Genomic DNA, 71,933 nt, shown 5'->3' with positions numbered 1-71,933 from the left:
TTGTGCAATAGGCTACATTGCCAGAGGTCACCAAAAATTGCACAGACTGCCTCATCATCAAATTTGATCAAAAGAAATCCCCCCCGGCGCACCCATACTGAGTGGGCATGGCGTAACTGCAGCGGCAAGGCTCCTTTCTGACAATAGGGATCTTGCTGCTATTATAAAAATCTACAAAGAAAAGACAAACCCGTGGAAAAATAGCAGCAATTCATCTTGGATTGAATATGGAAAGTGTCCTCCTGTTTTGGTGCCATTTGTGTACATAAATTTAAGGGAAAGCGTGCCTGTCTCACCACAAAAAGGTCACGCTCTCTTAGAGTAGCTTTATAGTGATTTCAGTATAGTGTTTTGATGTTGGATGTGGAGGTCCCCAATAAGAATGAGATCAGAATGTTCAGAACCATTCAAAAATTAGTCTCCAGATTTGAAACAAAACCTAATATTTGCCCATGGACAAAGCTCTACTATTGATTTCATTAACAAAATATGATAGCATATAATTCTGCAACATCTTGGTCTTTTGTGGTTTGGTCAGTTTATCTGGACTCACTTCCAATACGTGTGTCATTTTATGTACCACCTGACCAAGTTTTCTTCTTTGATTTCAAAGGTGGTACTCTGGTCTTCTAGAACCTTATTTGGTGGGGTTCTATTATGCTATTGATTCAGGCATACGGTTTAACTCCTCCTAGCATTAAAAGAAGTTGTACACATTTGGTTCCATTCTAATAATCTGGAGGATTATTTACTCGTGGTAATTAGTTGTGGGTTTTTTTAACATTTACATGATATTCTTGTACTACTCTAGTGCAAATACGAGTTTTTTAAATTATTTTTTTCAGCATCAGTGGTTTTTTTTTGTTGTTAACAAAATCAATACAATTTTAATCACAAAGGATCAAATCCTGTGACATCCCCATTCAGGTTTTATTCAAACTTTATTTAGGCAAAACTCACAAATTTCAGTGTAATCTGTGCATGAGAATGGACTAATGACTTGGTTCTCTGATTGTGCAACATAAAGTCAAAAAGAAATGAAAGTAAGATTGTTCAACATCTTCCAGAATGTAACCATAAAGAAAGACTGGGGCCAAAGTATGTTGTAAACTAGGTAATGAAAAGAAATAAGACTAAACCCATGCAAACTGAATTATCATTGTATGCTATCTATTTTGTGTACACTTTGACTATGCCATGATATATCTGAGTAATTGATACTTACAGTACCCTCTCTTTCAAACACAGACTGCTCCTTTTAATATTGTTCATCATTTTCATGAAATAAAGCATTATATCAAATAGTTCATATTTGTCTGTCTGTTCCTGTTGATAGTTCATGCATAGCAGCCTCCTGGTTCTCTGTCATTGCTCTTAGGAGTATTAGGTGGAGAAATCCATAATGGATATTCTTTGTTTAGAAATGTATTCAATATTCTATTAGAAATAAGCACAACAAACATACAGAGATAATGAATGAAGCTTTTTAAGCACAGTATTATTTGCTGTAGTCACTAGACTATAACCAAGGCTAATTCTACAATAAACATTGCAAAGCAAAAGAACACACATTTCAATCAAAAACAAACAGCATGTTTGGGCATAAAACAGACTGGGCATAAATTAAGGCAGAGGTCCCATGCTTGTTCTTCTTGAACTCAGTGAGAAAACTCCTATTGACTTGAAGGGGAGCAGGACAGGAGCTGGCCTATAAATATTATTGAATTCAAGCAGTGGTGAACTAAGACTCAAGGCACCTGGTAGCTTGTATTACTAGCTGGATAACAGCCAAGTTGCTATTGCATATAGCAGAATTAACTAGAACTGAGTATACAGAACATGATATCAAACCTCAAGTACAAGGCCCATGTTCAATGTCAGATGAAACTGACTTCTTGCCTCACTAAGCATGATAAGGGTTGCAATTAAATGTCTCAGTGATAAACTTTAAAAAACAACAAATAGTCTGGTAAAGTGGGCTGTGCCCACAAAAGCTCATGATACCATCTACATGTTTTGTTAGTCTTTAAAGTACTACCAGACTGTTGTTTTTTAAAAGTTTATCCTGTACAGACTAACTCAGCTACTAAAGCTTCTTATAATGGTGTTATCTCATCATAAATATAACTTATATGTGCTGGATGAACAGCCAAGTATGAATTCTTCTGTAGTAGTCATGTCCCTGCATAGGTAATTTCCTTAATTTACAATAAAATCTAGGAGCCTTCGCTTTAATTAGTGTAGATGAGTGTAGTTTCATTAGCTCCACTGCAGCCATACTGACTTAAACTATCTGAGGACTCGACATTAGGAATTTATCTGATTCCAACATCATGAAATATTCATTACCCCCAATAAAAAGGAATATAAAGGCAAAAAAGTCTTTTATAACCACTAAAATATTATTCAATGACATGGATGTACAGACACTCCCCGAGTTGTGAACAGTCAAGTTACGACCTTTTGCACTTATGACCAAAGCTCCCATAGAGTGGTCGTAAAGCTACGAACTAGTCCCCGAGCTACGAACGCAACCCACGCTTACAAACAGCGCAGTCACGTGTAACTCAATGGGGTCCGAGTTACGAACAGTTTGAGTTACGGACCAAGTGTTGGTCCGTAACTTGTTCGTAACTCCGAGAGCGGCTGTACTCATTTAAGAGAGCTCTAACTTCTATGTTTCAATGACTTACACTGGCTGTACCCATTCCTCATGCTTTGTCTGCACTAGTACCTTTGTCAGCAAAACTTCTGTCAGCAGGGTGTAAAAGAGTCTCGCCTCGCTCACCACAAGAAGGGCTACGGTCGCCCGTATTTATTGGGACTCCGGGACAGTCCCGTAGCCCTAGGCACGGCCCGTGGCGAAAGCACGCCCGGTTCCCCAGTCCCTTGATTATATTAGAGGACGACTGAGGCTGTCTTTTCCGGCCGGCAGAGTAGGGAGGTTCGGGCCCGCCCCCTCTCCGAACCCCGGCCCAGGGCCCTGAAGGCAGGGACTCACAGTCCCTCCCTAGCGGATGGGGGCAGTACCCCAAAACACACCCGCTCACGGGCTACACGACCCCGCCCTGGGCCGCTTCCTGCTCCACCCTTCCTAAGGGCTGGTCCTGTCCGCCTCTCCCGGCCTCGCCTCTCCCGGCCTCACCTCTCCTTCCTCCAGCTCCTCGGCTCTCCGTTTCTCCCTCCTCCTTTCCACGGGGCCGGGCCCAGTTTTAAATCCCCCGCCGGCCCTCGTCTCCCACGTCGTTTCCTCCCTCTCACCCAGCAACCTCCGTTCACCCGTGACATCACCTGCCAGCGTCTCCGTAGCGCCTCCTACTTGGGCCTCACTCAGAGGTGTCCCTTGCTCCCCGTCGCTTGCCGCCCCGAGCTCCGGTCTGGCAGCACGGCCCACCATCCCGGCGGCGTGCCGGCTCTCCACCCCCCGGCGCATCCACCTGCAGTCGCCCCGGGCACCTCGAGCGCCCCGTCACAAAGGGATATGTGAAAAACTGCACCCTTGACTGACATAAGTTTCACCAACAAAAGCACCAATGTGAACAGCACTATTTCAGCTGGAGATGTTCTCCGGACAATGTCACTGCCACCGTTCATTCTGGGAGGGGGCGGTTGGTAATTATACCAACAGGAGACGTTACGGTGGTACAGCTCCACAGTATAGCTGTGCCACTGTAAGGTCTGTAGCACAGCCATAGTTTTAGACCATCAGCTACCACATGTAACGTATAAAAATGACACATTTGAAAGCTCTCAAAGAGCAGAGACTGCTGGTCAGAATACTGTAACATCGGTGAAACTGCATGTTATCGTGATGTGTGAAATTCACCCTTGTGCAAAGAGCCTGAACGAGGCTGTTGAGCCACTTGAGACATAGCATGCAGCTCACTAGTTGAGGAATAGCATTTTTTTTAAACACCTGGTCTGTGAAATTCAAAGAGGGATGTACTAATTTTGTATTGTTTTGAAAAGTGAGAACATAATTTCATCTTGATTTTTGCTGACAACCTCTCGGCCACTATCGAGTCCAGTGTTGGGCAATCTGGAGCCTGTGGACTTCTTCTCTTCCCCTTTCTGCCACACACCTTTTGCACATTGGAGCATGGAGCTGTGAACTTCCTAGCCTCTTCCCCTTGGCATTTTCACACTGGCTACGTCTACACTGGCCCCTTTTTCGGAAGGGGCATGCTTATTTTGAAAGTGGGAATAGGGAAATCTGCGGGGGATTTAAATATCCCCCGCGGATTTAAATAAACATGTCCACTGCTTTTTTTCCGGCTTGGGGAAAAGCCGGGAAAAAAAGCGTCTAGACTGGCCCGATCCTCCGGAATAAAGCCCTATTCCGGAGGATCTCTTATTCCCACTTTCAAAATTAGCATGCCCCTTCCAAAAAAGGGGCCAGTGTAGACGTAGCCACTTTGTTCCCATTCCTCCCCTACCTTCCCACAGCTTGAACAGCTAATTTGCAGCATTCCAGCTGTGGAAGGGAGCGAGAGGAGCGGGGACAGAGCATGAAGCAGATGATTTGTGGTGCTTCAAAAGTGCTGGGAGGGAAGGGAAGGAGTAGGAAGTGTGGGGCTCTGGTTCAATAGAAGTATTAAACACTTCTCAAGAATGGGATTAGGTCAACAGGAGAAGTTTAATGACATGAAATTGCAATCCTTACTAATAGTGACCCACTATAATGGTTAATTCCTGGGTGACTGTCTATGTCATTACCCTTTAATGTCAAAAGGAATTGAGGGGGCTCAGTGCATTACAGCGTTGTCCAGCAGTTAGAGTAGTAATCCTGAATGTGAGAGTGCTTGGTTCAAATCCCTGCACTACCACAGACTTTGTTACCTGGATCAAGTCACTCAGGTCCAGTTCCTCAAAGGCCAGTGGGAATGAGGTGTCCAAATACTTCTGAGGATCTGTGCTTTAGTTTCTTAGTGTCTCAATTTCCTATCTGTAAAATGGGGATACAAGCATTTCTTTTCCTCCCAGGGATTATACATTAAAGGTTGTAAGGCATTCAGATACTTTGGGGGACACTAAGATAGTGATAGACTGCCAATTCTAAATTTACCAGACTACAGGAACAACAACACAGTACTGTTCCATAGCATGCTTGAGAGACAACACTGGTAATACCTTTTGAAATATTTTTATAAATTAATCCATTTCTACAAATGATGCTATCAGATATAAAATAACCTACCCTCTAATTTTGAACTGTTTCACTTTTGGAGCCCACTGTAGACACGTGATTGTTTTAGCCAGAAATCCTACTCGTTTGTTCTGCTTTATTTAATTTGTGTTAGTGGTATCTGAATTTGGAGCTCATGCCAGAGAAGGATTAATACAATTTGCTTGAGACAGAGTGATAGCCTCAGGGTTTTCATGCAGCTGCTAGTGCTTCTTGTTCCTGATGGGTCAATCCCCGCTACTTTGGTCCTGGATTTATTTATTTATACGTGCATTTCAGCAAGTGTTTAGGATGAAAATCCCCAAACTCACTTTCAGTTCTGACCTGAGCCAAAGTGTCTAGAGAACAGATGGATGCTGGTGTTTATTTTTTTTAACCTATCCTTGTTTTAATGTTGCTATTAATCACTGTCTATCAGTTGTAGTTGCACATAATTTTTGGCAATATCCAGCTGTCTTATGAAAAGATGTATGTGAAATGGTGCACTGTACAAACACTCTCTGCTTGGCTTTTGTGGGGTTAAACTGGAAGAAAGTGCTAAGAACAAAGTCATGGAAAACTGTACTTTGCTCATATTCTTTTGCAGTGTGAGTAGGCTGAATTCAATTGATTAAAGTAGTAAGGCAGAAAACAAAATATCACTTCTGGGAAACCAGCAAAAGATTCAGTCTCATCTAGCATGTTTCTTTAATAGGATAGGCTTTTTTCTCCCAAGATCTTGCTGTCTCTTGCAATAGTCAAATGCTTCTGAAATAAGCATCTTCATTAGTTAATTTATATAATTCTCTCCACTTCTCCCAATGAGAAGCAGCGGTCGTAACCTGTACAATGAATCATAGAATCATAGAATACTAGGACTGGAAGGGACCTCGAGAGGTCATCGAATCCAGTCCCCTGTCTTCATGACAGGACCAAATACTGTCTAGACCATCCCTAATAGACATTTCTCTAACCTACTCTTAAATATCTCCAGAGATGGGGATTCCACAACCTCCCTGGGCAATTTATTCCAGTGTTTGACCACCCTGACAGTTAGGAACTTTTTCCTAATGTCCAACCTAAACCTCCCTTGCTGCAGTTTAAGCCCATTGCTTCTTGTTCTATCCTCAGAGGCCAAGATGAACAAGTTTTCTCCCTCCTCCTTAATGACACCCTTTTAGATACCTGAAAATGGCTATCATGTCCCCCCTCAATCTTCTCTTTTCTAAACTAAACAAACCCAATTATTTCAGCCTTTCTTCATAGGTCGTGTTCTCTAGACCTTTAATCATTCTTGTTGCTCTTCTCTGGACCCTCTCCAATTTCTCCACATCCTTCTTGAAATGTGCCCAGAACTGGACACAATACTTCATCTGAGGCCTAACTAACACAGAGTAGAGCGGAAGAATGACTTCTCGTGTCTTGCTCACAACACACCTCTTAATGCATCCCAGAATCATGTTTGCTTTTTTTTGCAACAGCATCACACTGCTGACTCATTCATCTTGTGGTCCATTATAACCCCTAGATCCCTTTCTGCCATACTCCTTCCTAGGCAGTCTAGACAAAAGAGAGCTAGAGTCCCATGCAATGAATGAAATACATCTTATCAAGGAAAGTCAAGTGCAAGCAGAAGCACTCTCTTAAATGGATATCTGCAGTGGTTGCTAACTAACCAGTAAAGGCACGAAATAGCCTTCCAGGACAGGACAGATATGGTTAGGCTGAAATAATTATAAATCTGAAGGTTCGTTGATCACAATGTTTTATCAACTTTGTGTAAAGATGGTGTAGATATTATTACATCAGTTGGTGACTCAGTGCAAATGCAGGAAAACCTGCATGCTTAGGCTTTTAGATAAGTCTAAGCATTGTTCCAAGATAATTTGATTACCACAGTTCATTTTAAAACTTCTGCATCACAGAAAAGAAAGAAACTTTCACTAGTGTGGATGGGGAGGGAAAAAAAAAAACAGAAAAAACAGCTCTGCAGAAGAGCATCGGTGTTTTTATACATTTCTAAAAAAATCCAAGTTGTTTTAAAAAGCATAGCATTTCTTCCAGTTAGTATTCCCTTATCATAGGTTATATGGTAAATAATTTATGGAATATAATTCAGATATTTGCTATGAAGAAACATTCTTTGTTATCCATTCACTGATTGATAATATGGCAGTTAAAGTGAAATTTTATTTCAGTAAATAAACTCCTTTTGCTTGATTTCCCTTAGCAGCAGCAAAAGAGAACAACATACGAGTGAAGATGCTAGTACATATTCCAGCTGTTCCTTTCTTGCTTGAGTCTAACTTTTTCTTTCCTCTATTAAATGCCATTCTCTCCTTTTAGCGGACATTCATTTTTTTAAAAACCCCACACTCGTACTATTAATGAATAAAGAACAGGTGGTAGAGCTTCTAAGAAGGGAAAGAAATACGGTTGTGTGACGGACCCAGCGGGGTCCGCACTGATCCGATAAGGGGGATTGCCTCCCACCCCGGGCCGGGGAGGGCAGACCGGCAGCGCGAGCAGCAGGGGTAGCTCCAGCTAGGTTGAGGTCTGGCGCGAGGGAACACGCACGGCCCCACGCCGAGGGAGGCGGGGCCAGCCACATCTGCAGCATGCGGGCTGGGCATCCGGGGAGCGTCCCGGGGCAGGGTGGAGCGGGGGCGGAGCTCCGGTCCCCGGCAGTTACACGACGCGGCGTGCGGACACCAGAGGGGTGGGGTGGGCCCACATGGCATCTTCCCCAGGCCGCTTGAAAAGTGGCCAGGTGAGGCGGCTCACGGTGGCTCAGGGAGAAGCCGCCGGTCTCCCCCTGGAAGGATGTGCATCCTGCCCCGCAGGAGGGAAAGAGCAGCAACGCCGGAGACCTTAGGACACCAGCTGGACGGGGCCAAAGGCTTGGGTATGATAAGTGCCCTGTGCGGATACACAGGCGGGTTGGCAAAAGGCAGGGAGTGGAAGAAGCCCGGGGCAGAGCACTTTTGGCGCCCGTGGGCAGGCGAGTTTTGGGGATCAACCCCGCCTGTCGTGGAGGGAGCGCGCTAGTTTCACCCACTTAGGGCCCCGGGCTGGGACCCGGTGGAGAGGGCGGGCCCGGGTCCCCCATGCCCCTCCCCCTTTACCAGCAGTCCCAGCCTACCCGACCTACCTGGTAGTCTGCAACCTCGGGAGTCGGGTGACCGCAAACGTTATCCGAACGCTTGCTATCCATCCAGGAAGGACCTTTACCAGGGATAGGCCCCCAGAATGCTTAACCCGGGGGGACACCAGAACCCTTAACGGGGACGGGGCTGTGAGTCCGCCAAACCAGCAATGGGTGATCGCACTCACGAATCCCGCTCCAGGGAACAGGACCCCAGGACAAAAATACCTCAGACATAGACGGCGGGTCCACTGAACCCCCCTGCTCTTCCGAGAGGGGGCGTTCGCACCTGGTAAATCCATCACAGGTTGTCCACCCAAAGAAATGTATAGTATAAAACGCCAAGGTCTCTAAATGGTTTTGTCCAAGGAGAGCATGGGGTTAGAGAAACTAAGTATTGGCAATTTCCATTTGTGCTATGGGGGGGGACTTAGTACACTGGCATGTCCTTGTGATAGACCTCCCCCCACCCCCCAGGCTTTAGAAAATGGGCTTGTGGACACAGATGCCTAACTCAAAGATGCTTTGGACAAACTGTCTCATGTCGATCTTCACGTCTTAATCCGCTGGATCTGTTTATCTTATTTTGGTGTATGTATCATTCTTGTGTGTAAAATCAGACATGGTGGAGGGAATGCTTTATTGTTTTACATGTGTAAAGGAAAGCCATCAAGAATGTTTCCAATGCTGGGATGCCTCACTGTCTGGGCAAACATATGTAAATAGCCTTTTGTCCTTAACTCTTAGCAGTGGTTGGTCTTAGGAAGTCACATGACTTCCCTAACTGGTAGGGACTGGCCAGGTAACTTCTCATGTGAAAGAGGGAATCTTTAAAACAATAGGAAACTAACAGGTCTTTGTCTTTGGCTGGCTGGAGTGGCACATCCAAGGGAAGGAACCAAAGAACCAGGGAGGGAGAGACCCTGGTTTGAAGCATTAGCTGGAAAAGGAACAGTTTTAGGGTGAGTTTGTAATAAGCTTGTATTGAGGTTTTAGTGGTAGAATTAGCTAAGCATCTTCTGTTGTTCGAAGTATAATCTACTTGGCTCTGCCTGTTCTCACTTATTACCACTTAAATCCTACTGCTTGTACTTCATAAAATCACTTTTATTTACTATCAAGCCCAGTGTAAATTATTGTTACTTAGGGGAGCAATTTGTATGCACATTCTCCTTTCATTGGTAAAGGGGGCTTACTCAACAATTCATTTGGGGTTCTGATCCCAATTTGGGAGTGGTATCCCAGAAAGCTGGGCCCCAAAATGCATTTTTCTTGCAACAGAAGGTTTTGGTGTCTTTATTGCTCCTTGGGGAGCAGTGACCTCAGGTTTGTATCTTGGCTGGGGGAGACCAGAGAGCTGGCCCAGCAGGACAGAATGATGAGAAGCCCCAAAGAGCAGGAAGGCGAGTGTCAGTGGACTTGTCAGCACTCCAGGCGGCATCCCTAAGAAGTCTTCTGTGACCGCACCCCATCACAGTCCCTTTCCCTGATGTAATAACAAAGATGAAATGATTTGGCCATATAAGATAATTTGCATAAGCATATAAAGATAAAGAGAAAAAAAAAAGATAAAAACCAGGAAAAGGAAGAAAAGTATCAGTCAGACCTATTTTTCAGTGACCTATGTCTCTTTCCTCTCCTATTATGCAGAACACAATCCTCCCTGACAGAATTAAATGAGTTTTCCCTCTTTGTTCTTTCTGTCTTTGAACATTAATGAGGGGTGAATTTAGTGGGAGTTAAAGGCTCTGTTACCATTAAATTTCATTACTGTCAGAGCACTTGGACCTGCATGTCTATTTGCACTGCATTATTGAATTTACCTTGAAAATTTTACCATATATTTCCTCTGCACTTTTTTAGTTCTTTCCGTCCAACTACTCTGATTCTCTTTATTTAAACCTAGCCTCACAATACCATGAGGAATGTTTGATTTTCCTCATTTCCCAGATGAGGAAGTCAAAGTTTTGAGAGTTTAAGCGACTTGCCCAAGATCTCACAGGACAGAACTGAACCCACCCTCTTGACTCAAAATCCTGTGACTCGGTCCTTCTTGGTTTATATATTTTTTTTCTTACATTGCTGGTCTCTTTCACAGCTAACATCTCTGTTATGAATGCCAAGATTACACAAGTATAGTTCCAGAGTAGAACATTCAAACATACAAACCCAGTATGTAGTAATTATCAGGTAACTTACATTTTTGTAGAGTTACCTACAAGCCCTTGGTTGTGCATCTGCAACAGCTTTCCCATGTCCCAAATGTGTAGAGTTAGGAGGGAGTGGAGTGGGAATGGGCTGCATGTGGGAAGGACTTTCTGCTCTCAAACCTAAAGAGGAAAAAAAGTGGAACTGAAGTGCATACTCACTTGTGCTGCTGTCCATCTGTGCTGCCTGTGAAAAATTATTTTGGAGACCAGCTTGGGAGTGAAGTAGAGTGCTCAGGAATCAAGGGGCACGGGAGCTAACAGTGCACAGCAGGAACAAAAGGCACCTACAAAATTGCTCTCTGACTAGGGTTGCCAGGTGTTTGGTTGAGAACCGGACAGTCCAGTAGTTGAGCTTTCTGTTTGGGAAACAAATTGAGAAAATATAAAATGTCCAGTATTTTCTAAATAAGATGTAATGTCGATTGTGATGTAATGTCAAGTGTGTCCGGTATTTTTGTTGAAGCCATCTGGCAACCCTATCTCTGCCTCCTGCAAACATCCTAAGATATGAGAGTTCCGAGGCCTAAATGCCTACATTCTTCCATGGAGCACAAAAACGTCATCTTCATATGAGACGATATATAGGAAAACCCACAAGCCAAAACAGAGTTTTCCCCCTATGCAGGTTCATCCCATAAAGAAGCAAACATGAGAGCCCTAAACCCATGAAAAAAAGCTTGTGGAAAGAGAAACTTCTTCTTCATAATGAGCTTACAATAATCTCAGTATTGTGAGGTGGTTTGGCAGCATAAGTAGTTTTAGTTTGTACATCAAATTTGGAAATGGATTTTATAGTAATCGGCAACAATTTTGAGTTGTGATGCACAGAATACACAGGACCCAGCTCAAAAATATTTATTTCTCCAGTAATTATTTAGTCTAGTTTTGTAGAATGTTGATTTTCTAACCGAGATTCTTTTAGTACAGGTTGGACCTCACTGGTCCGGCATCCTTGGGGATTTGAATCAGGGGATTTTCCAGAACAGAGAAAGTCCCTCCTCATGTGTCCATGCTGCCACCTGTAAGGGCTCCAGGCTGCCCCCATGGGTAACAGGGAGTTTGAATGAAGGAGAGGATTGTTAACTGGGGCACTGGACTGGATTGAAGGGTTTGGGTTGTGTGTGACCTAGAATAGGAGGGGGTTGTGACCTGGGGCAGAGGACTGGGGTGCAGAGACTGGGAGGGGGTATGGGTGCAAGAAGGGGCAGAGGGCTTGGTTTATGGGAGTAGTGGGGCAGGAGTCGGGGAGCAGAGGGTTGGGGGAGAGAGGCAGGTTTTGGCCAGGAGGCATGCTTGGGTGACTCCTGGCCAGTAGCCCAGCAGAGTTCTCAGGCAACTTTCCTGCCTGCTCTGCCTCTGCAGAGGCTGCAGGGACCATGTGCGTTGGTGAATAAGAGCCTCACAGGAGGGGGGGGAGTGGTGCTACATGTGCTGCCTGTTCTTCAATCAGGTAGCTCCCATTGGCCAGAAATTGTCCAATGGGATTGTGCTGGGGGTGGGAGCAGCACATGGAGCACTGTTCCCCCCTTCCCCAGATTCACAGCTGAGACACAGAAATGGCTACGGCAGCCACTTTTCTGAGCAGTGTTGTGGGGGGTGGGCAAGCAGGGAATCTGCCTGAGGCTCCCCACTGCTTCCATGGGCTGGATCGGTGGCTTGGTGGACCAGATCCAGCTCCTGGGCCGTATTTTGTCCAGTCCTGTTCTAGACTGAGCTCTGAGTCCCATTGAGTAGACGGAAAGAATAACTGAAATAATTTATACAGAAGCCTCTGGAACCCCATAAGATTGAATCCCTGATCCATGAACTATTGGAACTTACTTACAAAACTTATCTTAAACTTTACATGGCTATGTTGTCCCATATTATAGAATTAGAATTTATCATCCCTATTGCATTATGAGATCATTGAACAATAATGTATTTTAAAACTATATCTTTTTTCCTCAAAGCATTTTATCAAAAGTCCAATTTAAATAAAATTTGATTTTTTTTAAATCATTGATTTGTTTCCACATTGGCATGGAGGTATGTGTTGACAGCTGGTACCCTTGCCTTAATTTACACTGTTGCCTTTTGTTCTTTACTTGGATTAAGTGAGAAGAATTAGTTATAAAGAGCAAGCTTTCTCTAGCAGAATTCCTTTGTTTTTATCTCTGCAAAATAATCTGCTTCTCTTCTACTAGATTATGGTTCTTTGCCCACTAGATTTTTGAATGTGTGTTTAATTTCCCTTGCGACTCTAGCTTTAAACAAAATTTGTCTGAAACTATTCAGTGAATTTGTGTCAACCTAAAACTGCTTTTTTCCCCTTTTGCCAAATAAAGCATCTGAAAAATGTTGTCAGTCTCTACTCCCTGTGTCATTGATATCAATATATGCCAGGTTCCTATTCAGGATGAACATGGATATGTTCATATCAATATATACCAGCCTCCTCACTAACAATTTGTTTAGATGGCTCTTAGTATTTGCTTTCATAGTCAACTTTGTCATTCACAACAAAGCCAGCACCACCCATGATAGTTATGTTCCCACTGACACTCATAAGAAAAAGGAATCTGCCTGGATAACAACATAACAGACAAAACACACACTTGATCCTTACATGGGCCTCATCAGGAAAAAAAAAATGACTGAAATATTCAAAAACCATCACATCCACCACAACCTTTCCTGTCCCTTGAACTCATCCACCAGATAATGAACCTACTAGCAGACAAAAGGGGCACCATTGTCATCCTCAATTAACATACCTGCATCAACGAGGACAACACTTCCACTCCAATTCAGAGAAGACCCACTCATGAGCTTGCACAGGAATTTAAGGAGAGAGAGGCATCATATCTGTCCATGACACTTTTACAGAAGGAATACAGGCAGTCCCCGGGTTACGTACAAGATAGGGACTGTAGGTTTGTTCTTAAGTTGAATTTGTATGCAAGTCAGAACTGGTACATATTGTAGGGGAAACTCTAGCCAAACATTTCTCCAGAGCTCAGTTTTATTCTCCCACACCTCACTTCCCTTAGTCCTTTATTCTCAAGCTGAGGTGTCTGCTGAGAAGCCGCTCCGCATCTCCCTGGTCTGCTGGGGGGGGGGGGGGGCGCTAGCTTTGCGTCTCCCTGGTCTACTGGGGGGGAAGCAGCTAGTGCAGGGTTGCCTCACCCCATTTGTAATTAGGGATCCGATGTAAGTCGGATCCACGTAACCTGGGGACTGCCTGTATTGCAAAAACAAAAGGAAAAAGACTAACAAGATGGTTTAATAGTGCTACATAGTTTTTCCTTTTGTTTTTGCAAGATCAGACTAACACAGCTACCTCTCTATTAATATTCCTTGATGTTGAAGAGTATGATTCATAGAAAGCATCCTCAAACCATTCACTATCCAAAGAGATAGATTTCTCTAGGACACAACAGACTTCCTCTAGAAACTGCTTATTATTAGTTTTCCTCAGAACATCCTTGCCCTCCCTCAAAACCAGGAATTTTCCAAGCTAGGTCATGGGCACACCCGGGGAAGCCACTGGATGTCTGTGAAACACTTTGATTATCTAAGTGTTGATAGTCATGGAGCCTTGCAGCTCCTATTGGCTGCAATTCACTGTTTCCAACCAAGCGTAGTTGAGGAAAGTGGGAGAACATTCAACCAAAAATCATTCCATATCTGATCTCTGTTTTCATCCTCAAAGGAAACCTGCACAACAAAATAAAAGGTGAGCCAGGGAATTGGGGTGCCTACCTGGCACAGCTCTCAAGGGAGAGAGGTGCAGGTGTATCTTGCTAATGGGCCACCACAGCCCTCAAGTGTAACCAAAACATGCAATATGCAATTACAGATACACTGTTCAACATTCCTAACTTGCTCTACAAAAAAAAAAATAACCCACACTAGGGCTACGTCTACACTGGCCCCTTTTCCGGAAGGGGCATGTTAATTTCAAGTATCGTAGTAGGGAAATCCGCGGGGGATTTAAATATCCCCCGCGGCATTTAAATAAAAATGTCCGCCGCTTTTTTCCGGCTTTTAGAAAAGCCGGAAAAGAGCGTCTACACTGGCCCCGATCCTCCGGAAAAAGCACCCTTTTCCGGAGGCTCTTATTCCTACTTCAATAGGAATAGCTTAAGAGCCTCCGGAAAAGGGCGCTTTTTCCGGAGGATCGGGGCCAGTGTAGACGCTCTTTTCCGGCTTTTCTAAAAGCCGGAAAAAAGCGGCGGACATTTTTATTTAAATGCCGCGGGGGATATTTAAATCCCCCGCGGATTTCCCTACTACGATAGTTGAAATTAACATGCCCCTTCCGGAAAAGGGGCCAGTGTAGACGTAGCCTAGGTGTGCGGGGTTACACATACAAATGGGATAATCATATTTCTGTAAATGACAGCCTTTCCTAACATACCTTAACATGAGGCATTTTTCATGCAGGATATCCTAGTTATGATATGTTCATATCACAAGTATATTTTCAGAAAGCATGACCTGTCTCAATTCAGATTTTTTTTTTCAGTATTTGTTTTTCATAATTAGTTTCTCTGGAGATCAGTGTGATACAAACCTATAAATAAACATGGAAGAAGGGTGTTTTGACAAAGTCTTCTATGACACCCTTCTTCCATTTTGAGTCAGGTGATTCAGTCTGTTCTGCACTTCCAAATGCAAGAATCAATTATTTGAGGCAGCCTCTCTGCTGTGCACCTGGTTCTATAAGGAACTCTTTCTGTAAGGAGGAATCGACTGTTCTTTATCTGTTTATTTTCTTATTTTTTCTTCCTGTTTTTCCTCCTCTAGTTTTCTCCTTTTGTCTCTCTGCTCTCCTTCCTCATTTTATTTTTCCTTCTCTTGCTGTCCTTGCCCCATTATCCCATTCCTTATGTTCTCTCTAGAGCAATCTAGTGTATTTTCTGATCCATTGAGGGGGGTCAGATGTACTTTCTCACGTTCATGTACTTTCTCATGTTCACATGCTTCCAAGGGTACACCAAACTGAAGACCCTCACCACATATAACAGACATCTGGCACAGCCTATTTTGGGGGAAGAGGAGATGGTAAGTAGCTGAAAAAACTGAGGGCAGCCCTCACTCCCCATGTGGAAGAAGGGAATCTGGTCAGCCACTGGGATCTTTAAACAAGCAGGTTTGGGTCTACACTGGCACCCTTTTCCGGAAATGCTTAAAACGGAACAGTTTTCCGTTATAAGTATTTCTGGAAAAAGCGCGTCTACACTGGCAGGATGCTTTTCCAGAAAAGCACTTTTTCCGGAAAAGCGTCCGTGGCCAATGTAGACGCACTTTTCCGGAAAAAAGCCCCAATTGTCATTTTCGCGATCAGGGCTTTTTTTGCGGAAAAGACTACTGTGCTATCTACACTGGCCCTTTTCCAGAATAGTTTTTCCGGAAAAGGACTTTTGCCCAAACGGGAGCAGCATAGTTTTTCCGGAAAAACACTGACAATTTTACAGTAGATCATCATTGCTTTTCCGGAAGAGCAAGCGGCCAGTGTAGACAGCTGGCAAGTTATTCCGGAAAAGCGGCTGCTTTTCCAGAATAAGTGGCCCAGTGTAGACACAGCCGCAGTTTTTAGAAGTAGTCCTGGAGGTGTACTGTTATGTCTTTTAGCCCTTTGGCATAGGTGCTGGAACAATTCGGAGGAAGGTACTAGAAGCCATTGAAACTATAAAGCCTGTATATGAAGAAAACCACATCAAACCAGTGGGTTCTGCCATACCCTCAGGACCTCTAGCTCTAGCACCTGTATGGATGAAGTATATCACGCTATGCTGGCTAATAAGGGCCACTAATCACTGTGGGCCCAGGAGGCCACATTGTTGCTGCACATGATCCAGGTGGAGGAGAGAGATAAAAGGAGGCAGCCCAGCTCACTTGGGGCTGGCCGAGAAGGGGAAAGCGTGTGTGCAGCAGGCTTCTGCAGGATTGGATCCAGACTGTGCTGCAGACAACCAGAAGATCTCAGAGAATGAAGGAAATGGCAAGCTGCTGCCAATTGAGGATGTGTCTGGTATTGGTCTTATGGTAAGAAGTGACTAGGGAATGTGTAAGGAGCCAGTGCTTGAATCCTTAATAGAGAGTTTACCAGCTCCATAGGGTCCCTGATCAGAGCCCCAACACATGCACATGCCTCTAGGTGTGGCTACTGGGGGCCCTGATATAGACTGGTTTTTTCTGCCTCAGGGGCTACAGACTGTCTGTTCTGCCTTGCCCAACTGCTGTTCTCTGTCCTTGCCTGTGGCTATGGGGCCACAGATTGAATATTTGCCCCAGGGATCACACAGTACTTGGTGGTTCTGCCCTGGCAGGGATCCTGAGTCCCCTGATCGCGACTGTTTGACTCAACAGGGAATCAATAGGTGTGTGACAGGGGGCATCAACCCCACACTAGACAAATGGGGGTAGCCCTACTCAACATGCCGAGCCTCTATGACAGGCTCCTCTTGTACACCTGTAACCTAATTGTCATATGCAAATCACCAAAGGAATTGTTTTTCTTTAACACTGAACAAGGAACTTTCTTCTTCTATTAAACACAAAGCTGCAACTATGCTTCATGGGATTGCTTCTGCCTATAATATTCTTCTTTATCATTCCTGCTTGACTTTCTGATACAGATTTAAAGAGTAAGTACACATTATCACCAGTTTTCCTCCTCCAGGTCTCTGCAGACCTCTAAACAGTACAACTCCATCTATCTCCTCTCTACACTCCAACTTGACTATAAACATTTTAAAAATCAAATTCACTTTCACAATTTTTTTTTTTTTTTTGCCCAATGGTGGGATTGTTTGATTTGGTTGGGTGGGTGTTTTTGTTTTGTTTTGTTTTTGCTTTGATGCGGGACCCGGGTTGCATTGCATTAATGTATCTTTAGTAAACTTAAGAAAAAATGTTTTCACTGAAATGTAAAGCAAAATTCTTTAAAATAAATACATTAATACTGGAATTGGATGTGGACATATTTTTTCTTGTACAAAAAAATACTGGGCATATGCACGTTTGACAAACCTAAACATTACCCATAGACTGACACCGCTTCTTTAATAAAGTTTAGGTAATCTTTTAAAAGTTCACTGAATTACTAAGTGTTGCAGTAATCTTTCAATTTCCTGCTTTGTATAAATACCAGTAACTCAGTTGAAATCATTGCAGATAATATTACTGGCATCATTTCATATAAAGGGTGGAGCAGAAAGCATAAGGTTTGTAAATTGCATGATTCAACAAACACTTTCTAGTAGGAAAATATTAAGAAATCTCAAATTACTGTCTCCACATCAGAAAACGGTGATATGTTTTTCTAAGGGCTGCAGGCAGATATAATTCAATTTTACTTATTTTCACATTAATGTTTTCATTTCCATGATGCCTTGTATCTCAATCAACTTTCCACTATAAGGATCACTATTATGGTACATTCATTTTAAACTTAAACTTACTTCCATCCCACACAAAAACAAACTGCTGTGTCTTTTTTTGTCATAGGAAGCTGCTGTTTCCTTTTGTCCATACTAAAAACATGGACTCTCCTAATGGAGGTTTACTGTCAGTTCAAACTTAACATGGCTAAAACAGATCTCTGGGCAGGGAACTGAACCTGTGTTTTTACCATGTAGGCAGTGCAGATTACGAGGGTAGGGTGTGGGGTGAATTGCAGAGTGCACCAGAAAGTTACCTTTAAACTCCCCCCGCACAACTCTTCCCACTACCTCCTTTCTTAGTCAGTGTGGACAGTACCAATATCTTGACTGTTGGGATTTGACTAGACTTGACAGTTGTTTCAGATCCTAGAATACTCAAGGAGCTGATAGAGGAGGTATCTGAGCCATCATCTTTGAAAAATCATGGAAGATAGGAGAGATTCCAGAAGACTGGAAAAGGGCAAATATAGTGCCCATCTACAAAAAGGGAAATAAGAACAACCCAGGAAACTACAGGCTTGAGTTGTGCCTTTCTACCTGCTTTGTCTCCGATTTTGGCTTTTGTGTGTCATAGTTCTGTTTTGTTGCAACCTTCCAGAAAGATAAAGACATAAAATACTCTTGCCTTCTCCAGGCTAATCCCTGGCATTAGCTATCCCCTCTGTCAGGCTCAAGGGGCAGCTGCACTGGAGAATTTAAGTGCTCTATACAACTGAAATACCAAATTCTACAACCCTCAGGAGCAAATATTACTGGTCTCTGAGATCCTAGCAGTCTCTTTCTACCAACTGGTAAATGGCACACCCAACAAACTGTACTCAGAATATTTAGCCAAGCAACATAATATAGGGTATTATATAAACACTGGTGAGACATCTATCATTATGTGATGTATATGTAAGCCACACTCCTGCTGTTGTGATGAATTGTCCCACTTACTGAGACCACTTAAAGAGAAAGAATGAGTTTGCTCTATGAGAGGCAAATGGCTTCATAGCTCATTGTAGAGCAAGGGTGGGCAATATTTTTTTTTTGGCGGGGGGGGAAACACTTCAAGATTTTGAGAAGTGGTCAAGGGTCACATTTCTACTGAGGGGGTGCAGGGTCTGGGAAGGAGTTGTGACCTGGGAGAAAGGGTGAAAGATGGTTTGGGTGGTGGCCAGGGGCAGGTAGTTGAGGAAGGGAAGGCAAAGAGGGGATAGGTACCAAAGGCAGGCTTTGGCTAGCAGACACTTACCTTGGTGGCTCCCAGCCAGCAGCCCTGAAAGGAATTTGAGCAGCAGTTTCAGGTTGCTCCATATGGCTCTGCTCCCGGGAGGGAGAGAGGAAGCTTCATTGGCTGCTCCTGCCCCCTAGCAAAATTTTGTAGCTCCTATTGGCCAGAAACTGGCCTGTGGAAGTGGAGAGATTTTGCTGGAGGGCAGGTCAGAGCACAAAGCATATCCAGATCATAGAGCAGCTACCTTTTAAAGCGGTTGCAGATGCACTGTCCTTAAGGATCCCAGTGATGCAGCTGTGGGACAGACGACTTGCTAACTGCCTCTTGCCCACTCCAGCTGTAGAGGCTCAGGCACTAAGCACTAGCAGTTCCAGGTTCAATTCTGCCTGTCACTTAGGGTGTGTCTGCACCTAGTCTGGGTGCGCAGCGTGACCGCCTAGCCCCGTCGGGTACGTCCACGCTGAGCCCCGACTCCAGTTTGACCTCCTTTTGACTGCACCATTTTTCTGGAATAATGACTGTTATTCTGTAAAACCAATACTAGCATCCACAGTGCTATTGGGTTATTTTGACGAAGCTGAATTAACGGGCAGCTTTTTCCAATGGCGGTAGACCTCATTCCATGTGGAATAAGCCCTTTTCCAAAAAAGCTTTTTCAGAAGAGGGTGTTTATAGACTCTCCACCGCTGCTATGTTGAAATAGCTCCTTATGTGGGCCATTCTAAAATTATTCCTCCCCAGTGCCTCCTGGGGCTCTAAGTCAAGAGAGCGTGTCCACATTAGAGGAGCCTGCCTCAGACTAATTTGAGGCTTCCCTGTAGTGTGGATGCTCTATTTTGAAATAAGCTTTTCCAGAAGATATCTTCTGGAAATGCTTATTCTCAAAGAAGCTTGCAGTGTAGACGTACCCTCACATTTGCACAAGTTAAACAACAAATAGTCTTGCAGCATGTTAGAAACTAAAAAGAAATGTAGATGGTATCATGAGCTTTCGTGGGCACAATCTACTTCTTTAGATGAATGGTGCAAGGGGTTGAGTTACAAATAAATACCAGAAAAAGAGAGGATGGAGAGGGAAAGAGAAGGTAAATAAATCTTGTCAATCAGAGGGGATAGGGAGGGAGAAGGGGAAAGCTTAAAGAGTGCCTGTGCTAAATGAGTCTAATAGAGTTGGCTGTAAGTGCCTGACACCTAACTTTTGATGTCATGAGGCTGTTGAACATAGCAGCCCATTCAGGTCAGGTCTTTGCTCAGACCTTGATTTATTAAATTGCACAACTGGCGTGTAAAGAATATGTACATAGGCGGGTAATATAATTTTAACATGTGGTGTGTACGCTGCTGATAACTAACTTTGTCCTAGACGCAAGAACGTGGTTTTGCCTTTGTTTCCATTGCAACCCAAGCAAGGCAGTGCCAGAGACAACGAACGTTCATTTGCAGCTTTATCCACATGGAAAGCAACTTCGGAGGGTGACGAGGAAGCCCTCAGCTTCCAGGAGCACAACCAGCGAGGACGAGACACACCCCCGCCCCCGCCCCCGCCCCGCCAGCAGCTAGACCCAGGACACGCCGCTCCCGGGACCAGCTGTCGAGGCTGCTGCAGTAGGTGACCGCCCCCGCTGCACGCGCAGGCTCAGTCCCAGCTCGATCGAACCTTGGCTCTGGCGGCTCGCGGCCCGGGCGCGGATTGGCTGCGGCGGTGCAGCGTGATGGCCGACGCCCGCTGCCCGCCCCCCGGGCCGGGCTTTAGACTAGAGCCGGTGAGGCGCGCAGGCAGAGCCAGCTGGAGGCGCCGGCGCGCGCGCGCTTTGCCCCGCACTCCGCGGCCAGGGTCGCCTGGGAGACGCGTCTCGCGAGCGGCTCCCATGGCAGCGTCGGACCGGGTGGTGCTGGGGCCGCTGGTGGGTTCGATCGACCAGGGCACCAGCTCCACGCGCTTCTTGGTGAGTGACGCGCGCCGCGCGCTCCTGGGGCGGCGCGTTGCCCGGGTGCGGGGCCGGGCGGTGACCGGTGCGCCCTGGCCCCGGCGTGGGGCATGGGGGCGCTGGCCAGCAGCACCTAGTCTGGGCGCGCAGCGTGACCGCCTGGCCCCGTCCATGCTGAGCCCCGACTCCGGTTTGACCTCCTTTTGAAGAGCCCTCCAAGCCCGCCCTTCCCTGGCTCCAGGTCTAGAGGCCAGCGGGCCCGCTCGGGGCTGGGTCAGAACCCGATTCCCGCTGTGGAGCGGCTCTAAGCCCTCTTGCTTTGCAGGCCTGAGCTACAGGGTCTCCCTAGTGCACTGTGGCCGAGTTTGCAATAGGGATGTTAAATTGTGGGTAATTGACTAATCGAATAGTCCATGCATTTTGCATTCACTGTTTGACTAGTGGATTGGGCGTCTGCACCTTTGAAGTGTAGAAACCGCTCTAAGGCTGTTGCTATGCTTTAAAGGTGAAAGTGCCATGTGGAGCCCGGGGTCAACTGGGGACTCCTGGGCTATGTCTACACTCACGGTTTCTTGCATGAGAAATATGCAAGTGAGGCTAAGCGTGGAATATTGCCGCGCCTCATTTGCAAACCTAATGAGCTGCCATTTTTCCAGAAGAGGCTTTTTGCGCCAGAAGGAGCTGTCTATACTGCCCCTTCTTGTGCAAGAAAACCCCTCTTGCACAATGCCGCTATGTGGATTATTTTCAGGAATAATGGCATTCCACAAGAGGGGTTTTCTTGCACAAGAAGGGGCAGTGTAGACAGCTCCTTCTGGCGCAAGAGCCTCTTCTGCAAAAATGGTGGCTCATGAGGTATGCAAATGAGGCACGGTGATATTCCACGCTTAACCTCATTTGCATATTTCTCATGCAAGAAGCCGCAAGTGTAGACATAGTCCTGGGCTTCTTGTGGTGCTGCCATTTTGAAATGTTGGGAGGAGCCTGACACCGGGCACCCACAGCCGTGTTTCAAAGCGGCAGCACCGTGTGGAGCCCAGGGTCTGGCCCCAGGCACCTCCTGGCGCTGCCACTTTGAAGTACCCTCCTTCCTTTCCCCCCTCAGTCTCTCTTTCTGATATTGGCAGCAAAGGGGTGGGGAGCGACTAGTTGACAAGCTTGTCAATTATCTGATAAGCATTGCTGAGAACATAACATAGCTATCCTCTGGCAGACTCACGGGGCAGCTGCACTGGAAAATTTAAGTGCTCTATACAACTTACTCAACTGAAATACCAAATTTTACAACCCTCAGAAGCAAATATTACTGGTCTTTGTGATCCTAACAGAGTCCCAGACCCATGGTCAGTTGACTTAAACTCATGGAGCTGATACCCAGGAGTGTACTAGCAATCAAAATAGGCCCAGGAAATGGGTTGAGAGCGGCCCTCCCGTCACATCTGTGTGCCCCTCAAGCCCCGCCCCCTGCGTCATGTCCGGCAGATGGTGGGTCGGGCTCTGCGTGCTATATACAGTGCAGATGCGGAGCCACTCAGAGTGAGGGGCAGCGGCATGTGGACATAACGGCCCACCAGGAAATTCCCGGTATCCTGCCAGGCCAGTCCTTCTCTGCTGAGACCTGGGGACTAAATATTGCAGTCTAGACATTCAGGTTTGGGTTGGAGTCTAGGCTCTGAGACCCACCTGCTTTGTGGTGTTTTCACGCCTGGACTCCAGCCTAAACCTAAAATCTACATCACAATTTTTAGTTCTGACATGGTCCCGCAGCGTTGGGTCCTATGGACCTAAGTGCAACATTCAATCCACTAAGTTTTGCTACGGGGTGAAGTGGAGGCAGGATTCTCCTCATGGCTCTGATTCTCTGCTGCTTTGTGTTGTTGCTGACGTGTATGAAATGTTGCTTTTCTGATTTTGGGGAGTGGCTTGCATTCACTGTGCTCCCAGTCAGCATGTGGATGTGAATTGAATAAACCAGATGGCTACGCAAAGTCCAGTCCCATAGCTTGTTTTAAAGTCGCTGATGATTAATATTGTAAAATAGCAGTGACTCAGCAGCATTATCACACTGAAGCCTGTTTCTGACTGTATGAAAAATGGCTCGTGCTGATACCAAGGGTACTACATCCCAATTCTGCAAAGATTTAGCACACACTTAACTTTGCACACTGAGAAGTTCTAGTGACTAAGTAGACTTTTCACAGTGCATAAAAGTTAAGCATATGTGTAAGTCTTCAGTCTACCAGCCTTTGCTAGATCCTCAAATTGTAAAGGTCATTAAAGGCCCTTGTCTGCACTAAAGCTTAACTAAAAATATTTTTTCTCTGAAACCTAGTGCACAAAGCTTAAGGTCGATAATGGTTCTTTTATTTATTTAAATAGCCAAACCCTGTTCTGATTTGTTTATTATGTTAGTTTATGCTGCTTCTCCATTCTTATTTTTACCTTTGCTGACTACTCACACACTGAATTCCATTATAATGTTTAATCAGATATTCTGGGAATTGAATGAGCACATAAAGTCGGTGTGTTGCAAAATGGCTGCAGAAATCAAGTGGTGAGAGTTACATGTGGCTGCTATGAGCATATATAGGCCAAAGTGGACTTTGATTGCCCTTGCATGAGAGTAGATGAGAGCATCTGTATCCTGAGATAAAATCAGTGGGCGAGGAAATATGATTGGATGAGGGGGCAGGAACTTTCTCAAAAACCTGGTTTTTATTTTTGTCATCCCTTTCCCAAGCTTATTTGGCTGCAATCAATGATGTCCGAACAGCTTGTGTCACATTGTGGCTTGTTTTTCTGTTGGTTGTTCTGGTATTGGTCTAATGTAGTGGTTTTTAACCTGGGGTGCATGCACCCTTTGGGGTGTGAGATGCCCTTTCTGGGGGTGAGAGACATGCCAGATTTTTCTGATAGGTCAGTTCTTTAAACCTAAGATATATTTCAACGATTTTTAATAAGGGGTGCAAGAACATATTTTGAAAACCAAAGGGGTTCAGGCTGCAGTAAGGTTAAAAATTACTGGTCTAGTGTCTAAAGCAGGAATGGTGGGTGGGCTGCATGAGTGGCCCTCCTTCACTTCAGTGGGCCGCAGCAGCCTGCAGCCCACTGGGATTCCACTTGTGGGCCCCACTATCTGCCCCTTCTCCCCCATGCACCTCTCACACACCAGGGCCCCGCACTTACCTGCCTCTCCATGTCCCTCACAGCACTTTTGGAGAATGTGAATCGCCTGATTTGGATTCCAACCCCACTCCTCTCCCTCCCAGATCTGGAACCCCATGAACAGCTGATTCATTGAGCATGGAATTCCAGCTCTGGGAAGGAGGCGCTGAAGCAAGAAGAGAATGTGTATTAGGCTCCTCCAAAAATTCTGGGCAGGATGGGGAAGAGCATGAAGTGCAGAACGAGAGGCACATGGATGATGTGGGGTAGCCAGAGGGACCATTGACCACACATGGAGCTCCAGTAGGCCTGCAGGTTGCCCACCACTGGTCTAAAGCATGTTTGCTTTAGCTTCATGAGTTAGGATGTTAGAATTACTATATATAAATTGATTATTTTTATTTGTATTTAGTTTTTTATTTCTCTTGCTTTGTAGTGGAGGCGGTGTTTGCTGCTTTGGTTGAGATGGTGCTAAAAGTAGACTGAAGGCACTTAAGGAGACCAGAGGGAATAGTTACTCATTCTACTCTATGAATATGCTGGCAGGTGTTTTCTGTAGATGTGATATTTGATTGCAAGGATGTAGGATTTCTATTGAGAACTTGCCCCAGTTGATGACAGCAGTCTGCTGTGGGTAAAGAGTAGGGATGTGAGAGGTTAACTGGTGGGGGCTAGAGCAGCTCCCCACTTGCCATCGGACTCCAGCCGCACTGAGCCGACTGCAGATGGGTGCTCCACAGTGTTCCCTCTAAGATTTTCCATCCATGAGTGGAGTGAGTTTTGTCTTGTGCACTAATATTGAGGTCATATATGCTTGTTCAGATGTGTGACACTGTGGCACCCAAGTTATTAACCAATACCTTATTTTTAGTATTTATTTCCTCCATAACATTTTAAAAGAATTGACAAGGTGCATGATTATAAATGTTTATTTAATATGAAGTCAAATACAGAAAACTTTGCAGTATGTATTTTTTTGTTAGATTAGCCTCAAGGCTGCTGTAAATCTGCACTGTCCACAGTTCTATGGAAGTCATAGGAGGCCACAAATAAGCACACAGCAGCATTGCTCTAGTTTTCCTCCAGAATGCCCAAATTCCAGGAGCTTGGGGAGAGGGGTTCCACAGAGCCATTTCATTGGCTGTAAGCAAGATAGTGTCCCCTACTTGGGTCTTATTCCCAATGTATATAGGGAAGTGAGATCACTGCTTTTGGGTATCTTTGCCACTGAAGTGCAATATAGTTCTAGGGCATGAGAGAATCAAGCCTACTCATTATCTTATCTTTATTGTGAGGCTTCTAAGGATACACAGAGCACTGTCAAATAATAAACAGTATTTGTAAATATTGTTTTACAAACATTAATCCATATTGCCTTACTTGGATAATCTTTTTATATATAGTACAATGCTGGTAAGAATATCAAGGAGGTCATAATGTTTAAATAGTTAGTATGGAAGAATGTAATAATTTAAATTACATATCTTGGTATGCAGGCACGCTACACCCTCAGTTATTTTAAAATAGACTGAATTCTAAACAATAGGCACTTTGCCTATTTCAGTGAATAATTTTTAATTTAATGGGTCTGTTTATGTGACTACATAACGCTAGCTAACATACCATATATAATACATATACATACACACACAGGCAGTCCCCGAGTTACGCGGATCCGACTTGTCGGATCCGCAGATGCGAACGGGGATTTTCTCGCCCCGGACGACGGGAGCGGCGGATGCCCGGTCCCGCTGCCCCCGTCCTCCGGGGCGAGAAAAGCTGCTCTGCCTCTGCCTGGTCTGCTGGGGGGGCAGAGGAGCCAGATCAGCGCCGCGTCCCACCTGGGTCCTCCTCGCTTTGCTCAGCGTCTCCCCGGTCTGCTGGGGGGGGATGCAGCTAGTGCACCCCTCCCCCCAGCAGACTAGGGAGAAGCGGAGCAAAGCCCCGGGCCTGTGGTAGAGCAGGTGGGGCGCTGCCGGTTGGTCCCGCAGCACCGCTCCTCGGCGCTACTGGACCAACCCAGCAGCACCCCAGCTGCTCTGCCCCAGGCGTCCCCAAGTCAGCCGCTGCTGAAACTGACCAGTGTCTGACTACAGGAAGCCCCTGCCCCGGGCTTCCTGGAATCAGCCGCTGATCAGTTTCAGCAGCAGCTGACTTGGGGATGCCTGGGGTTCTTAACTTAAATCTGTATGTAAGTTGGAACTGGCGTCCAGATTCAGCTGCTGTTGAAACTGATCAGTTTCAGCAGTGGCTGAATCTGGACGCCAGTTCCGACTTACATACAGATTCAACTTAAGAACAAACCTACAGTCCCTATCTTGTACATAACCCGGGGAGTGTGTGTGTGTGTGTGTGTGTGTGTGTGTGTGTGTAACATATAAATAAATAAAGCCCAATGTCTGAGACTCTAATGCTGAAATGCTGGCTGTTCCCTCTGGGAGGCTGAGCTGCATGGGGAGCATGGGGCCCAAACGGCCGCTTGCACCACTTGCTCCCACGCAGCGGCCTGGCTGAGTGGCGCAGAAGTCAGCTGAGCGCCACGGCAGGAGGCGAAGGGGGGCGGGGAGGTGACGTTCACAACCAGGGGGCGGAGCCTGGAGCCGCTGTCACACTGCATGTCACCACCCCGCCCACCTTTGCCTCCCGCCATGGTGCTTGGCTGACTTCTGCACCCCTCAGCCGGGCCGCCATGGGGGAGCCCAAACGGCCGCTTGCTACCCCACAGCGGCCCAGCTGAGCAGCACACAAGTCAGCCGAGCACTATGGTGGGAGGCGGTGACGTGTGGTGTGACAGCGGCTCCAGTCTCTGCCCCCTGGCCATGAATGTCACCACCCATCCCCCTTTGCCTCGTGCCGTGTTGCTCGGCTGACTTCTGCACTGCTCAGCCAAGCTGCCGCGTGGAGCAAGTGGCGCAAGCGGCTGCTTGGGCCCCGCACTCTTCATGCACCACGGAGAGTGCTATTCCGACGTCCCTGTAAATCTCGTTGCCCAAGGGATAAGGGACATTTCGGAATAGCGCCTTATTTTGAAATCATATTGAAATAAGCTATGCAATTTGCATAGCACAAATTGCATAGCTTATTTCAATGTAAGGGTCCTATTTGTAGGCATACAAATTATTTAATATGTATCCTTTTATTTGCAGGTTTTTAATGCAAAAACAGCAGAGCTCCTGAGTCACCATCAAGTGGAAATAAAACAGAAATTTCCTAAAGAAGGGTATGATCTCTGTGTATCTTTGATTCATTTTGTGTCTTTCAGTATGGCAAAAGCCTATTTAATAGGATCTATGTATGAATAGTTACAACTGAAGCCAGAGAGTAATCTGTTCAGAATATGGAATCCGTTGCAAATGTTTTAATGTGGTAGGAAAGGATAATTTAATAAAAGCTTTTTAAAAAACAACAATTAAAAACCCTCCTTTGTGTGGCCTAATGGAAGTAATGTTAATTCTTTAAAAGCTTTATAAAAGTTCAGTCCTCAGAATAGTTGCTGGCCAATTCTTTATCACTGTCTAGTCTTGTTTAAAATGGTAAAACTAGTCATTTTCTTGATTGACTTGCCTACATTTACATTTGTCAACTTCACCTATGAGGTCTGCACACAGGGGCGGATTTAGGGCAGGGCGAACGGGGCGGCCGCACCGGGCCCCGCGCTTCAAAAAGCCCCGCGCATGCACATGGCATTACTGCTCATGCGCCGTGGCAAAGGGGGGGCCCCGTGGAATTATGCTGCCCAGGGCCCCGCAAAACGGTCATCTGCCCGTCTGCACAAGTTACTCTCTAGCTCTAAATTTTCTGTGTTGTTTACTTGGTGTTATCCCCAGACACTTTTCTCCCCTCTGTACTCAGGCAGTTATATGTATATCTGTAGAAGAATGAAAACAGTCTCTTCTGTTGGTTTGGCTTTTTGTCTAAAAATGCTGACTACCACAGATGTTTACCAGTAAGCATGAGGCTTTACCCCAGTGTACTTACTGGGTATCTGACCCTTGCCGGTTAACTCTGATGGTGACCAACCATGCTGGGCCAGAGCAGTCCTGGCTGTGGTAGGACCAGGTGGTAGGACCCTTACCATGCTAGGAGCCCACAGCTGTGGTAAGAGCAAGCGACGGGACTTAAATGATTAATCAAGCAGCCTGATAGTTTTCACCTCTAGTCAACTTATTCTTATTCCACATCAGAATGCCCAAGCATATTCTGCATCACATAGAAAGTGTTTGTTTAACCATTTTAATAACTTTTATGATTATTCAAGCTGAGTTCATTCTAATACTTTTTAATAGTCTGAGCATGTGACTCTATGAAATACATTTATTGAGAGCTGAATAAGAATTCTAAGAGTAACACCTGCTTCATGTTTTGGTTCTATTCTGATTGCTGTCTCATGTTAAAGATGGGTGGAGCAGGATCCAAAGGAAATCTTGCAGTCCGTTTATGAATGTGTGGAGAAAACATGTGAGAAATTGAACCAACTAAACATAGACATCACCAACATAAAAGGTATTGCTGCTATTTCTTTTGTTTAACTAGCTGCTTTTCAGAATATGCTTTGTGGACTGGTAAAGGTCAGATCTTCTGATAATAAAGTTAGTGATTAGAAAGGAAGCAGGAGTTTAAAACTATGTCTAAAGCTCTGCATTTTTGGAAAATATGATATTGCTGACACTTACTAGCAGTGTGCCTTTTTTGTCTTTTTTTCAAAATAGACCAAATAAAATGTTCTATCCTGGGTTTAAGAGGTTAGGCAGCTAATGGATGAAATATTGATCATATTATGCTGTGCCTGCTCTTACAAAACTTTAGTTTCTTTGTATTAGTTTGTGAAGACCAAATAGAAGAATAAGGGATGTACAGCAGTTAATTTGTTTTAATTGATAGAGAAGTGGTATACCAGTAGAGATGTTAAATTGCATTTAATAAGCTAATTGAGTAGTTAATTGAATTTCCATCAACTATTCGATTAATCAATAAAGGGGAAAACTACAGAGCTCTGCTGCAGCTCTGCCTTTTATAAATGTGTTAAGAGTTGCCAGGTAGAGGCAGCGAGGGGGGAAGCAACTATTCAACTAGCCACTTACATCCCTATATACCAAGAATGTAAAAGACATACATCTCCCCCCCCCCCCCCCCAAAAAAAATCTTTCAGTTCCTTTCTTCCCTTCCTGTCCTCCAAAAATCTCTAAAATGTAACTTTTTTTTTTCTCCTTTGTCTTCCAGCTATTGGAGTCAGCAATCAGAGAGAGACAACTGTGGTTTGGGACAAGGTAACTGGAGAGCCCCTCTACAATGCTATTGGTATGGATCACAGTGCCTAACTGGTGTTTATAAACTTAAAGAAACTGTATGCTGTTCCTTTCAGTATAACCTTGCTACAGTTGTGCTGACAGACTTTTAGAAATCCCATGTAAATCTTGCTAGAAGCTAATAATAATAATGGCCTTTTCCAAAAGCTGTGTGCTTGCAGCCACTGATGCTGCAATTATACAGAGACCAGATCACGTTCACCGAAGTGTTCTGAAAAAATTCCAGTGTAAAATTGTGGGATTATTAACTGTGACTTGTAAGCTATCCTTTAAATCATCTTCTATACCTAATGACTGGAAGATAGCTTATGTAACACCAATATGTAAATAGAGCTCTAGCGGTGATCCTGGCCATGACAGACTGGTAAGTCTAACATCAGCACCAGATAAATTAGTTGAAACTATAGTAAAGAATAGCGTTGTCAGACACATAGATGAACATAATTTGTTGGGGGCGGGGGAGGGGAGTCAACATGGTTTCTTTAAAGGGAAATCATGTTTTACTAATCTACTACAGTTCTTTAGGGGGTCAACAAGCATATGGACAAGGGGGGATCCAGTGGCTAAAAGAGTTCTTAGATTTCCAGAAAGCCTTTGACGAGGTCCCCACCAAAGTTTCTTAAGAGAAGTAAGTTGTTATGGGATAAGAGAGAAGGTTCTCCCATGGATTGATAACTGGTTAAAAGACAGGAAACAAAGAGTAGGAATAAATGGTAAGTGCTCAGAAAGGAAGGTACGTCTACATTTGCTCCTAGTTTGGGATAGGAATGCAAATGCAGACGAGCAGATTAGCTAATAAAGCTGGGATTTAAATATCCCACGCTCCATTAGCATGATCAAAAAATGAGGAGTAACGTTAGTTCGAACCAAGGACTTTGGTTCAAACTAACATGTCCTGGCATGCACTTCCTGGTTCTAATCAGTTGTGATGCGAACTAGCGTGCCGGCGAGATCACGCTAATGGAGCGCGGGATATTTAATCCTGGCTTCATTAGCTACTTCGCTCGTCTGCATTTGCATCCCTAGTCCAAGCTAGGGAGCAAATGTAGACGTACCCAGAGAGAGGTAACTAGTAGCGTCTCCCAAGGTCTGTACTGGGACCAATCCTATTCAACCTATTTAGAAATGTTCTGGAGAAAGGCGTAAATAGTGGGGTGGCAAAATGTGCAGATGGTACTAAACTGATCAAGATAGGTAAAAACAAATCAGACTGAATAGCATCAGAAGGATCTCATAAAACTAGGTGATCAATCAACAAAATGGCACATGAACGTTAATGTTGATAATTGCAAAGTAATGCACATTTGAAAAAAAAAAATAATCCCAACGATACATACAGAATGGTGGGGACTAATTTAGCTACAACCACTCAAGAGAGTCTTGGTTGGAGTCATTGAGTGGATGTTTTCGGACAACTGTCTACAATGTGTTGCAGCAGTCAAAAAATAAAACAGTGTTAGGAATCTTTAATAAGGGGATGAAGAATTACTTATTGACTCTATATAAGTCCATGGAATGCCTAAAGCTTGAATACTGCATAAAAGTGTGGTTGCCTCATCTCAGAAAAAGATATATTGGCACTGGAAAAGGTTCGGAGAAGGGCAACAAAAATGACTGGGTTTGGAATGGGTGCAATATGAAGAGAGATTTAAAAAGACTGGCACTTTTCAACTTAGAAAAGAAGAGACTAAGGTGGGATATGATAGAGGTCTATAAAATCATGACCGATATGGAGAAAGTGAATAAGGACAAAATATTTACTTGTTCCCATAACATAAGAATTAGGAGTCACCAAATGAAATTAATAGGTAACAGATCTAAAACAAACAAAAGAAAGTTTTTCTTCACACAGTATATAGTCAGCCTGTGGAACTCCTTGCCAAAGGATGTTGTGAAGACCAGGACTTTAACAGGGTTTAAACAAAAAAAACTAGATAGACCTAACCTCCATGACTTTATCAGTGCTTATTAGTCAGAATCGGTAGGAAAGGTGTCCCTATTCTCTGTAAGAAGCTGGAAATGGATGACAGGAGAGGGATCACTTGATGATTATTGGTTCTATTCACTCCCTCTGGGGGCACCTGGTATTGGCCATTGTTGGAAGACAGGTACTGGGTTAGATGGACCTTTGGTCTGACCCAGTATGGCCGTTCTTATTTATACAGAAAACATATTCCAATTAAATATTCTATCAGATGAGCTGTCACTTCAAAACCTTAGCTTAATACATCTTTTAATAGGGTTTCAGCAAAATATCATATTCACAGCTTGGTTTTTGTCTTTCAGTCTGCAGCTTTTGCTGTAGGATTGAAGGGTCCTAACAACTTTCAGGCACCTGAACTTGGGATTGCTTTGAGAGAGAAGGATTAAGTTCTTCCTTCCAAGTAGCTTTTTGTGTTTAATGTTCAAGTGTGTAACATTGAAGACTTAATATTAGGTAAAGCTGAGCATCAGTAGTTCTTTAACACGGCTGAAGTTGAGCATTCACACAGAAATGGTAAATAATCAACCTACTGTGTACTTTAAGCCTTCTAGTTGAATGGCATTGGTTTTCTAGTAATCTATTAAGCTTTTGACCTCTGTATTCACAAATAAATGGAGAAACAAAAAATAGAGTCTTGGTAGTCTCTCTTTGTAGAAAGTCATGTTGTGAGGTTATGGACCAGTTAGTCTTGCAAACAGAATGTCCCTTCTATGCTTTACAATGATATAAAAATATGCAAATGAATATTACTTTAATTGTTGTTTTTTCCTCTATTAATATTACTGTCAGTTTAATGACATTAAGGATGTTAGCAAGAAACTGTGCAGTTCTGCTATTCTTTGGATATTACAAATAGCAAATGGTGATTGTAGTATGAAACATTTTTTGTGTTTTCTGTGTTTTGATTTATAGTGTGGCTTGACCTGAGAACTCAGCAAACAGTTGAGAGACTTCTTAAAATAATTCCAGGGCAGAATAAATCCTTTTTTAAGGTAAGGGCTTTTTCTAGAATATCCATTTTGTAGTGTTTTAAGTTAACATTTCCAAATAGTCTGTGTATTAATTATTCTCTATTTGAGTCATGAGTATAATGTACCAGAACCCCTATCTTAAACACGCTGAACTCAGAGTTCGGGCTTCCGCTGAAATAGGAGTTAATCTTGTCTTTAATCTACTTGCCCATCCTATATTTGTGATATTAAATTTTAATTACTAGAAGATGTACCCAGTGTTTCTTGAGTCCTTAACTCAGTATTTTTTGTTCTTAATTTAAACCATTGCTCTGGCATGGGGCTGGGGATTAGAGGTTCAGTATGTAAGCTTCACCGTGGGGAGAGTACTGTCTCAGCCCTCTCTCACTGCAGTACCTTGGTGCCAGATGAGAATCACCCCTCACTGGCCGCTGCAGCTCCCGCGGGCACAGCCAGGGGAGGGTATGCCCCCTGGCTAGGGCAGATCCAGGTTCATCTGCTTCCTGCATTCCCCAGCCAAAGTGAGGAATGTAGCAAACTTTGCACTTTTCCTTCACTCCGTGATGAAGGGGAACAGTCAGCAATGCCCCCATAAGAATTGAAGGGGGGAATTTCAGTCACCCTTTCTCCCTAAAGGACGCCTGAGGGAGGTTCGGGACTGAAGTCCCGGATACAGAGGCATCAGCGTAGGGCAGCAGCACCGGCTCCCATCTGCCTCTCCCGCTCCCTCCCCCCCCACACACACTGCCCTTCTGAGGCAGCAAGTGGGGGGTGGGGAGGTGGACAGGTGGCTCCACAGAGCCAGCATGCACAGAAAGCTGGTTTAAACCTGGATCCCAATGCATATTGGTTCCTGCCTTCTCCCAGCACTGCTCCACCAGCCCGGTGTCTACTCTGTGGGGAGCTGAGAGGGCAGGATCTCACACGTGCCCAGTGTCTCCTGAGGGTGGGAAGGGGCTGCCAGACGTTGGTTCATGGCTCCCCACCCAAAGTGTTTCCTGGGGACAACTGGGGATGCACTGCCAGCTCCAGAGGTAATCCCAGGGCGGGCTGTGGTGGGGCTGCTGGCTGGTGGGGCTCCCCACTCCCCATCTGGCACTGCAGCTGAAGGCTGGGGAAAGGGAAATTGGGGCAACAGGCTACTTTCCCTTTCCAATGTCCATGTGAAGCCCTGTCCCCAGCTTGGCACTCTCTTGCTGGTGCTGCTGCTGCACTCTGTAGCAGTGGTCTCCAGCCTTTTTAACCACAAGATCACATTTTCAATTTAAGTGTAATGTAAGATCTACTTGAAACCGAAATAGCCTTGCCCTGATTCCTTCCCACCATTTCTGAGGCTCCACCCCTTCACGGAGGCCTCGCACTGCTCACTCCATCCCCTTCCTCCCCAAACCTCATCCACTTTCACCAGGCTGGGGTAGGAGGTTGGAGTGCAGCCTCTAGTCTTTGACCAAAGGGTTCAGAATGTGGTTTGGGCTCTGGGCTTAGCCAAGGGTGGGGGATTGGGTTTCAGGGAGCAAGCTCTAAGAAGGAGTTTGGTTGCAGGAGAACTCATGTCTGTGACAAGAGGTTGGATATAGGAGAGGGTTCAGGACTTGGACAGAGTTTCAGGATGCAGCCTCTGGCTGGGCATCACTTAACTGAAACAGCTTCCTGGTGGTGGCACAGTGGGGTTATGGCAGACTTACTCCTGGCCTGGCCCTGCACCACTCCTGAAAGCAGTTGGCATGTACAGTAATGGCTCCAGGGCACCATGTGCTGCCCCTCATCTACTGACCATGATTCCCCATTACTGACCAATGGGAGCTGTAGGAATGGTGTCTGTAGGCAAGGACAGTGTATGAAGACCCCCTGCTCTGCCTTTCTCAGGGGCTGCAGCGACATGCCAGCCACTTCCTGGAGTAGCAATTACCATAGGGATAATTACTGCAGCCATGACAGGTTAGGCATTTTAGAACTCACTACCCAAAGACTTAAATTTAAGTACAAGAGAGAAATGAAAATAATGAAATGCACAGACCAGTTTAAAACCAAAAATAACCCACTGTGCAAGCAGTAAAAGAAGTAACAACAACCCCCCCCCCCCACACATATGTGTTGGGATGGGAAATGAGAGTGAAGGACAGTGTGTGTCTGTGAGAATGACAGCGCCTTTCTGTCCAAACCAGTCAGGATCTCCTGTCAGAGGCTCCAAGATCTACTGGTAGATCCCAATCTACTGGATGATGACCACTGTTCTGTAGTATAGCTGTTCCCAGTGCTCACTGCCTCCAGGGGTCAGTGGGCATATAGCTCTTCCTACAATCATCCCCTTCCCTTTCCATGTGAGAAAACATTCCCGTTCCGGGCTCTTTCATATTTTCCTGGCACAACCAAATCTGATCTTGCTTTAGGTTAGGATAAGAAGAAACTGCATGCCAAACTTGGTGATCCTAACTCTTACTATTTAGGGGGAGTTCTTGAACAAATGGACTCATAGACAGATAGATGCACACTTCTAAAATATATAGATTAGAATAATTCATAGCATTAATTTAATAAGGCCAATCTGTGAATTGAGAAGCTGTTTCATGAGAATCTATCTTCCTTTCAAGCTGTATTCTTGCCAAATCCTGTGCTGTTGCATTGTTCTAGGTACACTTGGTAGGAGTGAGTCAGTAAATCAGCATATGAACTTACATTTGTAGCTTTACAGCTAAGCAACTGAAAGTTCATCCTTTCAGTGTCAGGTTGCTCTTTGCAACATCAGTGTTTGCTGTCTGATTGCAGGTAGCTATCATAAATGTATGATGTCTGTATATGCCTGTATCTCCTTGCCATGTGGAAGGTTTTTGAACTGTAAAGTGATCAGCGGTTGTGATATTTGTTCATAGATGTGTTTCGTCTTTTGTTTGGGTGAGTGTGACAGTTCTCAGAATGCTCGTTCTTTTTCAAAAAAGAAGAAAAGATTCTTTATGTAAACCTTATTTTTGAGGTTTTTTTTTTTCCTCTTCCCCTAACTTCACAGACAAGTACAGTAGTCACTGGAAGGGATTAACTCATGGCATGTCCTAAATAACTCTCTTGCAGGCTAAGACTGGCCTTCCACTTAGCACATATTTCAGTGCAGTGAAACTTCGGTGGCTCCTAGATAATGTGGAAGAGATCAGGAAGGCTGTTCATGATGGGAGAGCTATGTTTGGTACCATTGACTCATGGCTTATATGGGTATGTATGTGTGAGTTCATTTAACCCCCCCCCCCTTTTTTTTAAATATTTTTTTAAAGGAAAAAAAATCAGCTTCTTTAGACCAGATAAGTGGAGGAGAAATTAAAACGTACACAAGATGTGTATCCTTTGTAATCCCTGTTTTGTTCCTATGCGCTATATATTCCATCCATTGTGGACATAAATCTCTAGCTCTTAATTCAGTTTGCAAAGATAGCAAAATTCCAATTTACCTTAACAGTATGAAAGTACTATTTCTAGTTTTCAAAATACTTTGATTTCCTCTTAACTATTAAGCTATGTGGTTTTTCAAACTGTCTCCTGTTACTAGTTCGCAAATACTGGATTATTTTGTTTAAACCAGGGCTACTCAATTTTGGAAGCCCTGGGAGCCACAGTGAGGGTCTGTCTACACCACGTTCCTCTTTTGAGAGAGGAATGCAAATACAGCTAAGTGAAATTGCAAATTAACCGCGGATTTGAATTTCCTGCACTTCATTTGCATAATCTCATCCGGGCGCTATTTCGAAATACCCTATTTCGAATAAAGAGACGCTGTCTAGACACGGTTATTTTGAAAGAGAACCCTTCTTTCGAAATTACCCTTAAACCTCATTTTAGAAGGAGTTTTCTGTTGAAATAACTGCTTCTAGACAGTTTCTCTTTTCGAAATAGGGTATTTCGAAATAGCGCCCGGATGCGGTTACGCAAATGAAGCGCAGGAAATTCAAATCTGTGCTTCATTTGCAATTTCGCTCAGCTGCATTTGCATTCCTCTTTTGAAAGAGTAATACAGTGTAGATACCCTGATGCGGTCCTCAGCATGTGCTGTAACTTAAGTGTGGTTGCATATACATGCAAATAAATATGCAAACAGCTTCTTTCTCACTGATGGGCATGAATACAAAGATTAGGGCCAAACTGTACAACATGCATTTAAGTCAGTTCTGCTTAATAAAATGCAATATTGATCCAATTTCCATCTATGTGACAGCACTTTTAATGAGCAATGAAAGTCCAGGAATTTAACTACTAAAACGCATATCAACAGAAGACTGCCACAAGTTGACTGCCACAAGTTGAGCCCCACACAAATCCAAACTGCCGCATGCGGCCCATGGACCATGTGTTAAGTAACACTGATTTAAACTGTTGACTAATCTTTTCTTTTTACTAATATTATTGGTTCCTTTTTCCAGAGTTTGACAGGTGGGAAGAATGGAGGGATTCATTGTACAGATGTAACCAATGCCAGTAGAACAATGTTGTTCAACATTCATTCCTTGGAGTGGGATTCTGAACTCTGCCAGTAAGTCTAATTTTCCATTTAAATCTATTGAAATAGTGGTATTAGCCAATCCTGTATAAAGACAGACATTAATTGTGCTTTTCACAATAAGACTCCTCCATCAATGCTTGTCTGCTCTCATTTGTGATTAAGAAAAGCGATTAGTTGCACTTATTATGACTATAACAAGTAGGGTTTATTATCTGTAAATATCTACATGATTATTGCTTGGATTAATGAAGAGTCCAGATCCTCCTGTCTTTCAGTATTGAAATATTGGTGCACAGAAGTGCATATTAAATATTAGTAGTTTACCTTTGATTTCTGAGTTATCTGACTAGTCCTTCAGCATATTACTTAAGTGTTGTATTGTGTCTCTCATTTCTTTACATGTTAAACTTAAATACTTTGAATCTCTAGCATGCATCCACTTTCTTTTATTTCAAAATAGGAATGATTTTCCAAAGGTATCTGTCTATAAAATACTCAAAAGCAAATATTGCTTCACAAACATTCCACTCACATCTTACTAGTAAGTTCTTTAGGTCATGATCCTAAGATATAATCATCAAAATTCCCTTTAAACTTATCTCAAAGTAGAACGTGTAAAATAATTTTGCTATTACTTTGCATTTAGTTATGTTGGATTATTTTATTTTCAGTTTCTTTGATGTTCCTATGGAAATACTACCAAAAGTGCGGAGTTCTTCTGAGATTTATGGTTTGATGGTATGTTTTCTTAAACTTACTCTTGGAGAAATAGTTTTGGTGGGTGTGGATTGAAGGACTTTATGTGGATTAAAAACAAGCTCTCTACTTTACTTTTCTAGAACAAATGGGTTACCTTCTCTAATGGTATGAATCAGATGTAGCATTTGTTAGTGTTTTTTAGTAGTATGTCAAATTAAGATAGTTGCAGATCACAGAAGTATCTTTTTCTAGAGTGTTAAACTAATAATTGCGTTAAAAGGGTTTTTTGAGACTCCTAAATATCTAATTCTTATTGTGAATTACTTAATGAATTTTGATAAGTAGAAGGTGAATTCATCTGTTGTTCATAGATGAAAATTAATAATCCAAATTCAAACAGTGCCCTTCCTGGGGTCACTACAACAGCCAAAACTCCCAAGAGCTGCTTCTATGTGAGCCTTAGCATTTGCAGGAATACTGGATAGGTCCCATACAGTGTTCCATCCCTGTGGGATTAAATAAAGGATTTGATTAGGTTCTCCTGAATTGGAAGAAATGCAAGTACAGGTTGGACCTCCTCTGTCCGACACCCCTTGGAAGTTGAGCTGTTCCAAACCAGGGGAGGTCAGTGTTTACCTGCTGGCTGCCCCTCTCCCAGGCTCCTCTCCCTAGGACTCACTGTCGTGCCACTGGCTCCACTAATGCTGGTCCCCCATAACTCCCCATCTTGCTGCCTGCCCAGGGTCTCCTGGGTTCCCAGCGGGACCCTTTGCCTCTGCTGGTCCTGCTGCCACAGGGTGTTCTCTGGGGTCTCGCTGCCACCAGGGGTTCCCCAGCTGGGTCCTCCTGACTACCCTGACCCCACTACTGGGGCTGCCCTGGTGCCACTGCGGATTCCACCCGCCCACCTGCACCAACCTGCTTCCGCTGGGGGTACTCCAGCGGTGGCTGCCTAGTCATCCCAGCCCTGCTGCCACTGAGGGTTTCTCAGGGTTCCTGGCTGGGGCCCAGCTGCAACCAGGGGTTCCCCCGCTGGGGCCAGGACTCACCAGTCACATGGTCTAGTGCCAGGGCTTCCATGACCCAGGCTGGAGCTCCCTGGCTGCTGCCTGGCCCTGCTGACACCAGGGATTCCTTCTGGAGGCTCCCCAGGTCACTGCCTGGCCCCATTAATGCTGGGGGTTCCGTCCTGTGTGGGGGCTCCCCAGCCCATGTTGCTCTGGGGCTCTTTGGTCCAGCAACATCCTTGGCCCTGCTGGACCAGAGAGTCCTGGATTTGGGAGGTTCATCCTATACCATCTTGGATTGCCTCCTTTTTTGAGGACTAAATGTCCGTAAACTTCCTAATACAAAATCATATTAGAGGAGCGGTGCTGATGAGTTTTGTAATCAATCGGTGCTTTTAGAGCAGCTGCCACAATCTTACATCAGAAGTGATTGCTGAATATGGGCATGCAGTGGGAAAGAGACTGTGCTTAATTAAAAAAAAATCTGGAGGTTTTCTTTTTTAAACCAGGCTATAAAATGTAAATGGTACTAGTAATCTTAGTTGGCTTCTACTGATTTGAAGGTGTTAGAACACAGTAAATTTTATTCTGATTTGAACCAATGCAGCAATTGGAAGAAGAGATGAACCTGTTCCTGGGAAGTGAGACAGATTAGCTGATTATGAACTTTTTGTCTGTCTTCCTCCTTCCTACCTATTCTTTTTTTCTTGCTGACTGTAGAAAATGTCTGCTAGCTTGGTGAGTAGAGACATTCATTAGGCTGTCCACAAGTTATGTCTCATCCATTCTGTTCAGATACGGTGCATTTCCATTTACTGAGAGGCATGTAGAGTAACATTGGTAAAACTAACAGATCTGGCACCTGTCTCCATGTTGAGACATTACTGTTAAGTGACCAGCTGTACTAGTATGTTGGCATACATTTTGAAAGCTTGGCAATTTCATATCTTTAAAGAGAAACAGTTATGTCTGGCTATGTGATGAGAACAACACATAGTATTTCAATGTAATAGAATAAAGGTTTGTAAAGTTAAACAACCAAAAAGCCCAATCAGTGAAAAGGGGAGTTATGAAATCTCAGTAGATTCCACAACTGGAAATGCACTGTCATGTCTTATGCATGGCTTCAATGAAAATGTACTGTCACAGCACCAGAAAGAACCCTCTTTTTAATAAAAGCAAAGGATATCTTAATTATGACAGGTATTGATGCTTATGGCCATTTACAGAAATACAGCTGAAGAAACTTTAGCCCATAGTGATTTTTTTTAAGTGCTGCTTAGATTGAAAACACTGTGATCTTAAAATAATACCTCTGTCCTTGTTTACTTGTTGAACCACCTTATCATAATCACTTGTAATAGGCACTTTCCTGACTTACATTTGTAGTACAGGTTGAGCTTCTCTGGTCTGGCACCCTCAGGACTTGACTGGTGCCGAACCAGAGAATTTTCTGGACCACAGGAGGTCAATATTGTCCAGCAGCACTACCAACACTTACTAAGCTCTTAGAAGACATTTAGGGATAAATTAGAGCTAAATAACAGCACAGAACACTGAGTGCAGAACTGGTGGCTGTAAACAAACTTTATAGGACAATGGGAAACTTGGCCTCACCCATGATAAGCAGACATCTGGATAACTAAAATCATGCCAACTCACAGATGTTGCCAGACTAGAGAGGTTCAACCTGACTCATTGAATGTCATTGTTACAGGCCACATACTAGCATAACACCAATCACATTCTATTTCTTATTTTTTTAGTAAGAGTTTTCTATATACAGTTAAAGTATATACAGAAAACACTAAAACTGGATTCTGGATTTCTCTGTTTTAGGCTATGGCATAAATGTTGCTGTTTATTGTTTTGCTTTTAAACTTGTTTTGATGGATTAAACAGAGCTCCTGTGCACACACAAACCATGATGCTGTAGTGAGCCAAATTCCCTCGAAGCACTAGGATCTGCTGGATCTCATATTGATGCTTTCAAGTTCTGCCTTAATGTTACTCTCCTGCGTTTTACAGAGGGGAAGAAGCCACACATCATACCTCTCCCTATGGGGAATGTTTCTTGGGGAGGTGGATTGCCTACATTGATGGTAAAATGTCTTCTGTTGCTGTAGGAAGCATCTGTGTAGAGATGCCCTAAGAAAACTATTCTCTGGTGAATTTAGCCACTAGGAATTATCTGTATTCACTATGATAGATGTAGCTGACTGACTGGTAGAGGAATAAATTGGAGTAGCTTTGAAGAGATGCGATCATGTTATGAGGTGAAGTCCAATGGGAACTGGGCCATGTAACGTAGCCCTTGATGACACTTTATGGGTTTCTGTCAGTGGAAAAATCTTGATCTTGAAATTAGTAATCTGACTCTGATCTAAAAATGCCATTTTTATCCATCACAGTTGTTACGTCATTTGACATTGATAACAAAATAACATGTAAAAACACAAGAAAGGGCTTATGCTATTTTTGTGGAGTGCCTCTGAGTGAAAGGAAAAGCATTGTTGCAAGCTGGCTTCTTCAACAGAATACAGTACCTTGCTTGTGCTAAGAGGCAAGCTTTTAGTATTGTTGAAGCTCTTTAAGTGCCATTTCTCTTTTAAACACTAACTTTTTATTTTATTTTAAAGGCAGTCTTTTAAAATGGCAGCAACACGCTTTGCTTTTAAGTTGTTACACATTCTGATACAAGGGGGTCTTTGCTGCAACTGTTTCTGCCCTCTCCTGAAGCATGCATTTCTCCATTTAAAAACTGGAGAGTCTTTCCTTTCTTGCTTTAAATGTTAATTGTTACGCAAGCAGTGTGAAATAAGCTAAAGTTTGTCTTTCTGTATTTTTGCCAGACATCTGGAGCCTTGACAGGTGTGCCAATTTCTGGGGTGAGTTCTTCAATTTGTTTTCTGGTGTGAGAACTTGGTTCTGTGTAGAGATACCTTTACTGGATACGCCTTAAAACTAAACTGTTTATTTTAGAAAATTGATTTTATATTTGCAATAAAATGGATTCATTTTAAACAAATACAATGTTGTACTTGCTATCTTATACTAATAATGAAGACCATTATGAATTACTGAATTAAGGCTTCATCATGCAAAAAGTACAGTATGTTAGCAATGGAACTCTCTCAAATAGTCCCATGGAAATTTAGCACTCTTAACAGTAAGTAAACAATCTAAATGGATAACTCATCAGATCTACCTGCACAAATGTTGCGAACTGAGAATTTAGCCAATAATGCGGATACTGTACTTTATCACACTAAACTAATTGCTATCTTAACTAGTGGCACCTTTTGTTAGTAGTTTCAGTAGAGAGAAAAAGGAATGACTGTAGATGAAGACATCACTTGTGTTTGCTCTTATTTACAGCATTTGCATTTGACCCAAATTGGACTTATAGTCCTAGAATAAATTTATTTAAAGGTTATTATTGTTACACTGTGATTCATATGCACTTCTGTGCTAAGAACATGGCTCTCTTTTCAGTGCTTGGGTGACCAATCTGCTGCTTTAGTTGGACAAATGTGTTTCAAGGATGGACAAGCAAAAAATACGTAAGTTAACTCAAATACGTTCAGGGCTGAAAAAATATAATCAAAGTAAGGGGGGCAAGCTGGATTTCTGAACGCAGCTGTCTGCAATTCCACTGTCCGTCCTTGAGTCTTTTCCTTTTTTAAAACACTGATAAATGAGAAGAAAAATTGACTTGGTTAAAGTTGCCCAGCAATAGCTCGTGCCCTTCCAGAATGTCTTGTTCAGCAAAACTCATATTTGTGAAAAACAGTACATACTGAGTTAAAATACCTGCCCGTGCAGCCTTAACTCTGCCCTCTTTAAGCAATGCCCCAATAAGCCCATGTATTTCCACTTTGCTTTTGGCTTGTACTGAACAGGAGTTGCCTACATCAGCCTTGTATCTTTAGCCTAATCTACAGAGACTCCCATACCTACTAAGCACCTTCATCCCCTTCATTCTTATAAATCCAATGCCATTAAAAGCTCTACTTTCACTTTTCCGTCATTAGCCTATCAAACTATTCTTTCTTCCCTACTAACTGGTCCCCATTGCACAGCCCTGCTAGTGACACATCCTACACAATGCAGCACTGAAATGAGGCATACTGGATCACCCAAGGTTTGTGATTCTTCCCAGGATTATGAAGCGCCTCCCTACTACCTGCCTTTAGCAGTAAGAACCCTTGTGAGTGCCTGCTGTGGGTCAGCTCCTTGCCACCACCAGCCATGGGCAACACAAGCACTGCCCCCTCCGCCTGCACAGGCTCCACCGTCCTTCTGTTGTGCCTGCTGTTAACCTGCAATCTCCGAGCATCTCCCTGGATCGTCCACTGGCCAGCCTCAGTATTCACAGCTTCTGAAGAAACCGTACACCCCAGTTTACCAGTTACACCTCAGACCACTGCTCTGCTTAACACGTGGCACTTGGATGAGTCTGCATAGTGGAAACAAGGAAAAGTTTATTTAATAAAGTTAGAGATTTGAGTGGTAGCAAGTAGAAATAAATAGTAACTGTATGAAATAAAAAACACACAATCTAGAGCTTAGATTGACCCAACTAGTTACTGTTATGACTTACAGGGAAAAGCTTACCCCAGATCTCTTCAGCTTTCTGCAGCCAACCTTGATTGTAATTGTCATTCATGAGAAGTCACATTGTTAGCTTGCCGCCTCAGTGCAAAACATCAGGCGTATTTTTCCTGTACCTCCCAGTTATTACCCAGCCCCAAAACCTCTTATCTTTATTCATAAACAGAAGGCCTGTCCTGCAGGTTCTGTGTTCCTGTGTGTCCCTTTCTTGTCAATTGCTAAACAAGAAATTGTGAATTCAGCTCAAAATGTAGAAACAGACAACGTACAATGTGCACATGATTAGCCAGAGAAAGAGAGGTGTCTTTTCCTTCCTACCTAACAGGAGCATGTTCATCATCTTTTGTTGACCTGCCTTAGCTCTCGTACCTTAAGAACATAATTTTAAGTACTGATTGTATGATGTTTAAGGAATTATCTTACACTTTGACCTCCAGTTGGCTCTTGGCAGATACCTCAAATGCCACCTTCTGGTAAATATAGTTGTGCATATATCTAACCTATGGGATCCTCCCTGCCAGTTGACCAGGAACCTCTTGCTACTACGTACATGCCCTTTTTTTCTTTTGGACACCTGGATCAGAGAGGGCCTCACATCTGATCACCTCGTATCACAAGCACATTTCTTTAAAGATACTGCAACTTTTTCCTTAACAGTTGAATCAGCTACATCTAGCGCAGTGCATGCAGATAATTCCCAGTGACTATTGACAACTCCAGTGGGACAGAGTTTAAAGTCGCACAGACATTTACTTTAATTCATTATTTCCTGTTTTCCACAGGTTTGAGTTCTGATGACTTAGACATTCTGGAGGAGCACAAGCTATATTTGAGCAACCTTAACACTAGGTTAATAAAGCTTTCTGCTGTCTATTTTCCTTGCTCTGTGTGTGTGTGGGGGGGGGGGGGGCTTTTGTTTTAAGGAAAACGTTGATAGGAATTGTTGGCCACGTGAGTTTGTAATTCAGATGCTCCTATAGACAGGTAACGAGTGCTAGCACTTACAAATAGTTTTCATCAGTAAATCTGAAGGAAGGAAAGTTATTTTACTCCTTGTATAGATAGGGAAACTGAGGCACAGGGATGACTTGGTTTGGCCACAGTCATTGGGCAGGCTAGTGGCAGAGCCAAGCATAGTCTGAGTCCCAGCCACTGGGACTCTACATATCCAGCTGCAGTACAGAGATCTGGTTAGAAAAATTATTTGACGTACTAGCTTTAGGTGAGTTAGGCCGAATTTTAGTCCTGACCCAGATTCAAGCCAACCTTGAATATAAAATAGGCTTCTCTCACAACATAAGAAAGTGTGTTCATAGTTGAATTTTGATTGGTGTCCTTTGCTTATTAACCTCCACTTGCCATTTAACTGTCTTCTACTCAATGAGCTTTTTCTTTTTTTCCCTAGATGCATACTTGCATATCGGGCATATTGTTCTGTCAAAATACTTCATAAATTAATATTTTGCGTTAACCTGTTGCCTGCATGGTTCTTACAAGGATATTTTTCATGGTAGTTTTTAATTCCATATGATTAAAAACCTACCATAGGTTTTTATAAACATGTTTGTCAACATATTTTCTTAGAGAATTTGAAAATGTGTTCTTCCTATTGTGTGGTATTTCTGAAAATGTTCTCCTCTTAATGAAAATCTCTTCCTGTTGCAAGTTCTGCAAACGGCCCTTCTTAATTATTCACTTAGAAGTTTGAGACAGAATTCAACTAAGACTTATACAGAGCTCATTTGACAAGTTACTCAAACCTAGAATAATTGTGAGGTGGTGGTAATGGCTTGCTATATTAAGTTTCCTTATCATGCCATGTTCATAACTCAGCTTTGATAAATGACTGTCAAAGATGTTCATCTTCAGTTTCTGGTTGTTTATTTTATGCCTCTTTTTTATCACTACAGGTATGGTACAGGATGTTTCTTGCTCTGCAATACAGGACAAAAGGTTGGTTGCTTGAATTGGAAATAGCTTGCTAGGAGTGTGTATATTTTCAGTCAAACTGCTTCTCTTGCTAAATAAGATTTTTCAGTCAAACTGCTTCTCTTCTCTTAGCCATCTGCTCCTTTTCTGCTCACTTGGCAGCACAACTTGACTACTTGCATTGCCTTTCCCCCTGTTTTCTTGGTAATTCTTCTTGCCTTGCACTTCCAGTCTAGAGGCAGCTATGCTTGAGTCTGGTGCTTCTTATCAGCTGGTTCTGCAGGCCTCCAGGTTCTTCTTTGCTGTGAAGAACCTGGTGGAAATGTGCATTAAGTAACACATTTCCATGGGTTGCTGTTTGGGAATTGTGCTGAAACATTGGCTCATTTAGTTTCTTAAGCTTACTTACCTGTTACACTAAAGATTCTGCATGTTTTTTTTTTATTCTTTATAAATAAGGGCCTCCCCTTCTAATTTGACTATCTTATAGTATTTATGCAATTTCTTATAGAAATGTGATTCCTGACTTGTCCAGTTCAAGCAAGTGATGGCTGATCCATGTTATATTTTTTAGCCTGTATTGTCTGACCATGGCCTTCTAACCACAGTGGCTTACAAACTGGGAAGAGACAAACCTGTATGTTATGCACTAGAAGTAAGTAGATGTGGCAATGGCCCCCCTCACTTTTTGCCTTGCTTTTTCTTTTCATTCTTGGAATCTTAAATCAGAAAATCTCTTCCAGAAGATGGCAGAATAAAACAGAATTGTGTCAAAATATTTCCAGCCTTATCACAATTCACTGTATATGTAGAAAGTCTTAAATGGAAAAAGTCATATATTTCTGTTCCATTCCTAGATATACACTGTTACCTTTAACTAATCCTCTTCACTCAGGGCAGGTGTGACTAGGTATTGCTTTGTCATCTAATGCTGTGGGTTTTTAGAGTAAATGTCTGAAAGATCAGGAGCATCTACCAAATCTGTGGGAAGGTTCTAATGGTCTTAGACATTTGATCTGCCAAATAGCAAGGGCATGAGTAATCACCATGAATAGTCAGTGGAACTATTCATGGTACTGAAGTTTAGCACACCTTTGTACCTTCAGAATTTGAAGGACTTAAGTTGGGATACATGAGACATTCAGACCTCACCACTGTGTTCACTGAAGTCCAAATGTGACGACCACTTAAGGACCTGGGCCATTTTTACTAGCATCTTGAAAATTCTTCTTCAATAGGGGAAAATCTCTCCATGTGGTAAGAGAACTGGAGTAACTGGAGTAATGTTGACTTCTCCACACCACTATGCTCTGACACTCCTCCGGCCACTGGACTGCCTGTGGCTCCAAAGTATAATTTCAGAAAAGTCCTGAGACTCCTCTGAGATGGGGTTGGCCAGTTCCAAGGTCATAGATCTGCAAAGATGATATAAAGGCATTTTTGTCTGTCCTTTCTGGAAATTAGTAAACTCAGTGTATGACTGTTTGTTTTTGTTTCCTTAGGGCTCTGTTGCTATAGCTGGTGCTGTTGTTCGTTGGCTAAGGGACAATCTTGGTATAGTAAAGACTTCAGGTGAAGTTGGTGAGTATTCATAAATTGTAAAAGTTTTTCAAATTGTATAGAAGGCAAATAGTGTAGAAGTCTGTAGTGCGAAAAGATGAAAGTAAAATAGAGAATGATTGTAGTAAAACACATGTAAGTATATAACCCAGTTTTGCAATTACCAAAAAAGATTATGTACATTTACATTTTTTAACCAATAACGTTGCTGTTATTAAAACTCCTTGTTACTGTTGAAAGGTGTAGAATTACTGAGAACTGTGCTATACTAACATGGTGGTTTTATTGCTTCATTTAATATTGAGAAGTTCAGGATCAATAGTACTGTATACAGATTTCACTGCATAGTCCATTGAAAATTGTGTCTCAACACCTACAGACTTGTTCCCAGGCTAAGAAATGGTGGAGTGAGGTCCCAAATCTGCAGTTGTGCTCTGTGCAAGGGCTTGTATGCATGGTGTCCATTGAAAGAACACCTCAATTTGCAAGGCTACACAAAATGACATTTAACTTGGAATGTGAATGTAATATCTAAGGATAATCCATCTTCCATGAGAATGGAATTACCAGTAGAAACCTATGTTGTTCACTCTTAAATTCTAGAAAATTAAACCAAAAGTGCAGATGCTTTAAAATTTTGGAACAGAATTGGCTTCTGAAAAATTAACCCAGGACAAAGGATAAAACTTTAAACGACTAATAGTCAATGATACAGTGGATCCTAAATCATTTGGACAATCTTGTAAGTTTTATACCAAATATGAATAGATATCATGATTTCTATTACTTTTTTTTTATTGTAAGAGTCAAATATTGAACCTTTTTTTTCTAAAGTTATACTCTGGTCCTAGGTTGTGCTAGGTCTGGGACTTACCCCTGCTGTGGCTCTGCATTTAAAGTGTTTTAGGAGCCTGGCGGGCAGGTAGCCTGGCTCAGTTCCTGCCTGTGCTAGATCCAGGAGCTCAGCCCTCTCCCCACCCTGGACAGGAGCTACTATTACCCTGCGCTGCTGCCTCTGTATCAGAGGCAGCAGCAGGGGCAATGGGCAGCTGGTCTGCAAGGGGAGCTTGCTCCCACCTGGAATCCTGTTCTGCTGCCTGATACAGAGGCAGTAGCATGGAGTGGCAGGGGGCTACTTGGGAGTGAGACCGGAGCACACTGGCTGCCAGCCCCACCCCCAGAGATTAACCGATAGTCGAGTAACCGATAAGAATTCATTAAGTTAATCGACTGTTCAATTAACCAATATTTAACATCCCTAGTGAAGACATAACTTAATCAGGCATTGCTCAGACAATGAGAAATCTTGCTTCTCAGAAGCAAGTAGATCCTATGCTACTACTTGTAAGCAAGTTCCTAGTAATAAATTTCAGTGTGAGGTTTTTTTTAACTCCCTTCTCTCCCCTCTTCTCCCCCCCCCCCCCCCCATGCAAACCAAGACCTCGTGGGGGCTAGATGCCCAAATTCCACTAAATAGCATTGTAAATGGCTGAACAACAATAGTACACCCATCGGTACGTCAGAGTAGCCATGTGTATATTCTGACTGCAATTGATTTTTGTTAACTGTTTTCATAGATGTGATATGTGTTTGAGTATATTATCTCTAAATAATCTCTGGAGCAGATTAAAATCAAATTTCTTTAGCATTAGATGTTCTATTTATGGAAACCTAAAGGCATTTTTTTTTGCATGTATACTAGAAAAACTTGCTGCAGAAGTGGGAACTTCTTATGGCTGCTACTTTGTCCCAGCATTCTCAGGATTATATGCACCATATTGGGAGCCCAGTGCAAGAGGGTAAGGATAACTTATATTTCCAGAAATGACTAATTGTATTTTAAGTAATCTGTGGGTGTCTGCTAGGAGCCAGCCAGAACCACTAACTGTTATATTTTCTTGAATTTGTTTTTGGGTCTCCTAAGTGCACTGCCCCCAGCTGTCTCATCAAAAGGGGACTGGCACAGGGGCTGCTTGTGGTACACATTAAACAGGTAGGGACAATGATGGCCACTGCTAGTCAAAACAATCTTACCTAAAATATACTGGGAAGCAGAAGGTTCCATTTTCAGCATCCTTCCCCAAAACAAAAAATACTTAGAGAAAGCGGGATTGAAGCCCATCCTTGAGAGATGTACTTGGTTGTGGATAAGGGGAGAAGCCAAAGTCTCTGCTTTACCCCAAGAGGCTGGGAGTAGAAGGTTGGGATGAAAGTTGTGCCGGGTGAGTTTTGGGGCAGGAGATCTCAACCTTCCTTGTAATTGCATTGTCTGCTTCTTTCCTTCCCATTTTGTCTGCTGGCTTCTGGTGCTCTTTTAATCTACCACTGGAAGAGATGAGGAAGCAGAGTTTGCGTGTCATCTCCTCCTTGGACATCCCTCTGCACATACTATACATGGACGGCTACTTCTCCTGTGGAAGGGTCACTAGGAATCAGCAGGCAACAGCAGTAGGAAGTGGGAAACTCAGTGCTGAGAACTGAGTTCAGTTCCATCAGTGCTCCCCATGCTTCCCCCAGATATTTCTAATTATTTCATGGGGTAGAAGGGTTCTCCATGTAGTCCTGTCGATGTCATTCCTGAGGGGAGGGCATATGCTCATGGCCAGGGTTTGACAAACGGCAGCGAAATCTACTCACCAGCCCTGCACTGCGCATGTGCAAGACCCATAATGTTCATTTGCATATTAATTAACAAATGATGAATGTTCAAATAAGTTGTTTCTGGTCCTCCCAAAACCCCCAGTGCCAGCTTTAGCAAAGCCTTTGATATAGTCACCCACAATATTCTTTCCAGCGAGTTAAGTAATATGGATTGGATAAAGGGACTGTAAGACAGACAGAAAGCTGGCTAGACCAGGGTTTCCCAGACATTTTACTTTAGTTGGAACCCTTTTTTTTTTTTTTTTTTTTCTTTCCACTGCTGCTTTTTGCAGCCCAAAAATATAAACGCACAAACAAACTGAGAAAATACCAGACATATAACATGTCTGGTATTTTCTCATTAGGTAAGCTTTGTATTACTAGATGTATCAGTTTGTAGTTTCGAACTGCCTGGCTGGTAAATATATGCTCAGGCTGCATGAGTGTGTCTCCCAGCCAGACAGTTCGCAACTACTCAAGGGGTGTGGGGGGGGAGGGGAGGGGGGACAATAGATTCCCTGGGCCGGACTAACTCGTGCTTTGCGGGGGTGTGGGGGGAATGGGAGCAGCGCCCCAAGATCTACATATGGCCGGGTCAGTCCCACTCCCTGCAGGCCGATTCATTCCTTCCCCCCGCTCCGCCTCTGGCCAGCCCCACTTCCCCCAACCCCCTCCCGGGCAGCCATTTCTCCCCCGCTTCTCCTCCCAATCTCCCTTGGCCAGTCCCGCTGCCCGCGTCCAATCCTCCTTCCGGTGGCCGCTTCTCCCCGCCTCATCCCCCCCCCCCCCAGTCTTTCCTGGCCAGCTCCCTGCCCCCAACCTCACACCCCCCCAGCTGCCCTGCTTCCACTGGCCTTCCAGTCTCCCCAGCCTTCCCTGATTTCCCCCGTTCAGTGCTGCTTCCAGTGGCCAGCTCTCCCCTCCTCCTCACCCCAGAATCTCCTGGCACCTGCACCTTTCCTTAGCCCTGCACCCTCCTGGTGCCTCCCTCTTCCCTTACTGCCCCTACCCCCTTTGCCCTCTTTTTCCCTAATACCCACCCCTTCAGCACTCTCTGCCCCATCCCCTCCTGCCCCTCTGTGCCCTCACACATGACTTGCTCCATCCTGGCCTTCCTCATGCCCACCCCTTCTTTCAAAGCCTTCTCCCAGCACCTCCTCCTCCAGCCCCCAATGCCCTTCTCCTCTCCTCTCCTCTTCTCTCCCAGCATCACCCTGTCCCCCCTCCCACTGACACCTCCCCTCCTGCCCTTTCCCTCATTGTCTGTCTGTACTTGGCCCCCCGGCATTTGTGTCTCTCTCCTGCACCCCTGTCCCTTGGTGTCTTCCCCCCTGGGCCCCCTCCCACCCCCCCGTTGCTGCCTCCTCGCCTTCACCCAGGCCTGTTCCCTACCTTCCACATTGCGGGGCCAGAGGCTGCGCTCAGGCCCTGGAGGCTGGCACCGGAGGCAGCGTGGCCCCGCCACATGCCTCCGAAGAGTTTTAAAATCCTGGGCTGTGACATCACGTCATGCCCGTGCGTCCTCCCCGCCCACGTGCAACACTGCACATGGGCAGCAGCAGGCGGTGAGGAGGAGCCACACACGGTGGGGATGCTCTGGGAGCGGGGTGGGAGGACACGCGGGGGGGGCTGGGGCCTGGCCTGGGTCCGCTCCAGGCAGAGCCGGGGGAGAGATCCAGCTCCACATATTGGTGGAGCAGAGCCCCTGGCTCTGTAACTTGCCAGCACTTCCAGGGTCAGGGGCGCGGGGCCCGAATCGGCCTAAGGTATTTTTTTTCCCATGCCAGGTACTGGGCCCATAGTTTGGGAAATGCTGATCTAGTGTAATGCTTCTGTGCCCCATCCTTGTTTCAGTTTTCATAGAACACTAGAACTGGAAAGGACCTCAAGAGATCGAGTCCAGTCCCCTGTCCTCACGGCAGGACCAAGCACCATCTAGACCAGTGTTTCTGAAAGTGTTCCATGAAATCACTTTGAGAAATACATTAACTGGCCTCCCCAGCTTGTTTATTTACTGATGCCGCGGCCACAGAGCCTCATGGCTCCCATTGACTCCATTTCATCCTTTGCAGCCAAGGGGATCTGCGGGAAGTGATGTCGGCTGGGCTACCGCTTCCTGCTGTTCTGCTTGGCTGTAAAGAGCGAAACGGAGTCAATGGGAGCTGCGAGGCTCCGTGGCCGTGGCACCAGTAAATAAACCGGGGTGGCCAGTTAATGTGTTTCTCAAAATGATTTTGTGGAACACTTTCAGAAACACTGGTCTAGATCATCCCTAATAGATGGTTAACTGGTTGCTGATTCAAGTCGTTAGCCATGTCTATACTTACTTGGAGAGCGACACTCCAGAGATCGATCTTCTGAGATTTAATTTAGCGGGTCTAGTAAGGACTCGTTAAATCAAATGCTGATAGTGCCTCTGTCAACCCTGGTACTCCATGGGGTTGCAAGAACTAAAGGCCTGCTAACTTCCCACAAAGGGGATGCTACAGAAATTCGACTTAAGATATGCAACTCCAGCTACAAGAATGGTGTAGCTGGAGTCGACGTACCTTAAGTTAACTTTTTTCCTAAGTGTAGACCTGGCCTTAGTCTCTTATGTTTGCTCACTGCTGCTGAGCTTGCCCACTTCAATAGGCCTTGGCAATGGGACCTGTGGGAGCACCACGAACACTATTTAAACATTATACTTTTTTTAAGTTTGCTTACCCCTCCTTTCATTTCCCCTTTCTCCTCTTTCCTATTTTTTTAAAAGTGGCCTCCCAATTAAAAAAAAAAAAAAATTAAAACGTGTCCCATTTAGTGCGACACCTATGCAGTCCTGTTGAACCTCTTGCCCACTTCAGGATTTTAACAAAACAAAATTCTGTACACAAATATTAATACTCATTTGTCAGGGCGCGCTCTCTGTGTGTGTGTGGGGGGGGGGGGGAACCCATGTCAAAATCAATTCTAAGAGAATTTCTAAACTCTCATAAATTGGTTTGTGCTCTCAAGTCAAACTGGGTTTCTGTGTACTGTATATTAATGCATCATTCACACGCAGAACTGTTTGAGAAATTAGGTTGACTTGCTATCCTATTCAGTGTACCTTAACTGAATTTATCTAAGTGCAAATACTGCATTACTTCCACCAAAAGGAGCTTTGGGTTTGTAACTCTTGACTATTACTTGTTTAAAACAGATGGGGTAACCATTTTAAATACCAAAAATGTAGTCCTGTCCCCAGTGAAGCTCTTACATGGGAAATGAAATAACAGATATATAGCATAGGGTGGAAAATGGAGGTTCTTTTAAAACATGAAATGATTTTCATGAGGAGTTTCTCACACTTCTTTAAAAAAATCTAATAGAATGCAATGTTGGTTAGTTTTTGTTTTGTTTTTTTTCACTGTGAGGCAATGAACTGACGTTTCCATGTTATAAAAACAATCATGTTCTTTGTGTACAACAAAGACATCTTTAGTATTAAAATACAAAAGATAAATATTCAATGAGAATTTTTAAAACATTATCATGAGGTTGTTTTTTTAATATATTTCAGGTGCTTTAACTTTAAAACCACAGTAGCTATCCACAATACAATACAAATATGCCTGAATATCTCAGTTGTAAGACTGAAACATAATCTGATCAACATTAATGATCCTAGTTGCTTGTTATCTGTTTTGTTTTAACAGTATTATCTGTGGCCTTACTCAATTTACAAATAAAAACCACATTGCCTACGCTGCATTAGAGGCTGTCTGCTTTCAAACACGAGAGGTAAAGGCAAACTTGCTCCTAACTTCTGGGGTTTTCTTGTTTTTTGAGTTTGATGGCAAACAATAATGACTTGAGGTATTTTTTTAAATTTTCCTACAAACTGATCAGAAGATCTAGTTAAGTTTAGTAGCCTCAGACTTGTTAAAGCACTGATGCATGGCTGTGCTCAGCGTTGCAACATGTAGCTGATTTAAGAGCCTAAATTTCATTTTCAAAAAAAAGCTTTCAGTGTTAAAGAACCTAAATCCCATTGATGGTGAGAGTTAGGCTCTTAAATCAGGTAGGTGTTGCAATGCTGAGCATGACCGTTCCATATCTGGGCCATAGTGCATATGCTCTTATTTATTCCACCTCAAGAATTCTGTTCCTCTGTAAGCGTTTTATCTTGTAGTATTAAATGTTTGTGATGGTAGTGTGCCATGCTAATTTGGGACCCATTGTACTGAGCTCTATATTTAAAAAAAAAAAAAAGTAAAAGACAATCCCTGCCCTGATATAGTTACTACAGGCTGGATCTCTTTAGTCTGGCACCCTCAGGACCTGACTGGTCCTGGATGAGGGACCAGGGAAGGTCATTTCTAGGCCCGTCACTGGCACCCCCAGCCATGGCCTCACTGCTAGCCTGCCAGACAGCTTCCCCTTGCCACCAGCCCCTCCACACGCAGGCTCCTGGCCCCACCATGGCAGCCCTGCCACTGGCACTCTCAGTCCACTGCTGGGCTCCATCTCTGCCGGGGCAGCCCCCCTGTTGGGGTCTAGTTGCACCACCAGGCAATAGCCCCGCTTGGGCTTCAGCCTTACTGGGCGGCCCTGCTGCTTCCTGGTCTCACCAGGCACCTCTGCTGGGCACCAGTGGGGCTGCCAGGCTTTAAGCTGCACTGCTGGGTTGCCTCACTTCCTTCTTCCTGGCCCCTCCACCAGGCAGCACCGTGATCAGGCTCCCGGCTCTGCAGGGCAGCCATGCTGCCTCCCAGTCCTGCCAGGAGGTTGAGCCGCTTGGCACTAGTGGGGCTGCAGGGCTCCTAGTTGTGCTGCCCCTGACCCCGCTGCCTCCCAGTCTCGCCAGGCAGTTTTGCTTTTGGGCTCCAGCCCTGCTACCTCCCGAGCTCTCCCTCCCCCCCCCCCCATAGTGTTGGCACTGGGTGGCAGCCCTACTACCGGGCTCCCGGTTTCACTGCTGCAGGGCATCCCTGCTACTGGTCTCTAGCCCCACCCGAGCCACCAGCCCTCCACCAGGACTCCCTCGTCCTGGGACAGCTGTGGTCCTGCTGGACCAGAGAGTCCCGGTTAAGAGAGGTGCAGCCTGTAAGTACGGCTGTAATCAGCACATGTTGAGGAATATTCCAGGGGAAAGGCAGTGATCCTTTTGCCTCAGGATCCATAGAGCTTCAGTGGTGTAGACTCCCTAAGAGAGGCTGAAATCACTGTATTTGGTGACTGCTTTTGAGGCTGGGCTATCTTGCACTGAGCCTCCTGTGATAAGAGAGCTGTGAGGGGAGTTGCTAGTAGACAGTATAGAGTTCCTCACTGGGTGTATCTGTTTGACCGTTCTAAATATTAAATTGAATCTCCTCGTTTTATTTTCTTTCTGTGTGAAGGCTCACACAAAATTCAGGAAAACTGATCAAGGAAACACTCTTCCCCTGTCGCTTATTTTGATTTTTTTTTTTTCCACAAAAAAATCTTTGGGCTTTAATTCCATTTGAAATTGGAGGTATTTTTACCTCTACAATAAATCGTAGCATTACAAGTTCATTCTTTTTATGAACTGCATTAGTAAATGCTTATGATCCTCTTTCATCTCAGTTCCTCTTCCTTGCCCAAAGAACTGTGGAAGACCTCTAAACAACCTGTCTAGGCAGTCAAAGGTCTCAATTTGGTAGTCTGAGTCTCCGAGGTCAACTTTGTATGAAGATGAAGCCATCTTCTCGCCTCTAGAGGTTAGATCTATTTTTATTCAGGTCCAATGTACACAGGTCTTTAAAGCATGGTTTGTGGACTCTCTAGAAGTCTTCAGCGCCTTTCCCATTACCTGTATCTTAAGACTGTTGGAATGTGTTTGAGAAACGTGGGAAGAAACTGGTATTGTCACTGCCTGCTTTCTGTTTTGTGGATGGATAGGACTTCAGAGGAATGTTGTCTGTCTTGGAACTCTTCAGCAATATATTGAAAGAGGCTCTTGTGTTGCTGCACAGTGAAATGTATAAGATGGAGTATTCTTCTTTCAGATTTTGGATGCTATGAACAAGGACTGTGGGATACCACTGAAAGAGTTACAAGTCGATGGAGGAATGACCAACAACAAGATTCTCATGCAGCTCCAAGCAGATATTCTCTGTATTCCAGTAGGTGAGTGCAGACTTACCATTCAGCCTGTTTAAGAACAAAACAAGTCTCTGAAAACCTGAACAAACCTCAACTATACAATATTAGCTTTTTTGCTGCTGGCCTTCTCATCATTGTTTTGTGAGTGAGGTGGGGATTTTTTTAAAAAAAGGCTTTGTAGTCCAGTTTGTAGGAGGTGAGTATCTGCAGCTCCATCAGGATTGTAGTGTTCTAGAGATGCATGGCTCTTCCTGTTAGTGAAGGGTTAGAGCACCATGGTGGAGATCTAAGATTTGATGCAGGTTCTATTTAGGCAAGGCTTCTTAGCTCAGTTCAGATTATAAATGTGGAGGAGCCCTGAACAGAATCACCAGCAGGGTGTCAATTGCTGCGAGAACAGAATGAATAGGAAAAACCAAAAACCTCCTAACTATTCTATGTGACATAAGAGGATGGAAGTTCCGTGACTCAAAGTGTAGAACGTGAAAAGAGAGGAGAAATGTCACTGTTGTCTTCACCCAGTGATGTGGGGAGAAAAGGGTATTTCTGGTGATGAACAGGTGAATAGAGAGCAGGGCTTCCTCTAAGCTATGTAGCTGCACAGCTGCTTAATGAGCCTCTTGCAGGGGCTCAGGGCTGCCATGCACAGAGCTTCCATGTTCAGGGGAGAGGCCCCTCTCCCGGACATGGCAGCTACCTGGTGGGGCCGTGGGAGCACTCCTATGCCCCAGTCATAGCAGCTTCCAGAGATGGCATGCTCTTTTGGCCGCAACAGAGCTAGCAAGGAGCTGTCATGGCCAGGGGAGAGAGGTGCTCCTTTGGCCCCAGCAGCAGGGCTGGATTAAGAAAGGGGCTTCAGTCCAGGGCCCCAGGCTGAGGAAGGGCCACCCTGGGCTACAGCCTGTAAAACCTCTGTCTTCTGGGCCAACCCTTCTTTGCAGAGTGTGGAGGAGAGGCAACTCTGTGCCAGTCTTCCCTCTCTCTTCCCCCACTACTGCTGTGAGTGCTGGGAAGCTCTGGCCCCATGCTGTCCTTGCAGCACAAGTCCGGTGATGATAAAGGGCATCAAGCTGTGCCTGCCAAACCATTGTATGGCAAAAGGCTCTTCCAGGATTGAGGCTGAGTACCGTTGCTCTAAGCGGGTTGCTGTTTAAAGCCTATTGCAGTTTTATACCAGAAAACTCACAGGATTGGAGAACTTTAGCACTAGTGAGAACAAAACACCTTTCTCAGACTCTCTTTGTAATACTGCTGTGGCAGACGTGGAGCTATGGTGTATACTGATATGTAACTTATTAATATGGTATGTGACCTGGCCAACGTTAACCTCTGTATAGCTATACTGAGTTAATAGACTTTTCTGTAGCCATGTATTGAGCTGACTTAATATGAGCTGCTGGAGAAACAAGCAGGAAGACAACACAATGGCTCCCAGGTTTAATAAAAAAAGCCCTGACACACATTTGATATCTTTGAGGATCCTGTATCCTTTCTCCACTGAAGTTGCAAGCCTTGTTTTTGCCATTGCTGAGTGGTAACAGATGAAAGGCTATAAACAATTAGTGATCTGTTCTTTGAGAAGGGAGGTGATTGGAAAGACTGAGCAGAGACAGGAGGGAGACGTGTCTCCCTTCTTCAGGGGAGAAGTGAAGCAGAAGATAGATGGATGCCTATTAAGCCTGATATATGTATAGTTTGTCTGTTGTTTATAAGACTGGTTTTCTCTGAAATATTTATGTAGAACAGAAACAATACTTAGCTTTAAGAAGGATATTTGGTCACTGATTACTGTGGCTCTCTTACCAAGGAGGGCACAGAACTGAGGTGCTGAGCTTAAATCAGGTTTGTGTGGGATAATCGCAGTTAGTATGTGGGAACCACAGCCTCAGGCCAAGTCTGAAAGTGAGAGAAGGCTAGAAGCTTGAGGGGGGGATGCTCTCCAAAGAAGCTAAATGTGTTAGGCCAGTAATTGTGACAACTATATACAAGTGAGATTTGCAAATTTTAAGCCTGAGGGAAGCTAGGTGTATATAATAGCCCTGTGAGGTATCTCTGTCCTTGCAAACTGGCCCATAAAGAAAAATGGTTTTTGTGTTCCTGTTTCACTTTAGTAAAGCCATCAATGCCCGAAACAACAGCATTGGGAGCAGCAATGGCAGCTGGAGCTGCAGAAGGAGTTGGAGTCTGGAGTCTGAATCCTGGGGATTTGACAGCAGTGACATGGGAACGGTTTGAACCACAGATCAATCCTGAGGGTAAAAAGAGAAATTTTGAAGTTTGAATTTAAAAATTATCTGAAAAACCTCCAAGCCCCTTCCTATCGGCATCAGCATAAGTGTAAATTTAAATTGAATGGCTTACATAGATGCTTGTCATTTAGTGTGCCAGCATTTGGTGACTTTCAGTTTCAACCATTTAAAAACTGATATAAAAAACCCATTTCCCCTTCTTATTCCTTCCCCAGGATTAGAAAATTGTTGACAGAAGAAGCTAGTGGACCCTAAAGATTCCACATGGTTTTTTGGCTTTCAGGGCTGCAGGAGAAGCCAACTTTTTATATTTTTAAGAGAACTTTTTTTGTAGGTAGAGCAGGTCTTTAAAATTAGCTCACTGTTCTAACTATTACGTTATCTTGCATCAGTTGTTAGGTACTTCTGGAGACAGAAACTTGCCATTATAATTAATATATATGCAAGACTTAAACATTTCTCCCTTTTTTGGTTGAAGTTTTAATGTTTGTGCAAAAAACATGTGTAACCAACCTTCTAGTCTGGGTGTTTTTAACAGACATAAAGGTCTATCAGTTCCCACTTCTGGTATCATCATGTCAAAGGATTTGAAACTCACTACTATTGCTTCATTGTGGATTATACTTATAAATCTGCCTAGTGAATTTGTAGAGGAAAAGCAGAGTTTGAAGGCCTGCTTCTCCACGTCCCATATCTCATATCACAGACTCTGCCTCTGTTGAGTCCAGTTGAGTCACAATGACAGTATCTGGCATCTGTTTCCCACAGATATAAATACTAAACCTAATGACAGAGGGTGCAATTACAAAGTTTGTGGACGATATCAAGCTGGGAGTGCTTGCAAGTGCATTTGAGGACAGTAACAGAATTCATGTTGACATAATCTGGAGAAATGGCCTGAAATAGGGTGAAATTCAATAAGGATAAATGCAAAGTACTACATGTAGAAAGGAATAATTGCATGAACACAAAACAGGAAATGACTGCATAGGGCCTTGTACAGCAGAAAAGGATTTGGAGGTTATAGTGGATTTTAAACTAAATATAAGTCTTCAATGTAATACTGTCTCAAAAAAAGCAAACCTCATTCTGAGATGTATTGTCCAGGAGCGTTATAAGCAAGGCATGAGAAATAATTTTTCCACTCCGCTCAGCACAGATGAGGCCTCAGCTGGAGTTCCGTTCACTTTGTTCCCAAGTGTGGTTCCCAAGTGTGGACAAATTAGAGGAAGTTAAGAAGAAAAGTTTAGAAAGCATGACCTATGAGGACAGATTTTTTTTTAAAAAAAGTGGATAGTTAGATAGGGATGTAAGCGACTACTCAAGTAGTTGATTACTCGATAAATTTAGACTCAGACTGCAAGGGCAGTGGGAAGCAGGAGCCAATGCTGGGGGGGAGCCAGCTTAAAAGCCAGTTTCCACCCAGCATTGTCTCTGCAGTCCGTGGAGGGAGGGCCAGGGGAGGCAGAGCTGTAGCAGGGGACCCAGCACAAGCCGGGACTCAGCAGTCCCAGCTCCCGCCAGGTCCTGGACCGCTGCATCTCTGCTTTTTAAATATAGTAAGAACTGCCTGGCTCTTACTATATTTTAAAGGCAGAGATGCAGCAGGTGACCTACATACCCGGCAGCTCCTACATTTAAACTGCAGAGCCACAGCTTATTGACTAATCATGTACTCGATACAAATTGTACCTAGTACATGATTAGTCAGTTACCTGCTTCTTAACATCCTTATGTTTAGACTGTAGAAGAGAAGACGGGGGTGGGGGAGACAGAGACGAAGGGGAGGAGGGGAACATGATTAGTCTTCTAGTATGTACAAGGTTGTTGTCCTCAATCGTTAGGGAAATAATTGATAAGATAAGAAGCAATGGGCTTAAATTGCAGCCAAGGAGATTTAGGTTGGACATTAGGAAAAACATTTTAACTCTCCGATAGTTAAGTGGTGGAATAAATTACTCAGGGAGGTTGTAGAATCTGTCATTGGAGGTTTTTAAGAACAGGCTAGTCACACACCTGTTAAGGATGGTCTAAATTTGCCAATTTTCAAACTTCAGAAACTGCAGACCCCCATTTTGATTTAAAACTTTCACAGATGCACAAGATGACTTCTGATTTTCCCCAGGGATGCTCAACCTCCACTCAGCCCCAGGTCATGCCCCCATTCCATACCTGCTCCTCCTCTTTGTCACCTCCCCCTGAGCGTTCACTGTCTATGCTTCTCCCCCCTCCCTCCCAGCACTACTGAGGTCCCTTCCAATCCTATGCTATGATTCTAAGTAAAGTGCATTAGGCTGTAAATGGCTGGAGTTATGAAGAATTGATAAATTACTAGTTACTTGTGCATTAGGGTTTTTAAATAAAAGCCTGTCACTCCAGACATTCTTTTGCAATGGGGATGAGTTCTTAAGTAACTGCTGTGCGTTCTTGGAGAAATCGTTGCCGGACAAAGGTTTGAGGGTGAATTTAATGTGTGGAAAAACTGAAGTGTAAGTACATTAATTCATCTTTCCGATTTCAGAAAGTGAATATCGCTATGCCAGGTGGAAGAAAGCTGTAATGAAATCAATGGGCTGGGAGACATCTGAACCTGATGCAAATGGTAAACCATTATATTTTATACTCCAGTGACTAGCACAACTTGAATGTCCTTCAAAACATCAGTTACCTTCTATTACAGAGATGTATTTTTCTCTTGTAAAAGACAGAAAAAAATTCTCTTACTACTTGTTCCTAAATTACTTATTACATTTTAGCACATGGTAACAGTGACCTGTATAGCTCTGCTTCTAAGCAAACAGCATTTTAACATTTAAAAATTTTTCCCTAAAGCTCTGAAATCCATGTAAAACAAGGTGTTTAACATTTAAAAACCTGTACATTTGAAAGTATAATGACCTCTAGCCTTTTTGGCATTATCATATTCTCGAATTTAATTAGAAAAAGATATTATTTGCAGTAAAAGAGTTATGGAGTAAAACAAAACAGGAAGCACATTGAATTTACTTTTGTAATTTTAAGATTTACTTTTAACGTTTAAATCACTGTGAAGATATTCAAATTTTGAGCACGTAAACCAAGAGCAGACTGTAGCATCTTTATTGATGCAGTTCAGAGGAAATCTGCAGTAAGAGTGCGAACACTGTTGAATGTTGGGATAGCATTCAGTTAATGAAGTCGTTCTTAAACGCTTCCATAACATTACCCCGTGCTACAAAAGAGAGAACTTCAGGACCCTAATGTCCCTATTTTAAAAAAATAAACAGTGTGCGTCGGAGGCGAGGAGAGAGGGTGGTCCCAGCTCCTTGAAAATGATTTTTGACCACAGGTTAGGAATCCATGTACTAGTTATTACGAAGTAAAAATAACATAGGACTGACCATACAGTGAAAGCAACAAACATTGCTGAACAATTACACATTACAGGTTGAACTTCTAATCCAGCACTCCCTGGTCCGGCGTGATTTTAGTTAGCTGGATGTTGACTTATCATGGATGTGGCCAAGTTTCCTATGGTACCATAAAATTTGTTTACAGCCACCAGTCCTGGCTCTCAGTGTTCTGTGCTGTTGTTCAGGTCTAAATTACCCGTGAGTATTTTCTAAAAGCCCAGTAAGCAGCAGAAGAATTGGTAATGCTGGTAGACAATACTGACCTCCCATAGTCTGGAAAATTCTCTGGTTTGGCACTGGTCAGGTCCTGAGGTTGCTGGTCTAGAGAGGTTGAACCTGTAGCTACATTTTTAAAGTAGCAGTTCACACTGGGGTATTAGCAAGTTCAAACAAAAGCTGTCCCGCTGCTGCTGCCTGATTCGGAGTATATCAATTCCTTGATTAAAGCATAGTCTCATATGCCTAAATTCAGGCCTATAAAATAAGCATGATATTGATTTAAGCAAAATGAACTTTAGAAATGGTCCACTGCAGCATACTGTCCTTACTCCATGAAAGAGCAATACTCCTTCAGAGAGAGAGAGACAGACAAAAGTAACAATTCAAGCTTCATGCAAAAGACATTCTCAACTCCTGTCAGGAAGGTCTAAGATCAGTGAAAGTATTTCTGATGTTTGATCTAGATTACTCAAATTAGGATTATAATAAGCCTATTTGAGGAAGGAAGAGAGACTAAAACACGGAATGCTATATATGTTACTCTAGAGCATACAAAATACAATTATGTTGTGATGTTATAAAAATTGATTTAAGAACCAAACTCAAAATAAAATGAAAATGAGTTTATAGGGGAGCATTTTGAAAGAGGGAATTACTTTGTTCCTGGGGACTGTTTAAATGTACATTAATTAGACATCTTATTAAATCAATGGATATTTATACAGTCAGTTCATTGCCTATTCCAATCCTTTAAAAAAAAAAATGACAAACATACCTCATTTCATGTCTTAGGTGCAAGTACAGTAAAGTCTGGATTATCCAACCTTCCGCTAATCCAACATTCCGCTTTATCCGACATAGCCGGATAAACCCTGGAGTGCCATGCCTCATGCAGGCTCCCTGGCTGAAGAGGCTCCAGCAGTAGCCCCTGAAAGCAAAACTAAAACCCCGTGCTTCCCCCGGCTGCTTACCACCTGACCGGACCCGTTTCTCCTTCCCCAGTTGCTGACGTACCTTGAATTGCAGTGCATGGCAGGCGATTGAGAGTCCGGCCCGCGGGTCCGAGACTCCTGCCAGCGCCGCTCGGTCCCCATTCCTGCCTGGCCCCTTCCCTCCCTGAAGGCCCCAGAGCAACATGGCAGCGAGTGGAGCCATTCTCCCAAACCGCGTGCGGGGTCTGCAGGGAGGGAAGGGTCAGGCCACCCGAATCAACTACAGGCGCAACTCATGCTCGGTAGTATCCGACATTTTCATTAACCGACCACTTATCGGTCCCATTTAGGTCAGATAATTGGGACTCTACTGTACAGACTTATCTGGAATCCCTAGAAAAGCAAATAGAACTTTTGTATCAAGATTTTGTTTCTCACTAAATTATTAGCTGTGACTGGGATGCCTTACAGGGGACACTCTAGTGTTATGTACACTAACATCCCTACTAGCCAGAGAATGGCGTATGTATATAGCGTGATTTCCCCATTAATAGAATTAAAAGTTCTGCCAGCCCTTGGAAAAATATGCTTAATTCCCTTTTCACCTGAAGTGATAAGCAGAATATAACTATTCTGGGAGGCTGGGGAATCTCTATCAAAGGTGACTGGAGATTGTCTAACCTGGTCTTAAAAATCTCGGATGGTCTAGAAGGTGCTTGATCCTGTCAGGAGTGGAAGGGGACTGGACTTGATGACCTCTCTGGGTCCCTTCCAGTCTTATGATTCTATTTACAAAAATCTGCTTACAATGATCTCCAGTTATCATAGGGACAATCTTTGGTATTTGTCTGCACTCTGGTTTTTGGAAGTGTTGCTACTTGCTTTCTGCTTGTCTCTTTATGCTGAATAATATTGGAAATGGGCTCTCCCTAATAACTTTGAAAGCTAGAGGACTCTGGATCCAGACTCAAATGTATATAGCTTGGGCTTACCTTTCATTTTTATGGTGTGCATGTACAATTTTTAATATTTTTTCAGGTGTTACTACTCTTTTATTTTTATTTTATTTTTTTTGTAACTTTTTTGCTGTTCATGTGATTCTTAACACAAATATTGCAATTGATGTATGTTTCTCTTTTGATTTGCTTGACTGGAAACTCCTTCTGCTGGATGACATCAGGTGACTCTAGTATCTTCTGTAGTCTGCCTTTGGGTTTTTATATAGTGAGTAGCATGGTAATGTTAATCGGAGCAAAGTACATCTCAGGTTAGTTATTTGAACTAGATAATTCTAAAAGGTCTCTAGTTTAAAAGTACTAATCTTCCATTTGTGCTCAATATAGTTTTTAATATTCTTTGTTGTTCATGCACACAGAGAAGTTAAGAGTGGGGATTTAAACTTACAATTAAGAAAATTCAGATGAATGCTGGAATTCATCCTATTGTGACACACACAAATTCTCTGTAAAAGCTTATGAAGCAGTTTTGCATTAAAATATTAGACTTGGAGCTTAGCTTTTTCTGGTTTTTACATCCTGTATACAGGATAGGGCAGCTCCCTGCCTATCTCCGGCATTGGGCTGCTCCAGCCCCACAGGGGGCCCACAACAGACAGAAGTTGTCTGCAGCCCCTGTCCATGGTGGACTCGAGCTCCCCACAGGCTGGAGCTGCTCTGGAGAGGGTTTGGCAGCCCCAGCGTGGGTACTGGGAGTTCCGCCAGCTGGAGGTTGCTTCAGCCAGGCTGGAGCAGCCCCTAGCAGCATTCCCTCATGAAATGATGCTGCTACACAGTTTAGAGGGAACACTGGTCCCCAACCTGAATCCTGCTTTGGCCGGTTAACTGATTGATAGGGATTTTACAACCCTAATACAAGATATACCCTTTGGAGCATGCTGACAAAGGATCGTATTCTCTGTAGTTAAAGTAAGAGTTTTAGCCTGTATCCTGTACTTCTTTTCATTTAAACTTTAAGACAGAACCTCAGTGTAGTCATGAAAATGCAAATGTATTTTCAGCTCTCCTTGAAAGAGGTATAGGAGTTCTGTTTTGATCAATTTGGAGCTATTGGTCTGTTTGAACAGACTGAGCAATGTAAATAGCTTCACTATTTTGCTCACTTTCACTATTTCTCTTCCTGACACAGTACATCCTCCAATATATTGAACTAGATTTATACATATAAAGAGGAAAAGAGATTAGTAGGCTTATTCATAAAAATAACTTATATTTTTAAATGGGAAGAATTGTGTGCATGTGCAGTAAATATTTATTTTCAGTAACAGTTGATATTTTGTTAAAAATGAAGTTAATTGTAGATAAACAAGGTTTTAAAAATATTCTTTGAATATTTAAAAATGTTGTCTTATTTTATATAAATGTTCTTGCTTTCTTACACTGTAGAGACCCATGTGACTTATTTTAAGCTTTCAGTTTTAAAATGTACAAAAGGCAAGTTTTCAGCCTGAAGCAGATACTTAAGAACACATTGACCATAAATTTCTGAAACAGTCTTTATGCAATGCTGATCCAAACTCTTAACTCTGGAACACTGTTCTAATAATATGAAAATAATTTGTTTCTGTTCAGTCTGTTTTTCATGCTGTTCAATGCTACTTTTTCTTGCATGGTCTTTAAAGACTTTATGGTCTGTGAAGACTCCATGTGGCCTGCACTTGTCAGAAAGGTTTATGGTTAATCAATAAATTAAGTGGCTGGCTTTTGATTCACTAACTCATCTGACATAACTAACATATCTGAAAGTGAGCTACACTTACATGAAGAGGGCCCTAGCTGGAAAACCCAAGGTACAAGGCAGTACTTTGTAAAAACAAATTTGTACAATTTAGTTACATTGAACAAGCTAAATAAGAAAACTCTAGTTTTATTTGCAGTACTGATTCCTGACCCCATGTGGGACACCTATAACAATATGAAACTTGAACGTTAGAAAGCAAGTTAATATTGCTTTTCCCCTCAGAGTCCCCCACTGACCCTGGGCTGTGTACCGTTAGTAGTCTGGGGTCAGATGAGGATTCCCCAGCTGACCCCGGGATCCATGCAGCTTTTCCCCAGAACCCGGGGTCAGCTGGAGACTAGCTGTGTGGTAGCTGTCCCTTTAAAACGCCGCCTCCTAGCATTTCAAAGGGGGCAGCTCTTGTGAACCCAGGGTCAGTTGGGGACTCCCCAGCTGACCCCGGGTTCCATGGCTTTGAAATGCCCAAGAGTCCAAAGCAGGCACCCGTGTGCAGGCTGGAGTCAGCAGAACTTCCGGCTGGCCCTGGGCTGCACACAAAGTTCCACATTCCTCTTTTGAAATGTACAAAAGGAGGAATGCAGAAGTGCCTATCATCTAGTCCAGGAGTTCCCAACCTGGGGTATGAGAAACTTGTCAAGGGTGTACGGGGAATATTTGGTAAATAACTAGATTATCCTAATTGAAATATTCCAAAAGTAGTAGTAGTAGTGAAAAAAGTTGTGGATTCTAGAGTCTAGAATTGATCTCCTTTCATATTGAATAGGGGGTATGGGAAGGTTTACTAAAAGCCAAGGGAGTATGGGGACCGAAAAAGGTTGGGAACCCCTGGTCTAGTTGGTGGAAAGTCCATCGACTAGTCAATTAACCGCATTTTAACATCCTTAGTCTACATAGCACTTATTTCGAAATAGAGCACTCTTCCTCGGACTTCCCTTACTCCTCGTACAATGAGGATTACAGGAGTAGGAGTAAGAAGTCCTCCAGCTTGGCAGTATTTCAACATTATGTCGAAATAACTGCCAGCTGTGTAGACGCGGACTATGTTATTTCGAAATAATGTTGCTGTGTAGACATAGCCTCTGAGATCACACATTAAGTGAGAAAACTTTAAAAAAACAAAAACCTCTTGAGTGCTGTTTGAAATTGCACTAATTTCTTGTAGTGATTTTTTTTCTTACTTTCGTGAAAATTGGCATTCTTTCCAGACAGTGGGAACAATGTCTTTGCATAGTGTATTGTGCTGTCCATATTGCTAACAGAGGTTAGCTGCATCTAGTTAAGATCCGAGAAAGGGTGGCATCAGCCCTGCTGATGAGATGACATTCCAAAACAAGTCCTATAATTCTGCATACCTGAATTCCTGTGCTATTGAATGTGGATGGGATGTTCTTCCCCACCTTTTATCTATTAAATTGTTGGGTGTTATGGAGGCTACTGCATCCAACAACAGAGATGACTGTGAAATTGCAAACTCGTTATAGATGGATATCATAGCACCTACCACTGAATTGGAAAAAATCTATGCAAACTGGCTAAATTTGGATTTGAACTGTAGAAATTTGAGCCCCATTTTCAAAAAAATGAAGCTAAAAGCATTCAATTTCCTCCCTACATGTGTCAAAAGCATATCAATGTGATGTGTCGTCTCCCCTCTCCCAACATAAACACCAAGAGATGCAGCCCAAGCTCTCAGACATAAGTTACAACAGCATTCGTCATGTGTAACATCTAGTTATAGGTTTTTCTCTAGTTTTTTAATCTAGTTATAGCCAATTGACAAAAATGAGGCTAAAAGCTAGTAAAAATGGTGGGTTTTTTTGTTTGTTTTTTTGTATGATTGACTTACTCTGTTATAAAGAGCTGTTTTATAGTACAGTCTATATTTCTGATGCATAATCCTTTCTGTTTAAGGAATGGACAAATGAGGCTGCTTAATGGATTACCGGAATACATCCTGTTTGGTTTAAATACGAAGAATATCCAGTATCTCCCAATATGATGGCACTGTTTGTATGACTAATTAATTTATAAACCCCTCTGTTGTCTTAACTAGAGAGACATTCAAAGCACTGGATTTCTAACTTGAAATGAAAAAAGTAAGCCTTCCTCTTTCCTCCCTGACCTCTGCCCCCCCCCCCCCCCATTTCATTTTTTTTTCAAGATCCAGAGGTCCTAAATTTTTGAGTGTGCCATAAAGAGACATTGTAACCTTCTAATTGTTGGTACATTGTTATAATGCACTATAGTAAGTCATAAAAGTTAAATTATTTCCTAGCTGCTTTGAATTAGTTATATTTGTGTGGTTGCTAAAAGCATTTTTGTTATATCACTGTCGGACTGAAAAAACTCTGTTGGTATGGATTGTTTTTAACACTAACTCAGTTATAAACTGTACCAGACGCTTTAATATCTGCTGGTAATGTCTGCAGATTGTTTTTAAATATTGATCAAAACATTAAATGTGATTTGTCTCCTGCACACTTGCATTAAGAACTATTTAAGACCTTGAATCCTGTAATGGTCTTTCTTGGAAGGGGAGTAAGGCCACTTTTCTACATTTGCATTGTTCTGAAAGCCAGATTTTACATAGGCACTCTGCCCACAGGAGAGCCTTAGTCCTTAACAGCTGATAGCCCTAACAGTTAAAGGGATGTACTATTGACCCTGGTTGACCAGTACTGCATTTGATCTTTTTTCATCCCTGTTTAGGGTACGTGGATAATGCAATGTACAGAACTTGAGAGAGATGCAGCTATTGCTATTTATGTAAACAGGGTCTGCTAAAATGAGTTGTTCTCCCTGATCACTTTCTGCTTTTTTGATAACATTTAGTGCATCTTAGGGACCAGATGGAGCTTCAAAATTTGCGAGACCATGTTATTACTTAACAATGAAATGTGATGTTTGCAAGCTCAAATCCAGGCTTTAGTATATACAAACTTGGGTTACCAAAACTAGATAGGCACTTACAGTCTAAGCACAAACTTAAAAATTGTCTTCAGTCCATTAAATGTTAAGATCTTCTATATCTAAACAGGCTCTTTTCAGTTATCCTAGGATCATCTTAGATTGCAGTGACAATCTGACAGTATCAACATAAATTGTTTAAAAGTTTATTTGGTAGGACAGGCAAGGTGATGCTAATGTTAGTGACACTAAGGAGGAAGGTCAATGTGTGAATTTTCAAAATAAATGACAGGGATATTTTATAGGTGCACAAGGAGCTAAAGGGAATGCTTTTGTGTTCAGAAGATCTCTCCATGGTTTATATATAATATATATACACAAAAGCAGTCATTCTTTCTTAAAGCTTTTTCTTCCATAAACTGTGAAGGAGGAGCTAATAGACACTAGGGATACGAAAGTATAACCATTAACATGCAAGGTTACACGCAGGCTCTCCCCATGCTGCTGCCTCTGTATCAGAGGTAGTGGCACAGGGAGGGAGGAGATGGTGCATGCAGGGAGCCAGCTTTTAAGCATATCTCCTGCTGACCATCCCTCCCTCCCCCCCCCCCCCCCCCCCATGCTATTGCTTCTGAGCTGCCAGCCCCAGGAATGTAACTGCTGAAAATTTCAGCAGTTGCACGATTACTTAAACACATTTTAGCATCTCTAGTAGAGAATATGAAGTATTGGAGCTGCATAGATGTTCAGGTATTTAATATATAAACTGTCTTTTTATTATCAAGTGCAATAAAATCTGAGAACATCTGTTTTGAATGATCACTGAGGAGTATATTTTTCCCATTAGTACTTGTATAATAATAATTAATGGGAGTCCTGTGCATTGGTGGAAATATATAACCTCCCTTCATTCCTAAGAACTATGTACTCAGTCCTTATGTCACTTGAATGTACTTTGTCCACAATCACTACTGCAAATACCTAGTATTTTGGATAGATGTAGCGATGACGGTTTCTGGTTTTCAGTGTGTATTCAGACATATTTGTAGAAGAAAGAGTGTCATCAGTAAATAATGGAAAACAACAAAGCTCCAGCTGTACACAATTGTCAAGCTTCATACCGTTCATGACTTACTCTCTACAATCTCATGTCTACACTAGAGAGACTACATTGACATAGCTACATGCTGTAGTGAAGCCCTATTTATTCTGTACTGTAGATGAAGCCTGCTCCACTAGGAGTCTTTGTTTTGGTATAGAAACAGCACCTTACCAGATGATGGTATCTTGGTTGATGGAAGTGTGCTTCTGTTGACCTAGCTGTATCTACACTGGGGGTTAGGTCAGAATGGCTACCTCACATTAGAGAGGCGAATTGTTCATATCCCTAGGCCATGCAGCTATAGTGACCTAACTCTCCATGTAGACTAGGCCAAACTCCAGGAAGCAATATAGTGCTAATAACTCCTACAGAAAAACACAAATTAAGGGGTGGGTGCATACCCTTGAAAATGGAGTTTGTGGATAGTTACTTGCCAAAATTACTTCCCAAGTGCTTATTTTCTCCAGATTTAAGGCTGAAATTGGAAACCTAAATTAATGAACCTGAAATCATTAATTTAATTGTGTTGCTTTTGTATATTGCTGTATCTGGCTATTTGTGTTTTTTGGTTTTAGGTATTTTTGTGGGTGTGGGTTTTTTCTTTTGCCTAAAGTATTGATTCTGCAGTTTTCTGACATACCGAACCTGTTTTGAGATGATGCTGTTCCAATTGCAGTTTCAGTGAGTAAATGACTAATTTATTTTTGAGTAAGATTACTGTTGCAAATATTTTACCTCAACACCATTGTTAATTTTCTACCAAAATAGCTTACATTAATTGTAAGAAACTTGAAAACCTGTTAAAATAAATTGTGTGACTAGAAGTTGACTTTTTTTTTTCTGTTGAGAGATTTCTTACTTGAGAAACACATTGATATTGAAATACCATGAATAAATTGGCTTAAAATTTGTCTTCAGTTCTTGGTTGCAGATTTGTATTGGCAGAGAATACATGAATGAAAAATTAGCATGCAGTATACCATAATGTACTCCAAGAGGTCTAATACACAGTGGATTTCTCTGTAAATCATCCCCTTTATTCAGCTCTAGATAGTCTTATTTTCCAAAGTTCAAAATCCATTGATTCTTTTAGGAAAGGTGGGTCTGACCTGGGGGCCCAGCTAGGCATGGAGAGCACAGAGCAGGCAGGGTTGGATTAGTCAGATACCTACTAAGGGTGAGAGAGAGGGGTGTGTGTGTCTGAGACCTTTGTGATTTTTGTCCTGCATCTTCTGATTGCCACTGAACTCGCTTGAATATGAGCAATTTTACCAGCTGCCCCAAATTCAGCTGAGATACATTGTCACCCTATTTCTGAGCAGTAACTGGTGAGCAGAAGGTGCTTGCAAGTTACTTGCCACTATATTAAAATCCCCATCTATTTTAGAAATCTGTGTCTTGGGTTTGCTGCTAATCCATCCTTTACACTTAATTGTGCCTAGAATACCAACTTCCATTCAATTAAACATGTCTGTGGCATGCAGCACATACGCCCATTCTGAGGTCCACATCCAGACTTCTCTGAGTCTGAGCTGTGCATTGAGCCTGCCTGTTCTCAGCGCTGTGCATCAGTCGTAGAGCTCTGTGTCTGTTCTCTGCTATGTGCCTGTGACCTTTCCCCAGTCTCAACCATGTGGATCTGTGGCACAAAGTCAGCAAGGGCTGGTGATCCATATATCAGCCTTGAGGGTCTAGGGGGGGTGCACTGAAGCTGCCCATTCTCAGCTAGATGGGCCCATCCCAACAGGATGTGTCTACAGCTTTGGTGACTGTCAGGATCAATCTTTCCCCCCATAGCTCAGTGGTTCAATGAGCCTTCTTTTAGAAAAGGGCTGACCTGGAGTAACTCCAGGCATGGGCTTCAAGTGGAGTTAGGCACAACTCCCAGCTGCAAGAAAAACTTCCATGGCAGCAAATCTCAGAGGTTGCTGATCTTTTGTGCCAGAAGTCTTGCACATATGGATTCTGAGCTCCCCATGTCTATGCCATGTTTTGAGGCAAACTGGTACGAATAACCCAGCCCAGCTCAGTGCTGTGTGGTGACAAGTAGGGTCATGCCACACCTTTGTCTGTCTGCATTCCTCCCAGATTTGAGTGGCTAGGGCTAGAATCATAGGGGTGGAAGAGACCTCAGGAGGTCATCAAGTCCAGCCCCCTGCCCAAGGCAGGACCAATCCCAACTAAATCAACCCAGCCAGGGCTTTGTCAAGCCAAGACTTAAAAACCTCTAGGCGTGGAGATTCCACCACCTCCCTAGATAACCCATTGCAGTGCTTCACCACCTCCTAGTGAAATAGTTTTTTCCTAATATCCAACCTAGGCTTCCCCCCACTGTAACTTGAGACCATTGCTCCTTGGTCTGCGAGCTGTCACCACTGAGAACAGCCTCTCTCCATCCTCTTTGGAGCCTCCCTTCAGGAAGTTGAAGGCTGCGATCAAATCCCCCCTCACTCTTCTCTTCTGCAGACTAAACAGACCCAAGTCCCTCAGATTCTCTTCATAGGTCATGTGCTCCAGGCCCCTAACTGTTTTGGTCACCCTCTGTTGGACCTTCTCCAATGCATTCACCTCTTTTCTATAGTGGGGGGGCCCAGAACTGGATGCAATAATTCAGATGTGGCCTCACCAGTTCTGAATAAAAGGGAACTAATCACTTCTCTAGGTCTGCTGACAATGCTCCTCCTAATGCACCCGAATATGCCGTTAGCCTTCTTGGCTACAAGGGCGCACTGTTGTCTCTGCTGACTCATATCCAGCTTCTCATCCACTATAATCCCCAGATCAAGGATGACACATATGGAACGGGGGGCCTGTACTGGGGCCAAAGTTAG

The 71,933-nt window shown here is 43.4% G+C and overlaps 1 protein-coding gene across 3 annotated transcripts; it reads left to right on the top strand.

The window, feature by feature from the left end:
* Nucleotides 1-20,871: 20,871 nt before the first annotated feature.
* GK (glycerol kinase) lies at nucleotides 20,872-70,013 on the top strand. Of its 3 annotated transcripts, XM_075913273.1 has the most exons (21): nucleotides 20,872-21,117; nucleotides 27,411-27,484; nucleotides 28,661-28,767; nucleotides 29,485-29,562; nucleotides 32,467-32,546; nucleotides 35,592-35,729; nucleotides 36,929-37,038; nucleotides 37,680-37,746; nucleotides 39,435-39,452; nucleotides 41,567-41,602; nucleotides 42,210-42,277; nucleotides 45,239-45,281; nucleotides 45,832-45,912; nucleotides 46,760-46,838; nucleotides 48,520-48,616; nucleotides 53,135-53,219; nucleotides 55,448-55,568; nucleotides 57,656-57,799; nucleotides 60,315-60,395; nucleotides 63,517-63,603; nucleotides 67,005-70,013. In XM_075913273.1, exons 1-21 carry the CDS (start codon nucleotides 20,884-20,886, stop codon nucleotides 67,016-67,018), a joined length of 1,842 nt encoding a protein of 613 aa, XP_075769388.1. In that variant the 5' UTR covers nucleotides 20,872-20,883; the 3' UTR covers nucleotides 67,019-70,013. The 3 variants fall into 3 exon arrangements, with proteins under 3 accessions (XP_075769388.1, XP_075769389.1, XP_075769390.1); XM_075913274.1 differs by lacking the exon at nucleotides 39,435-39,452 and having other exon boundaries at nucleotides 20,877-21,117; XM_075913275.1 differs by lacking the exon at nucleotides 63,517-63,603 and having other exon boundaries at nucleotides 20,878-21,117.
* The last annotated feature ends 1,920 nt before the right edge of the window (nucleotides 70,014-71,933 follow it).

The sequence above is a fragment of the Pelodiscus sinensis genome, chromosome 1 (assembly GCF_049634645.1).
Source record: "Pelodiscus sinensis isolate JC-2024 chromosome 1, ASM4963464v1, whole genome shotgun sequence".
Lineage (NCBI taxonomy): Eukaryota > Metazoa > Chordata > Testudines > Trionychidae > Pelodiscus > Pelodiscus sinensis.
The sequence above is the reverse complement of the archived record's forward strand: the minus strand, read 5'-3'. Positions and strand labels throughout refer to the sequence as shown.

Bases quoted from the DNA above. Each gene is read 5' to 3' on its own strand.
- GK (XM_075913273.1), top strand. From the start codon at position 20,884: ATGGCCGACGCCCGCTGCCCGCCCCCCGGGCCGGGCTTTAGACTAGAG. The intron at 29,563-32,466 runs GTATGGATCACA...TTTGATTTATAG, and splicing joins GCCCCTCTACAATGCTATTG to TGTGGCTTGACCTGAGAACT. The intron at 55,569-57,655 runs GTGAGTGCAGAC...GTTTCACTTTAG, and splicing joins TATTCTCTGTATTCCAGTAG to TAAAGCCATCAATGCCCGAA.